Source organism: Euphorbia lathyris, chromosome 4, assembly GCF_963576675.1.
Source record: "Euphorbia lathyris chromosome 4, ddEupLath1.1, whole genome shotgun sequence".
Lineage (NCBI taxonomy): Eukaryota > Viridiplantae > Streptophyta > Magnoliopsida > Malpighiales > Euphorbiaceae > Euphorbia > Euphorbia lathyris.
Window position 1 is genome coordinate 67676894 of NC_088913.1, and position 72089 is coordinate 67748982.

General features: G+C 33.3%; 3 protein-coding genes and 3 pseudogenes across 8 annotated transcripts; 2 read left to right on the top strand and 4 right to left on the bottom strand.

Annotated features, from left to right (window-relative positions):
- Nucleotides 1–2873: 2873 nt before the first annotated feature.
- LOC136226837 (uncharacterized) lies at nucleotides 2874–6275 on the bottom strand. The gene is made up of 4 exons (XM_066015496.1): nucleotides 6045–6275; nucleotides 4448–5680; nucleotides 3378–4361; nucleotides 2874–3295 (listed from the first exon to the last, which is right to left on the bottom strand). The coding sequence occupies exons 2-4, from the start codon at nucleotides 5669–5671 to the stop codon at nucleotides 3059–3061; spliced, it is 2445 nt and encodes an 814-aa protein (XP_065871568.1). The 5' UTR covers nucleotides 5672–5680; nucleotides 6045–6275; the 3' UTR covers nucleotides 2874–3058.
- Nucleotides 6276–13133: 6858 nt separating this feature from the next.
- Nucleotides 13134–22959, top strand: LOC136226503 (protein FAR1-RELATED SEQUENCE 5-like). Of its 6 annotated transcripts, none has more exons than XR_010687749.1 (8): nucleotides 13134–13384; nucleotides 19257–19742; nucleotides 19855–21414; nucleotides 21485–21597; nucleotides 21696–21761; nucleotides 21846–21929; nucleotides 22010–22079; nucleotides 22717–22959. XR_010687749.1 is itself a non-coding variant. In XM_066015021.1 (8 exons), the coding sequence occupies exons 2-7, from the start codon at nucleotides 19319–19321 to the stop codon at nucleotides 22025–22027; spliced, it is 2265 nt and encodes a 754-aa protein (XP_065871093.1). In that variant the 5' UTR covers nucleotides 13134–13384; nucleotides 19257–19318; the 3' UTR covers nucleotides 22028–22063; nucleotides 22717–22959. The 6 variants fall into 6 exon arrangements, 2 of the variants coding, with proteins under 2 accessions (XP_065871093.1, XP_065871094.1); XR_010687751.1 differs by having other exon boundaries at nucleotides 21485–21585; XR_010687750.1 differs by having other exon boundaries at nucleotides 21494–21597.
- A 15880-nt stretch (nucleotides 22960–38839) lies between these two features.
- On the top strand, nucleotides 38840–39363 carry LOC136227213 (heat shock 70 kDa protein-like; annotated as a pseudogene).
- Nucleotides 39364–39365: 2 nt separating this feature from the next.
- On the bottom strand, nucleotides 39366–41541 carry LOC136227214 (heat shock 70 kDa protein 4-like; annotated as a pseudogene).
- Nucleotides 41542–42708: 1167 nt separating this feature from the next.
- Nucleotides 42709–45237, bottom strand: LOC136226774 (heat shock cognate 70 kDa protein-like). The gene is made up of 2 exons (XM_066015425.1): nucleotides 45015–45237; nucleotides 42709–44566 (listed from the first exon to the last, which is right to left on the bottom strand). The coding sequence occupies exons 1-2, from the start codon at nucleotides 45226–45228 to the stop codon at nucleotides 42930–42932; spliced, it is 1851 nt and encodes a 616-aa protein (XP_065871497.1). The 5' UTR covers nucleotides 45229–45237; the 3' UTR covers nucleotides 42709–42929.
- A 17906-nt stretch (nucleotides 45238–63143) lies between these two features.
- Nucleotides 63144–65236, bottom strand: LOC136226775 (heat shock 70 kDa protein 4-like; annotated as a pseudogene).
- Between the last annotated feature and the right edge of the window lie 6853 nt (nucleotides 65237–72089).

Genomic DNA, 72089 nt, shown 5'->3' on the forward strand with positions numbered 1-72089 from the left:
TTCATGATTTCTTTGGTGAAAGGAACCTTTCATGCTGCTTGTTCTTCATTGGCAGAAACCAACCTTTTATGTTCTAAGACTTTTTTGATCATTTTCTTTAGATTTATTGTATCCCTTACATTAAACATCAATTCCTCTCCATTCCTTTCTAGCACTCTCTGATTTCCCCATATCTTTCCACAACTTCATGGTATCTGATATTTTTTTCTCCCTTCAGCGTTTGTAAAAACATCACCTCTTTTACGATTTTGACCCTCAGGGCGCTCCAAATTGTTAGAATGAGGATTTGAAATTTTATCTTCCCTATTTTGGAAATGGTTAGGAAGTTCTTGTTGAACAAAGAGCATCAATTCTTCTAGTTTTTTTTGTCAAACTTCTTTTTCAAAGCTTCATATTCGGCTAGTGGGACAGTAGGTGAAACAGTTCCTAATGTTCCATATTGATTCTCAGCTTGTTCTTCTTAATTGTCATGGTGTATATTCCTTTCATCTGGATTAAGAGATGCATATGAAAGTGGAACTTGAGATCTCCTTAGAGACATTTCTTTCTTTTTTTTAGGAAAGGCAAACAGGTAGAATAATGGCTTTTCAACCGCTTTCAACAAACGTGCCAACTGTTGTAGCTGGAACTAAACAATGAAATTTGTTAAGTGAAATTTGATAATTGGAAGCTTGGCAAACTTGGTGATGGTTGAAACTCCTTTAGGTTGACGGTTGATGTTTGGCTCTTCCTGATATACTCATTACAGTGTGGGAATGATGTTCTTCCCATGAACACTCTGTTGCTAAAGTCAGTAGATGTGTAATATTGCTCCACTTCTCTCTGAAAAAACTCAACCCTGTAACATTGAATAAATAACTTTTTATAGCCTTAAAGATAGACGTTACATGGATGGTAGAGATTGCCTTCAAAAACCATAATGTGTATTGATCATATTAAAATGACATGTATTATGAAATAAAATAAATTTCTAGAAAGACATGTAATATGAAATGGAGGGAGTATTAATTATTATTATTAGAGAAATATTTTGAAGGGAAAAGTTAAAAAAAAAAACTTTGTGGTTTATCCGATTTGCAAACGTAGTCTTTGTGGTTTAAATACTTACAAATAAGAGTTTGAAGTTTGTAAAATTTAGGGTAAAGTACAAAAAAAAAAACCCTGTGGTTTCCGACTTTTGCAAACAAGGTCCTGTGTTTTAAAAGCGTACAAACGGGGGTTTGTGGTAACAACCGTTAACAAAGAAGAGATTTTTTATGGATGCCGTTAAGTTGGGCTGACGTGGCACTTTTACTAAAACTTACACCAAGGGCAATTTCGTCCTTTCGCATCCTAATTGTGGTATAAAAGGTTGAGAAGTTCCATCCCCAAATTCGATCTTCCTCCTCTTCTGCTAAATTCTCATGAAATATGAAATCTCAAATTCTTCATCTGTCATCATCGGTTTCATACGAATTGCAAACACGAACCGTAAAATTAGTTTTTCTTGCTCTGACTTCATCTATTAAGCTTCTTCCTTAAATTTCATTATGAAATTAAATTCAGAAAAGGAAAAAAGAAAAACCTAACTCTAGAACAATGGAGGCGATTCTTGAAAAATATTTAGTGGAGATGAGGAGGTGTCTATGGAGGTGGAATCGAAGAATTTCAAAAAATTATATTGCAAGGTTGGAAGAAATTTTTATTGCAGATTTGGAGGTTCCAAAAAACTAAGAAATTGAAGCTATGAAGAATGTGGCATGTAGAAAAAGTTATAGTGTTTCTTGTGTTGTTTGTAATTGTTATCTTTTTGGTGTTTGATGAAATAGTACGATTGAAAATTGTGTTTCTTGTATTTCTTGTATTATTTGTAATTGTTATTTTTTTGGTGTTTGATGAAACAGTGCAATTGAAAATTGCTTTACCCTGTTCATGTGAATTTTATTGATAAAAAAGAGGATACAAATGTCATCAAATTGAAATTGATCTCTATGAAGTGGCAGCTTCTAACTAGGAGAGGCAGAGAGAAGAGAGAAATAAATGGTTTCGCTGAAGCTCCAAAAGCGGCTCTCCGCCAGCGTGCTCAAGTGCGGGAAAGGGAAGGTGTGGCTTGATCCTAATTAAGTCAATGAAATCTCCATGGCTAACTCCCGCCAAAATATAAGGAAGTTGGTGAAGGATGGTTTCATCATCAGGAAGCCAACAAAGAAAAACCAGTAGCTCCTCCACCTGCTGTTGCAGCCCAAGCAACCAAGGGAGCTAATAAATCCAAGAAGTGAAATCAACATTAGGAGCTCCAAAGATATCTTATTGTGACAATAGTTTTGTTGCCAGTTTGCTTTTTTTATTTATTTGGACCATGTTACTTAATGTTCTAGATGGAGGAATGTCTAAATGTCATCAAATTGAAATGTAGGGGTACAATCTCAAAATATTGACGAGTAAAAAGGCTAAAATCATCATTTCCTTCAATAAATAATCATGTAGGAGATTACAAGATACATGAGTATTAACTAAAGCAACTTGGCAATTACATGATGACATTCTATCCTTACCAGCTCCTCAAATAAATGGACTTCATTCTTTTGTATCCAATTGCAGAGATGGGAAATCTCAAATCCTTTGGAACCTTAAGAACTGCTTGTCTTTACCCAATTTCATATCAATGTGTGCTATTTTCTCCTTAAAACAAGACAAACAAAACAAATCCTCTATACCAATTTCATATGCATATATCTAAGGCAAAGGATCAGAGCAAGAGCCAAGAGGTTGATGGTTGACAAAATCTGCTAGGAGCAGAAGAATGTCTGAACCCTTTTGGCAAGCAACCATGAGCTTCAAAGATAAATTAAGGACTAAATTTTGTTTAAATAGAATGAAACTGAAGTAAATGATATTCAAACAGAAGGACTATTCATATTTGAAAATTCAAGAGTAATACATCAAAGTAACTACAAATTCATACATAAATGTACCCATAATACCCAAAAGAACTAAACAAAAAGTTCCATTGCACATAATTGGTGCCTAAACAAAAAGTACCATCCCACACCAAGTTGTCCAAAAAGACTCTTAAACCTTAAAGTTGTGCCCATTCAGAAGCAACAACACTATTTGGTTGGGCAATAATAGCTGATTGCTTCTGTTTTTGAGAACCAGGTGATCTTTTTGGTTGAGAAGCCCTTGGTGCCTGCTGTGAAGCTGACCTTGTTGGTTGAGAAGTCCTTGGTTCTTGTTGTGAAGCTGATCTTGCTGGTTGAGAAGTCCCCGGTTGCGAATCTTTTCTTGGTCTCCCTCTTTTTCTTGGCGGGGACACCTAAGCAATTGATGTAAGCAACAATAAAAGCAATAACAGACGTAATAAGCAGAAGTAACTGAAATTACATGTAGGTACATACCTCTCCTAATTTCCCTAGCAATTTGTTCTTCTCTTTCCTTAACCTCCTTTGCCAAGTTGATTCACCAGTCACTGAAGCCTTGCACCCTCTTGAATTGTGGCCTTCCCTTTTACAATTTCCACAAACAACTATACCTCCAGCTCTTGTTACCTTAAAAGGATTCCTTGGTTCATCAGCCCTTCTAATTCTTTTCTTTCTAGGTCTACCAGTCGGTTTCTTAACTACCCATGGGTGAATGTCAGGAAACTCCATCTTATCCCACTCATCTTTACTTGGAATTGGGTTGATAATGTGATTGTAAACCCCTAAATACACTGATTTTGAATAAAATGGGTCTACATATTGCTCAGGATTCTCCCTATTCAAGTAGATTGCAGCAATTGAATGCTTGCAAGGGATCCCTGATATTTCCCACATCCTACAAGTACATGTCCTCATACCCAAATCAACTACAGTCGTTGTATCACCACAACCAACAGAGTATTTTAATTGCCCAGCTGTTGTAGCAAAGCAGTTTCTGGCTTTTAACTTAATTTTTTCTAGTCTTTCCTGGATCCATGGACATATATCTCCATTATATTTGCACATTCCCTCATATTTCACATGAATCCACTTCATCAAATGTTTCCTAATTGACTCGTACATTCCTATGACTGGTAATTCTCTAGCTTTCTTAATGTAGGCATTAAAAGACTCACATACATTATTTTCTAATGAAGCAGATTTTGTATGGGTTGAGAAATGACACCTGTCCCAAGTCTTCGGATCATGTCTCATTACCCAATTGTAAGCCTCTTCATCCAAGTCCTTTAAGGATTTCATGTGGTGCTCCCATAACCTCATAGTTCCTGCCCGTGCTGCCGCCCATAGATAATTTTTGTATTCAACCCCTTTGAAAATCAGCTTCATGTTATCATACATGTGCTTGACACAAAACCTGTGTTCAACACCAGGTGCCAGTCCCTTCATTGCCTCCACCAGCCCCTACAAGTACAAAATGAATTAAAACACATTGCATAAAATTTCAGAAATACATTTTTAATATGAAAGTCTAACTGGATGATAATTACCTTCTGCTGGTCCGACATAAATACCCATTTTGTTTCACCTGGTTCACCGAAATCTTCGAATAACAACTTCAAAAACCATTCCCAGGATGCCTTGCACTCAGTGTCCACCTTTGCACATGCTAACGGGAACGTATTCTCATTTCCATCCCTAGCTACAGCCGACAATAACTGCCCTTCCATCGGTGTCTTTAGAAAATAGCCATCTAATCCAATCAGAGGCCTTATACCAGAAAAATATCCTTGTTTTTGAGCTGCTAACCTCACATACATATACTGGAAAACAACAATCTCTTTAGGTCTCATGTTTACAACTTGTTCCATCTCCTCATATTGCAATTCGGTCTGAATTCTCACCATGCTTCCGGGATTTGCATTTTTCAAGGTATGAGCATAGTCATATAGTCTTCTATACTGATCTTTCATATCCCCCTCGAACTGTTTCTTTGCCCTCCTCTTTGCTCTATAGCATTTTGCAAGATGAACTTCAGCACCCAATTCTCTTTGTATTTTCATTTGCATGGCCTCGACGTTCCAATTTGGATTCTCTCTGAATTCAGGCAAATACTTTTCTTTGATGTAGCTTGAACCAACCAATCTATAGATATTGTCTCTTGGACATTCATGCACCGGATGAAATGTTTTGATCTGAAATGTACTTGTGTTCCTAACCACTGAAGCATGAATTTTGAACCCACACTTCACCTTACATCTAACACTTACCTTTTTTTTAGTGTTCTTACAAAATACATAATCAAACCCCCTTCTTACAACCCACTCCCTTAAAGCCTTTCTATAAACATAAACAATACTAAATCTCATCCCCAAACATATCTCCGGATTCTCCATACCATTGACCTCATTGAATTCAGGAAAAATTGGTTCTCCTTCATCTGATGAACCCCTTAAACTGTTCAACTCAACATCATCATCATCATCATCATCACATGGAGCCTCATTGAATTCTCTGAAATCTTCTTCATTGAGATCATTACATGGATGTTCAATTTGTATAGCTTCCTCATTGAATTCATTATAATCTTCTGCATTGAGATCTCCATAATTGGTAAGATCTAATGGCTCATCCTTACTAAGACTCTCATGTTCTTTGTCGAATTCCTCAAAGTCCTCATCTTGACTGTCATCATCCTCACTACTACCACCATCATCACTGGCATCACCCTCACCTATCTCTTCAGGCTGCTTAGCTCCTTCAAGTTGCTCCATATTAACTGCCTATTACCAGAAAAGAATAAGACATATAATCAGCAGCTCTTACTTAAATATGGAGTGAGGCTCATTCTTAGCTAACTCTTACTTACATAAATATCTAAACATATAGTTTTTCACCTACCAAATCAGTAGCTCTATAAACAATAAGACTTTTATAAACAAGCAATGTAAACAAACTGACAACCCAAATCAATGTGAGATCTCAACACTTTTATTATTTCCATAACTAAAGAAAACAAAAATTACACAAATTTTTATAAACAAGCAGCAAACAAAGCATCTCATGATTTCAAAGACCTAAAAGTATTTACAGAACAGATTAAAGTGAGCAAACTAGAAATTAAAAATGATAATATCACATGTTTACCTCAGGTCGTATCTTGTTATGCAAGGTATGACGTGATTTTCTTTCACTCTATTCCCTCTAAATACCAACTTCGTTTCTGTCTCCTTTTTCTCAAAATCAGGATAAAAGTGTTCACTACATACTCCAGATGTTGAATTTCGACACTAGTAACTTCAATCGCACATAAATTACTTGGATTTGGGTGTGAAAATATGGTTCTAAGAAAGAGGGATAAGTTAGGGTTCCTGTATATCGTTGATTCTGAGTTGTATAATGACTTTTGGAATTTCTCAACCTTTTATACCACAATTGGGATGCGAAAGGACGAAATTATCCTTGGTGCAATTTTTAGTAAAAGTGCCATGTCAGCCCAACTTAACGGCATCCATAAAAAATCCCTTCTTTGTTAACGGTTGTTACCGCAGACCTCTGTTTGTACGCTTTTAAAACACAGGACCTTGTTTGCAAAAGTCGGAAACCACAAGGTTTTTTTTTGTACTTTACCCTAAAATTTACAGTTAAACGATCCATGAGTCATCTTTTTGGTCAAATAATACTTTTGGTTTAGTTAATTCACAAAATAAGACTTAATATATGAGTTAATTTTTTTTATTACTCCAAACCACTCCCTTTTAGAATAAATAACCACTATAATAATTTGTAACAGAATTTCTAAATTTACAAACTACATAAACTAGAAACTTCTATTTACAAATTTTTAAATCACAAAAATATTTTTGTAAAAATAGAGCAAACTATAAGTTTTATTTTATATTTTCTCTATTTTAAATTATATATTAATTATAAATAGTTTACAATTATTTGAATACAACGTTGTTTTTAGAGTTAAAATCAATTTTTATTTTTAACACTAAAAAGTTTTAATATATCCTGTGCATCACACTAATATCTATAAATCTATAGGTCTAGATTCAGTTCAAAATGTGAATCATAAATAAACTTGTTTGAAACGTGGAGTTTTCATATATATACATTGTTAGGAACTTTTCTTATATAATTGTAATCATTAGGCAATGGACCAATTGGGTATTAGGAAATGAATAAAGGACAACTAGTCATTTTCATGTTCTTGTAATCAATTATTAGATCTGAGTTAGCAATGAATCATGAGGATAATTTATTCAAATTAAATTTAATTAACAACAAAAATAATTCAATTATTGAATCAGAATATTAATACTGCTAGAACCTTGATGAAGCAAGAATTTGTTTAATTATTATAAAACTGAAAAACTATGCAATAGCCAATAGAATATCTGCAATTTGATCATACAAATTTAACTTTATAATATATCAATAAAATTGGTCATATTTGGTGGTTCTACATTAATACAAATCATTTTTTTTTGTGAAACATTGTAAATAATAATTTCCACATAAACAACAATTGATTAATGCCCCAACTAGACATACCAAGATTTTTTTTTTAATCTTTTGTTAGAAGATCGGTTAATAAAGTTACTAACTAGTCTTTATAATGTAATCCATTTTGATTTAATCAGCGTTGTCAGATCTGAGTCGGCTTGATTGGATCAACCAGATTAAATTGGATTTGATAAGTGAATCGGTCTGAATAAGTATAAAATATTATATTTATTTAATATCTTAAAAAATCCATCCCGTATAGATGGTTCCACCGGCGTCTGTAAACTTGTTTATTGAAACAGATTTAGTTTCAAGTTTGAATAAGTTTGTTTTTCAGGAAAAAAAATTACAAATCGATATTAAAAAAATATTACTATTAGACGTATAACAACATGAGTTTACATGTGATACATTTACATTATAAATTTATTATTATATTGACATTTTAATATTTATTAGGATAAATAATTTATTAGTCCTTTATTTTGAAAAACATAATATAAGGTCCATATCTTTTATCAATATTAATTCTTTGGTCCCTCTATCTATTTTTTTTTTAGATTTTTAACTGTTATATTTGGCATATACAGACAGACTGAAAATAATAGAGTAACATGATCATTTTATATCTACTGTACATGTCCTAAAAGCTAAGATTATTCGGTTAAAAATCTAAAAAAAAACTAGACAAAATGACCAAATGATTAATATTGACAAAAGATGGGGACTTTATAATATGTTTTTAAAAATAAAGGGACTAAACAATATATTAAGTAAAAAGGAGATGACTAATAAATTATTTACTCTATTTATTATGTTGAATTTGTGAGTTTGATATCTCATAATATTATAAATTGGTATTATAATTATTATTATTTTTTTTGAAAGGAAAATTATTATTATTAGTATGATTTTTGCTAATATTATAAATATTTTTATTAAATTAGAAGTACAAATGAAAATAAAAATATCAGTTTTCACAAATTTTTTAAATTTCAATTGAATTATAGTTAAATTTCAGTTGAACCATTAGTTTTAACCATTGCAATAATTTCCTTTTGCAGTATTTTTTTAATTTTTTTTAAGAAAGACCACTCCATAATCTCTTATCTCTAGAAATGTACCAATTGAACTATACTTCTTAATAAAAAAAAATTGCAATGTAACTATTTACTTAATATCTTTGTCTTCCTTTTATATTATTTACTATAATTTTTTATAACATTTAATATATTTCTTTAAATGAGCTAATCAAATTTGTATTTTTTTCAACCATTCAATTATATTTATATCAAATAAAAACTCTATACACCAACTTCTCTTTCTTTCCAAAGAATTTTGTTTTAAGAAAAATAAAGTTTCATGTTAGTACATCTTTAACCACATCTCGATATAAATAATTAAAAAAAAAGACACGATAACACCTATATAAAACGAAAAAAAACTATAAATAAATAAAAATTAAATCTAACATAGAAATAGATTGATTAAAAGTCAGGGTCGTCTCTAGACATTGGTATGAAGGACGTCTGTCTAGAGCTCAAGAAGAAGAGGGGTCCAAAAGTAACACTTATTGTAAAAGTAATATAAAAATTAAATTTTAAAAGATGAAACAGTTACGAAAATAACAAATCACAATATAGATCTAAGGCACAAGGAAGGGTGATGCCCAAAAATAACATTTTTATAAAAAAAACACGGAAATTAAAATATCAAAATATGCAATAACAATAATCATTTGTTTGTCCTAGGCCTAAATAATCACAACATACAATTTTATGACTATGTTCTCTTGTAATAATTTTTTAATGCTGATGCAAATGATTTTTTTTTTCAGCAATAAGAGTGTTGCAAATGACTTTGTTTAATAGCATTTGAAAAATTCTTGTCGAAGTAGTAGATATTATTATTTAAATACTCCAATTGATTTTCTAACCTCCTAACTATGTCAGACCATCATATTTGATGAATTTTTTTCAAAGCTAAAATTATCTAAAAACTATTAAAGATGGAATGATTTAACCATTTTATGTATTGAATACATATTGATGTATATATTATTAGCGATTGTATATCTAGAAATGCTCGTAAATAATGTTTTGTATGAGCAACTAATACTTAAAGTGAAACAAAATGTTTTTATTAGATTTCTTATTAAGTGTAATAAAAATGTATCAATTTTTAAGTAATTTTTCTTTTACTTAAATGATTTGTTTTATTTTTTATATTTATACTTAGACCTTTATTTGCTTCTTCGCCCATAGGCTTTCAAAATCTCAGAATCGGTCCTGTAATTTGATCATATGGTTGCAAAATTTTACATATTTTTTTACTTTACCAAATTTGACCGATAACGACCTCAAAATGAAATTTTTCTAGAATTAAAGTTGTTTAGTATCATATTTACTATGGAACCATATTTTTTATTTTTCAAAATCATCATTTTTGGAATTTTCTCTCTCTAAACATTATCTTTCTCTCTCATAAGAAACAACATCTAAATGACTTCAAACTTAAAAAGCTGAAGAATTAAAGTTGCTTAAAATATCATTTAATCTTTGAAAATTTTCATTTTGAGGTCGTTATCGATCAAATTCGGACAAAAATAACTCAAATGTAAAATTTTGTAAACTACAGAATTGCGTTTAGAAAAAAAATACCACATATATCGATCCGCAAATCAACCAAACCACAAAATAGTTATTTGTAATTAACCCTAATTTTTATTATTATATATGACACACCAAATACGTAAATATTTATGCAATTGAAGTGTACACCACAAGTTTATATCTTATCATGAGTTAAAACTCAATTAACAAATAAAGTTACTAAGATTTCAACCCTATACTGTCACACCCGACCCTAAATGGCATCGAGCATGAAAGGAAAATAGAATAACGAATGCCTAACAGCCTAAAGGCCGAACCTATATTCTGATATAGGTATATATATAAAAGTATGTCCTTTCCATACTTAATTGGGGAAAGTACAAAAATAAACCTTGTGGTTTGAGCCATTTTCAAACATAAATTACGTGGTTTAAAAGTTGACAAACAAGTATATTGAGGTTCATTCCGTTAGCAAACACATACCAAATTGACTAACGGTGTTAAAAGTCAAAGGGAAAAGAGTTAATTTGGTCCTTATATTTATTTATTTTATAAATTAGTCCTCCTTATTATCTAATTATCACAAACAAACCCCAAAATTAAAAATAAAAATTAAATACACCATCTTCTCCATTTATCTTTAATTTCTTATTTTTCTTCTTCCTCCCTTTCTCTCTCCTCTTGGTTAATTTCTCTCTAAAATCAATTCAATTAAAGATCAGTAATTAAACAATAAAACCTAATTAAAATCTAGCTTTAACTTAATTTTAAGAATCACCATCAAGAGAAAATCAGAACATAGAAAAATGCACCAACTTCTCTAATCTCGTACTGTTCTTTCTTACTCAACACCTTATATTCCACCGGTTCAATGTTTGGAACTTCAAAATAAACACTAAATGTTAAATCCAATAATGAAAAGAGCGAGTTAATTTAACTGTCATTAGTGCTTCCTCCAAATTCTGGCTTTCGAACCTCTTCGGGAACCCATATTTCGCAGTCTCATTAGCTAAATCGAACAAAACTGCAAGTTGGAAAGCAATCAAATCTTCATTAAAGTGATCACTAAAAGCAACAGTAATATAGTGAGAAATCTCGTTGACATTTAGGTCTTTGAGAAACATTAGAAGTCTGGGAAGCGAGAGCGAAAACGAGAGAAACACGAGCTTCGAAAGCCCAAGACATGGTTCTTCTCGGCGGTGAAGAAGCGATTCTGTCAGTGGCCATAGATTTGATCATGGTGAAGGACGGCTTGATACGATTTGCAGAAGTGGCAGTGAGGGTTATGCGCTGTGGTTGAATCATCAATGAAGGCTGGACGAGAAGCATAGTGATTTTTGAATCATTTGCATTTAATCTTGAAACATCCGGCATTAGTTCAGATGTAGGGTCTGATCATATTTCCAGCTTGTAGCAGCATCATTATTTAAGCTGTTAATGTATAATGGAGATAATGAGGTGGAATAATAGGGTTTGTTTGACAAGGAAGACTCATTGTTTGGTGGTTCAATCGATGGTAGATAGAGAAAAATTAAGAGAGAAGAGAGAGAAAGAAGAAAAAAATAAGAAATTAAAGAGATGGAGAAGATGGTATAATTGATTTTTATTTTTTATTTTGGGGTTTGTTTATAATAATTAGATAATAAAGAGGATTAATTTATAAAGTAAATAAATATAAGGACCAAATTAACTTTTTTTCCTTTCACTTTTAACACCGTTAGTCAATTTGGTATGTGTTTGCTAATGGAATGAACCTCAAGGTACCATTTTGTAAATTTTTAAACCACAAAGCTGCAATCGAAAATAGGTGTAACCACAAGGTTTATTTTTGTACTTTAAGATATATATGAATTGCCATATGTCACCATTAAAATCAAATTTGCATGATGTAGAACACGTTTTTATTTTTTATTAGAAAAATTCATGGAACTTAGCTTCCATTCATATTTACTACAATAGTTTATTCATGTTTAAGATATTGAAGTTTAGCATACATTTTTTTTAGATAAGTGTCCTTACATGGTTAATTACACTTAATCTAAGAGGTCTGATGCAATATCAATAAACCATTTAATCCAAAAACTTAAGTCGATATACTAATAATAAAATTGACAATGAGGAGAGGTGCGGACGGGTCTGTCTATATAATAGGGCAAATTGTCCCTATCCCATCCCCATTTCCATGGGAGTCCTCATCCCTATTATTCTAAATAACATTTTTTGTAGTGAAATTTAATTTTTTTTTATCGTATAATACAATTAGACAAATATAACCTAAAACATATTAGTATACTTACTACTAAAATACATTAATCATAATTTATAAGGAATACATTAATATACGAAATATCTTAAACAAAAATTATCCAAATATGTATAAAAATAAATATCTAACCATCTATATAAATTTATTATTCTAAGCATATTAATGTCGAATCTTTGTGAGAATGTATTAGGGATGAAGATAGAGATGTCTTGCCCCATTTCCACCCGATGAGAAAAAATAAATAGGAATTTTCCAACGGAGGTGAATCTTTATCTAAGACGGATAATCTTTGTCTTATTTGAACCTACCTAATAATAGTTTTCATTTATATCTCTCACAAATACAATTAAATAAAGTAAATCTTAGAGATAAAATGAGTTATAGTACATAATCGTGTTATGTGATCTATATATTCATTATGATTATATAGGATAGAAATATAATAAAGATGATAATATGTCTAATGGACTTTATCCAGGGATGTTAATGAGGCAGGGTAGCTCACAAACTATTAGAGTTCGTTTCGGTCAAAACTCGGCTTGAAATAGCTCAGTTCGAGCTCAGAATCGACTCAAGATGTTAACGAGCTGAGCTTGAACTTCCTTAAGCTTGACTCGAAAGTTCGCGAACATGCTCGATTTAATTATTTATATATATTTCAAAATTTTACAAATTGATCTTATTTAGAAACGTTAGGTTTAAATTTACACAATTTTATACGTTATAATTAAATTTGCACTAAAAAAAACATTAGATTATAATTTTTTTCTAAATATCAATTTATGACAAAATGTTCTATGAAACTACGTAGTTTCGATGGATTATATAAACATAAGATATCTCACTTGGACTTCTTCAATCGGCGGTCTCCACTCCACATATCATCAGTGCCGTCTCATACGATCGCTCCTTTAACTTTCTTCTTTCTCTGTTTCCATCGGAGAAATCTTTCTTCTCTCAATTTCAGCAATAGCCTTTCAAATACTTCGAGGTTTGCTTATGGTTTTGTTGGATTTAGCTCGTTAAAGAAAAATCGAGGAGCCAGGGTTTCTATTTGAAGAGTAGCTTCTTTTGTGCATGGTGATCTTGATAAATAGGTAATATTTGATTACATTTTCTTTTCATCCTGGATTATTGTTGCAGTATAGCGTAATTTTAGGTCATTTTAGTTTTCCGCCAGAATCATATTTAATTACTATCATTTGTCTTTGATGGAAGACCTAAAATGGAATTTGCATAGGATTGCATAATTATGTCAGAGAATTGATCAGGTGTGCGCACTTTGTAGGGAAGATGATTAATGTATTAAATTTGAACATAATCCCTAGGTTTAGCACTAATAAGATAAATGGTGTAGGATATAATAGATGATGCATTCGATTTCCCTGCGATTGCTACTACCTTTTTTTAGCACTCCTTGTATTGTTCTGAATGCTTGGTCGGTTGTATTACTTGCTGCATGATCAAGAACTCAAATATCAACACTTTATTGTAACATAAAGAAAGACCAAAATAATCCACTAAGAACCCAATTCAATCCAATCCAATCCAACCCAAAAATAACTAGTTTACTAATTATTCTACTGGATTGGTTTTAACCAAATAAATGATTTCATATGGATTGGTTTTAACTAGAATGAAAAGGATAAGGTTTGGATGGGTTGAGAAATGACTCAATAAATAATTGGTGAAAAAATGAGAAAACAGGCAAAATGAGAAAAACGAAAAAATGGAACACGTAAAAAATAGTTTAAACTTGAAAAACTGAAAAATTATGAAAAATAATGGGAAATGGTAATGTTGCAGGTTGGGCAATGTTGCAATTCGGTTTGATTTTAATTAAAAGTCAACCGAGTATTGGGTTGATTTAGTTACAAGTTAGTTCAGATCTAATCTATAAATTGAAATCTCTAGAATTGTATGCAGTGGAAGTTAACGGTACAATTTTTTGAACAATTCATTTTTATTTAAGTATTCAATTTAAATTTTTTAAGCAATTCTTTTTATAGTATTCGATTTAAAACTTTTTATTCAGATATCAATAGTTCAATAATAAATAATTCAATTTAATTTGGAACTTTTTATTCGGTACTTAGTTCGATTCAATAATCTTTAGAGTCGGTCTTCAGCCCTAAATCCAAACACACATTGGGTGTTTGAAATATTCGGTTAAGACTAAAAACATAAGAAGGTTTTATTTAAGGCTAAACTCATAATTGAGCCCTTGGATTTTTAGGTTTTTAATCTAGCTAAAAGAATAAGTTTGGTAAAATTAATTCATGGATTGATTGTCAATAACCAATCCAAACCAAAACCAATCCAATTCAACTCTATGGAGTATCTATGTACTGGATTGGTTATTTACAACCAATCCATGAATTCCTTCATTAATTGGATTGGATTGGTTTTTCTATCCAATAATTATTGGATTGACCCATGAACACCCTTAGAACAGACCGTAGGAGTTGTATTTCGGCCGTAAATGAGTTAGATACAATTTAGCTGTAGAATTAGAAACCACAAGCAGCAGAAGCGAATTTGGCACCAATCCGGAGATATGTGCTTTCAACTTCTTTGCTAAGGTAGGCTGGTGGATATGATGTTTGTCAATAGAACACAAACAAGAAAAGTAAGTGGCTATTAGGTGCGTAAAAATTGAGAATGAATTTATGATATATCACCTGTGAAATCAGAGGCAAGTTTTCCTTGTAGAATCTGCCTGTTGATGTTTTTCGATAAGTCTCGACCATAAGGAGGGAAGTTGGCCTTAACAATGGCCGAGAGGTAGTTGTTGTTGTCTGCATCAACAATAGAGTCCCCATTATGAATATTGTAGGAAGTAAATGACGCAGCACAAGCATTGATCGGTTTGAGATTTTGTTCACAAGGACAAAAACGGTGTTGGTATTGTTGAACTAGACAATATATAAAAAAAAGGGCGGCCCGGTCGCACTACGCGTCCCCGCTGAGCGAGGGTCCGGGGAGGGGTCCCACCACAAGGGTGTACTGGGGGCAAGCCTTCCCTTGCCAATTTATTTGGCAAGAGGCCGCTCCTAAGACTCGAACCCGTGACCTCTTGGTCACACGACAACAACGTTTTACCGTTGCGCCAAGGCTCGCCCTCTGAACTAGACAATATATACCAAGAAAAAAATTGGACTTCAATCCATCCCTCCTTAGCAAGTTTGAAATTTCATCCATCATCATTTTGGGGTTGTACCTTTGAGTTGGTGTTCCCCATCATTGGATATATTCTCCTTTTTCTACCAAGTTTTTCGATTTGACAAATCTAACCTGTTCTTGTCTTATTGAACAATATTAACATTCTTTTGTCCTTGTGAACAAAATCACTTACCCATTGACTCTTGTCCTGTGTCAGTGAAGGTTGAGCATTAGCTACAATGAACTAAAAACCAAGAAGAAGAGAAAGTAATTGACTAGTTCTATTTATTTCAACCATTTTTCTTTTTCTTCAGCTTGTCATGTGTGTAAGATAGCGAGAAGGGTGTGAAATATGCACTATGCAGATAGGTAGGTGTGTGGCGACTTGGGATTTAAGGATAAAGTGTCAATTTGATCATTCAACTTGGCTCACATGATCAATTTTCCCCAAAATGAACTTTGGGTATCAATTTAGTCAACAACTTGTTCTGGTCAAATTAGCCAAAAACTGACATGTGACGACATATAATTCGTGGTTTGTTGAAACATGTCAGGTTTTAGTGTCAACATGTGTCACTTTGTACTAATTTGACAAAAAATGCTAAGTTGAATGACCAAATTGAGACTCAAAGTGCGTTTTGGGGCAAATTGATCCGGAGAGACAAGTTCAAGGGTAAGGGCCAAATTGATCCTTCATCCTAGAACTTAAGCATCAGTTGGACGTTTGGTAACAATTTAGGAAATGACCAACACATTCTTGGAGGATATGTTAATTGTATCTGGATAAACGTTCTTTACCTTTAACTTGTCATTCAGTTTACCAATTATGTTAGCTATCTTTGAGTAAAGTTACAGGCATGCTGCAATAGTTGGAGTCACATTTTTCGAAAAATAATAGAACAGAAGATTCAATATTACACTTGGAAAATACAAGCAAGTACCAAAATTGCTCTGTAGTGTATACCCTTCAATTTTAATGGTAGCAATGCCATTTGTCCAAGTATGTATCCATGTCAATGCGGATATAGTAAAATGACAATATTTTCCAACTAAATTCAAATGGAGTATCATAATGAAATAAGATTTTAGCAATCCTAGCTTCTACCTCACCCTCCTACTCTTTCTTTCTTTACCTAAAAGGATGAGGGTTGCTTAATATTTTCTTAAGAAATTAAATTATTATAAAAAAGATGGCTCTTGTAATTAAACATTCACAACCTTGGTTCCCATATTTACTTCTGTAGCAGTTCTTCAATCACTATCAAAATGCTAGCAGCTGTATTGCATCGTTGTAAAAACAGGACGCTGACTTGAATTAGGGTTAGCCTTTATTGTATTCTTAAGTACCTTTAATACTAATCAGTTTGTATTCATAACACCAACGTTCTATACCCCAATTTAAAGAAAATTAAATTAAAATGGATAAATATGGACATTTTATAATAGATATGAGCAAATAGCTTGCTTGGATTTCTTGTAGTGGTTTCATATGGGATTTGGTTTTGTCCTCAAAACACATTAATATGCTTAATGTAAGTTGGTTGAACTGTGCATTGGTTGATTTATATATAAAATAAGCCTTCACAACAGGAAAAAAATTGAAAATTTCAGGACACAAAAATGATGTTCATAAACGAACATAATTATTGTTCTCAACTGCAAAAGAAGAATTCTTTTGTCATTTCAAACCGGATATAGCTCATTTAGGACACTGAAATAAATGCAGATATGATCTCAGGTGTACCTTCAAAAATCCCTTAGCTGAAAAAAGAAACCGACCGAAATTAGGCATCATAATTTTTGAACTTACAGAATATTTTCTTACATTATGCAGAATCGGTTAGATAAAAATAAAGAAATTTCATAAGCCATTTAATATTTTGCAAGGAGAAACCATACAAGAAATTCAATCATACTACAATTTAGCTTTAATATCCTTCCATTAGAGCTATATTTTCGTTCAAGCAATTTGCCTTATGATTTTATATTGGACTTGATAATCATATGGTTATGTCATTTTTTCTTTTTTTATTAGGTTCATTTTTTTTTTCCAATTATAATTAAACATGAGTTAACGGAATAATATTAAATTTTCCTTAAGAAAAACTTATGAGTTAAATTTGAAATTATTTTGTCATAGTCAAATTTGATTAGATAAGTTTAGAACCATGTAATCCTTGTTAGCGTATCTACAGGTTCAATTGTTCTTCGGGTCTCCAATTTTGTTTTTCTTTTATCAATATTCAGCATCTGAATAAATCTCTTTTGCTGCTCTTCCCCCAGTTACAAATTTTTTGTGCTTATGAAGATTAATATCAACATAGATTGAAAACATGAAACTTAGTTGGATGTAGTTACATTCATTACTATATTATTATATTGTAAATCTGTTGAATGCATAAAAGTGTACCACCATATTTTTACTGACGTAGTCTTTTTGGGTTACCTTTATAGGGTCAGCTGATAGATGTTTCAGTTTCAAACTGCTATTTTAAGTGGGTGTGTCAAAATGGGTTGTCGTGTTAGTGATATATATACATATGATTATAAATGCCACAAAAAATTATAATTGTGTCAAACGGGCCGTTTCAGATGGTAGGTTGTCTTTATAAATCATATTGCCGTGTCAGAATTTGTCGGTCCTAATTTTAAGGTGTTTGGTTTGGAAACAAGTCAGTAGCTGTTAAGTGCTACCTTCGTCCACATAATAGTTCATATTGTTACTTTCATAGAAATTGTAGTTAACTTTTCTTTTCATGTGCGCTATTTAAGATACATTTTTTTATCAACTTAATAAGGAAGATAATTATTCTACTTGAAATTCTACTTTAACCAATAATCATTCAATTTAAGTAGGGTATAATAGGAAAACTATGATTGGTGTTTTATCTTTGCATCAGATTAACTATAATTTCTTAAATTATGTGAAAATAAGAGTGGATTGTATATTTTCTTAAACTATATGATGAGAATATTGGACCTTAATTATTATTGGATCATAACTATCAGCTTAAGCTTTTGGCTCAATTGGTTGCATGACAGACTTAGCCAATAATAATTTATGACTTTACTGAATAATACATTGTAACCTTCCACCTCATAACATAATATATGTCACCTGCTAACTTAGCAATTAATTATTTTCACCTTTAACTGTAAAACTCACAAACCTTTATCAACAAACAAAAAAGGCAAAATTGTGTGTTGTTCAGAATTTCATGTGCTACAATTTATTCAATAATTTCAAGTACAATAATTTATTTAGGTTTTTATTCTGATTATATGATGAGAATATTTTCCACCAAACAAATGGAGTCTTAGAAAAGTTTCCTCTAATTATATGATGTACAATACTGTTATCACTTTATATTATTTTAATAAATCAGCAATCAGGTACTTGTTTATAAATTCGGAAGTACTTGTAACCTATGATTTCTATAATTAGTTTAAGAGTAAATAATTTATTAGTCCTACATTTTTACCTAAAACACTGTTTAGTCATCGTATTTTAATAATACATTGTTTAGTTTTTAACTTTTGGTCTATTCAATAGTTTAGTCCCTCAAATATTTGAATTATTAAACAGTTTAGTCCCTCAATAAGCGACTAAACTATTGAATAAAACAAAAATTAAGAACTAAATAATGTATTATTAAAATATGAGGACTAAACAGCGTGTTAACTTAAAATGTAAGGACTAGTAAATTATTTACCCTTAGTTTAATTACAGAGATTTCTTATTGCGTTTTATTCTTTTTGTAATGGAAGGTACAAGCTCATATATTGTACATTAATTTGTCTGGGCAGATATTGAAGAACGGATGGAATTATTATGGGCTTAAGTGAAGACCTTAAATGTACAAAATAAAATGAAGAATTCACACATGAATCAGGATAATCAAGTTGTTGATGATTTCATTGGATTTGTTGTGCATGGAGAGGCGGAAGCATTTAATTTATATAACAATTATGCTATTCGAACGGGATTTAGTGTCAGAAAATCCAAAAAGAGATATGACATAAATAAAAACATTCGTCAGAGAGAATATCGTTGCTCAAAAGCAGGTTATAGGCTTGACGATAAGTATTTCTCACCCAAGCAATGTCGCACACTTGAAACAAGAAATGGATGTGAAGCTATGATTCGTTTTTCTGTGGATGATGGTAAATGGACAGTGTCAAAGTTTGTTTCTAATCACAACCATGAGCTTGCGTTGCCTTCAGAAATTCACATGTTGCGTTCGAATAAGAATGTTATCCCTTTAAGAACTATTCGTTCAAAGGTGGATGCAGGTAACAAATCAATGTTGTTTCATTGTAATAAGAATATTACTGTTACTAGTATGTTTATAGCTTTTGTTCACATAAAGATTTAAAGTTAATCTTTTTTATATATTACATATAGGTACCAGTACGGACTCATTTTTATACATGTCTAAGGAAGCTAGAAGAGATGAGTACTTGGGGCTTACAAAAAAGAACCGGTGTGATTATGTTAACCAAACAAATAATTTATCAATTGAAGCCGGCGATTCACAAAGTCTTCTAGATTATTTCAAGGAACGCATAGTTAAAGGTGGGTTTTTTTACACTGTGCAAGTTGACCAAGAGAATAGAATAAATAATTACTTTTGGAGAGATGGTAGGTCAAGGATGGATTATGATTCCTTTGGTGATGTTCTTGTGCTAGACACCACATATCGCTTAGATAAATATAACTTACTTTGTGCTTCATTTATGGGTGTTAATCATCATCGACAGAATGTCATGTTTGGTTGTGCTTTATTGTTAAATGCGACAACAACATCTTATATATGGTTGTTCGAATCATTTCTCGAGTCAATGGGGGGCAAGGCACCACAAACCATATTCACTAATGAAGATCAAGAAATAGAAAATGCTATTGCTTTAGTGTTTCCGAGGTCATGTCATCGATTGTGCATATGGCATATCTTACAAAATGCTTCACTCTATTTGGGAAGTCTTGATTCAAATTCTGAATTTAGACATTTGTTTTACAAGATGCTACAAAAATGTGAATCTGAGGAGGAATTTGACAAAATATGGAATCAAATGCGTGATTCTTTTGAAGCAATCAGAACTCACAATTGGTGGAATAAGTTATACAACCTTCGTCGAAAGTGGTGTAAAGGTTTGAATAAAGAGGTTTTTTCTGCTGCAATCTTATCATCTGAAAGAAGTGAAGCTATGAGTGGTGTTCTGAATAAAATTGCTAACAAGACAACTTCACTTGCTAAATTTGCTCATCAAATTGAGGGCATTGTAGCTGGTTGGCGTTCTTTTGAGTCACGAGAAGATTTTCGTTGTAAGCAAGGTATGACTTCGCAAGTTCTTAAAACTAGTGGGTTATTGAATCATGCTGCAGCCACATATACATGTGAGATCTTTAAACAATTTGAGAAGCAATTTTGGAATGTTCTGGCAACAATTTCAATTGAAGTTGCAGTTATTGGCAATGTTCATACTTATGAGATTAAAGGTGAGGTGGATTCTAGAGTACGGATAGTGCATTTCAATACCTCTACCATGACGATTAGCTGCAGTTGCAAAAAGTTTGAATCTAAGGGCTTTGTTTGTTGTCATATTTTACGTGTTCTAAGTATTAATAATGTGACAAAGATTCCTAAAAGTTGTATATTTCATCGTTGGACCAAAGATGCAAACAAAAGGCAGCGTGAACTGGAGCAACAAGGAGAGATAGCTAGTCTGGCTACGTATGAGACTGGTTCTATTTTTGGCAATGAGATGATGCGATCTTTTTATGACATAATTACAAAATGCCAAGATGATGAAATTTGTCGGCAACTTTGTAGAGATGCTTTGAGGAACCTTAGTATTGACATAGAAAACCATTTGTCTGCACTGAATGCGAAGGAGCCTCATCATAATGAAGATAATGTAGCTAAGGAAAAGTCAAAAGCAAAGAAAGATTTGTCAAAATGTGGTAAGTATTTAATATACATGCTATTTAATGTTTATGTTAATTCATCAAAATGCTTATCTTGTTATGTTAGTGACTGTAGAAAATGTCAAACGACGAAAAGAGGATATCAATTCAAAGTTAAATGATGATGGTACATCTGCTAGTGAAGTGGATCCTAAAACAAATTTTCCGGTATCAAATTTTGTATGTTTATTATAGATAATTATTTAATTTGGATTTAATTAATAAGTTTAGTTCATTACTTCCCTTTAAATTGTTGCACCTGGCTTCTATTACTCTAGCAACCGCAGTTAATGTCAACCAGTATGCAAGTCCAAGTGTCACCATCATTGCCATTAACTGATCAGGTAACCTAATTTATTTTTTTTTATTCTATTTCTTTATGTTTTTGGTATCTATTAAAACTAGTTTATTGTTTATTTTCTTTTTAGATCTCCAATGAAAATAATAGCACTTCGCCAGCCTCATTTGCATGTATGATGCAAAATATTAATTCACAAATTGATTTGTCTCAAGTAAGATCTCATACTATTTTAGATAAACATTTTCCTTATGTGTTCTTTTTTATATCTGTGGTTTTCTTTTTTCTTATAAGGTTGACAAACCATCATAATCCTCGTCAAACCTGAGGTTGAGGCACATGATGGAGGTACTGCAAAAATCGCGTAAGAACATAATTCTGAATAGAATTGCATGATTTTGTGTTTATCTTTGGTCCATGATTTCGAATTATATGACTTTTAATTTTGTATAAATTACACGATAGAAGTCTGCTGAACCGTGCGATTTAGGTACACAGCCTCAGTATGGAGGCTAATGGTCCTCGTGATGCTCATAATAAACTTCTCTGCATTGTAGTTATCCGTTTATTTTTTGTTCATATATTTTTAGTTTTTACTTACGTTTCATTTTGCCAATGTATATCTCTTAGTTGTTTTGTTTCTCAAATTGCATTCTTTGCTATGCTGAATTGGCCAATTGATTAATATTGGTTTTGTAATTGTATAGCTTCCCAACAGTCCCACTTTGTACTAAAATAGAATGGAGACACATTACGTACTTGAAAATTGAAATCTAATATTCTATTTTGGCCTGAATTATATGGTTGATTAATGCTTCGTCACAGTTCCATTTGAATTCCATAGTCTAGAGATTTTAGGCATTGATCCAAATTTGCTTATCTTGATGCCGTTTTTCTATAATGTGTTTGTCTGAGAAATTTCGGTATATATATATTTAATTGCAGTAGTTAGTATTAGTTCAGGTGATTCGAGACTATGAATGACATACATGCTTTTGCAGGAATCAGATATTGTTGTGTTGTGGATTATGTTCACCTCTTGAAGCATTTTATCATCCTGCTACTTGCTGGTCATTGGTCATATTTATCCTTTGGGCTAGAAAATAATTTTGTATGTTTGTTTTTAATGAAAAAGAGAAGTTGGATGCGGGTTCTTTTTAGCAGTAGTCGATGCATTGTATTTTGCTTCCGGATTCTAACTTTACATTCATTTGCTTTTGCTATTACAACGTTTTGGTTGAAGATGCACAAAAAATCATTTGGTCTTCATATAAATGATGGGTATTATGACTCATTTTACCAGCATAAGGGGTGTTTGGTTGCTCATTTTCAAGCTCCTTTTGCCTTTTCACTTCAAAAGGGAGAGTTTTAGGTGTTTGGTTAGTCACCTCATGTTTGCCTTTTACAATTGAAAAGTAGCCTTGGGTGTTTGGTTAGTGATCTCATGTTTGCCTTTTACACCCGAAAAACAGCCTTTTACAAAAGCAGAGAATCTCTGCTTTTTGGAAAAAGCAGCTTTTTCCAACAGCAAACAGCAAACCGTAACAGCAACAACGAACAACAACAACAAACCGTAACAGTAAACAACAAACAGTAGGTAAAACAAACGGGCCATAAATCTATATAATAAGTTCAGATAACCAGATGATTGAGGATGCTTAGGTATCAATTCGATTCTCAAGTCGTCAATTTTTGACAAACTAGCCTAAAATAGAATCAGTTTTAATATTTAATTTTTTAAAAAAATTTGAGCCAGTTTGTTAAAATTTACCAATTTGAAACTATAGGAGACATTTTTACCTTTATTTCATAAACACAATTGGAGGAAGGTGATGATCAAGAAAGGGTAAATAGATGATTATAATAATTAAAAAAAAACAGAGACATCAATGTTAATGTTTCTGTTTGTTTGTTTTTTTTTTTTTTTTTTAAAGATTAATAAGAGATAGATGATATAGACATGTGCTGTATTTCATCTCCTATTGTTGTATTCTCCTCATTCTGCTTATTATATGATTGTTTAATATTTTAATTATAGGGATGCAATACAGCAAAAAATGCCAATTTCAATATTAAAATAATTAACTGAATCATGAGTGGCATAATGTACATTTGTATGCACACAGCTTGGCAATTCCTGCATAATTAAATTTGTCAGTGTATTCAACCTCAATAATCAAACAAAAGAGCAAAGAAAAAAGAATAGATATACTAACAGAAGTATGAAAAAATAATATGAAATGTTACACCTGACCAAAAGAGAGCACAATAGGGCTGGACAGCTCTCCTGAATGAAATGGCGTATTTGAATTTATTGGCAATGACATAATTGCTAAAGATTAAAGTTGAAGAAGAAAATCAAAACCCCAATTAAAGGAAATGTAGGAAAGGAAGAGGACATACAAAAATAAAAGTGGATTATTAAATACCGCCTTCAAATTACTTATCACCGTCTCCATTTGTACTTTTTTGCGATTCTTACGATTTTAATCAAAAACTGAAAATTCTCTCTCCAAAATCATAAATCCAAACAACAGTAATTGAAATTATGAAAATAATTGATTTATGATAACCCGAATCCCGGAAATGGATGATTACAAGTCGGAAACATTAACATTTACGTTTTTCTTATCAAAGAACTCATGAAAACAATATATATATTTATGACGATTTTGCATTTTTCGTCATAAAAAATTAGAGAATTTTGCATTTTTCGTCACAAAAAATTGAACAATCTAGTATTATTCGTCACTAAAATTTTTACGATTTTGCACGGGTCAAAATTTGGCCTAAACGGATGCCACATCCGCCCCCGCCATGGTTGGAACGGATGTAGCATCCGCCCGGCCCATGGTGGGAATAGATGTCACATCCGTTTAGACCAAATTTTGGCCGGTTCTCTCAAACAAAAAAAAAAATTTCAATTTTGAAAATTTTTTATGAAAGGGAAAATTATCCAAATTGGGACAGTGGTAAGTAATTTGAAGGCGGTGAATAGTAATATTCAAATAAAATCACAAATGATCCATCTGAGACGGGCGGAGAATGAGGGAGGGAGTAAGAAGCAGTTGAGGATAATATGCGTAATTGATTATCGGAGAACTTAAAGTAATAATAGAGATGCAAAGTATTAGAATGAGAGATGATTGATGTAAAAAATAAATATATAAAAGTGACACCAATAAAGATGTATTACTTCAAAATATACTACAGTTTCTCTTGATTACTAGATGAAATAAGGATATGCGTGAAAATTAAAATTCGAGGAGATTACACATAAGCATTTTAATAGAAAGATTTTATATAATTACAATAAATTAAAGGTTTCTACATGAATATCATAACTAATTAGTATAAAATTACAACTAAATCAGATTATTAAATTTAATTCTGAATATGTCATTATTTTTTATATTTAACAAATAAAGTATGAATTTACACCCTAATTTAAAAATCCTACATTTTACCAATTCATAAATCTTAAACCCTAAATAATATATTATAGACCCATAATTTATAAACTCTAGTTTTTAAAATAGATTAAAAATAATGATTTTATTGGTTTGAAATAATTCAAAATTATAACTGGACATAGTTTGTAAGAGAAAATTACACAGAAATTCATCTTCTGAAAACTATTTACAACTATGTCAAATCATAATTTTTTATTATGTAAAACTAATAAAATCAGTACTTTTAATATATTTTAAAAATTAGAATTTATAAATTAAAAGTCAAAAATCTATTTTATAGTGTTTATGATTTATCAATTGGAGTCTAGATTTTTTAAATTATAGTGTAAAATCATAATATATAGAAAATAATGACATATTAAGAATTAAGTTTGGTGATATGACTTAGTTATAATTTTATACTTAATTATGATATTCATGTATTTGACCCTATTGTAAACCGTTTTTTTTAATCAAGTTGTAAACCGTTTTTAAAAAGTGAATTTCTGTGTAATTTCTCCTAAATTAAATTATATAAATGAGTTGGAGTTAGGTCTGGGCTTTAAGCATTTCTCAAGCGTGCACATAGATGGGAAAAAGTTTCAAAAAGCCTAATAAAAATGTTAGTTTTTTTACATGAATATCATAATTTGTGAGGGTTGCACAGAAATTAAGAACATTAAAAAAAAAAAGACTTTGTGATCGCTTATTTATTGATTCCACTATTTATTTATTATATAATAAATTAATTATTTTAATTAATCTCTATAAACCCACGTTTTATAACACACAGAAGGATTACTCAGTTATATAAGTTTGTCTTTTAATTTTCAAATTTAATTATGTTATTGATAAAGTTTGAGTAGTATATATATTTTTGTATTTATATATATATATATAAGTTATACAAATGATTCATTTTCTATTATTTATTCTCTTAACGTTTTTATTTCCATTTTTATTGTTATTTAAGATAATATTTATAAATTAATATTAAATATTATTATAAATATTCATAGATTTTTTAAAAAATGTATTCTTTCATTTGATTAATAAATTCATTAAAAATAAAAATTCATATAACTGTGCTTTTTATTTTTGTAAATTTTGAAATATTTTTTATTCATTTTAGTTAAACAAGTTATTAGCTATTAAATTAAAGTTGTATGATTATAAAGTAATAATCCAATCACTTCTCCCCCCAAAAAATAATCCAATCACTTAATATTGAAGAAATTAAAATAATGTGGGAAAAAGAGAAAAAGAAAATTGTTCATGATATTTTCGAAACACTCCGATTTCAATCTTGATGCGTGTGGAAAGAAAATCATGGGCGTGTTAGAGAAGTTAATTCTTAATTCTTAAATAGATTTAATGAAATTAATTGCATCTAAAGATGTGACTTCTAACCAAACGACTGACAACAGACTCGAGGATTAGAAAAAGCCTATTTTGGATCCTTAGTGCCGTTATAAAAACTTTACTAATCGACAATCGTTCACAAAAAAGTTTGAGAAAATTACATGGAAAGACAAGTTTCAAATTTATTTTACAGTTAACTAATCCTATAAAATTTCTTTAAGACATATATCAGAAATTCATCTTTTTGATTTTAATTTTATCAAATTGGTAGTTACTAATTTAAAATCCAGCAAAAAAAATCCTTAAATTCATCCGTTTCTAATACTGATTTTCCGCCAAACATAGTTATAATTTTTTTTTTCTAAGAATGACACATTTATAATAATTTACAAAATTACTAACTTTTATGTAACTAACCAAAAAGTTTAAAAGATCAAGATTTTTTAATATTCTTTTTCTTTTCTTTTGTTTTATTTCTTGTAACGTCTTTGTATACAAACAGAATAAAGCAACAATTACAATGAAAATCACATAATTTGCGTAATAAACTACGTAATTCAAATGGAAGTTTCAGAATTAAAATTGTAGCTAAATGAATAACAACAATGAATATGTATGAAATAAAATTAAACGAACAAACTTGGTTTGGAGTCTTAATCGTTGAAGTGAACCACGAATCTGAGGATCGGAATTGTGTCGTATTGATGCGGAGAGATCAACAATTGAGTTTAAAAACAAGAATAAAAGAAAATTATTCCTCACATAATTACTAAATGTTACTATTATGTCTCTAATGCCAGTTAAAGATGAACCTAGAAAGTCACACGCCTACAAGTTGTATGAATCAAGCTATTGTTGGATTAGTTAATTAGAAATATCTTGATTAATTATCTAACACAATATTCTCACACTATTTTTCAATTGAAAGAAATTTTTTATAAATAATTATTCTTACTCAATGTAAGTTGATAGCTTTCCTGAATACAATAGTCAAATGTTGGCGGTTGGAATTGAGAAATATCTTGAGTTAATTCCACTAAAATTTACTTAAAGGATATAATAATAATTAATTAAATGGTTAATTAATTATTATATATATATATTTTTTATAATAATAGTAATAATAATAATTAATTATTATATAATAATTTCTACCAAAAAAAATTTATTATATAATAATAATAATATTTATTAATATTATTATTAAAAAAATAATTTTTTTTATATATATAGGAGTGAGATCTGGTGTGATAAGGGCTTATGGTGTGTTAAAAGGATTTTATATTAAGCATAGGTCCTCCAACTCACTTAAAATACCTTCCATATAGATTTCGACACATGTCCACTTAATTTACATAATCAATTAAAAAAAGAATATCAGCACAGAGAAGAAAGAATATCAACGCATTATCTTCTTCCTCCTCCTTAAGTTCAGTGCTGCCACCGTCAACAAGCTTTTCCGGTGCCGCTTCGGATCTCCACTGCCATCTTCCACCTCCTCCAATCTCCATTGCCTGAAGAGAGTTAATGAATGAGTTTTGGAATTCAATTGTAAAGTACAGAAGCTAATTACGTTAAACCAAACTCCTAAATTCCAATCTTTTATTTGCAGACACTTATGGAGATGTTTTGGATTTAATAAAAAAAGGGTGTTGTTAAACCCAGCCCCATTTTCCCACCCCTAGCCCCGTGAAAGGACGAAAATGCCCTTTCATGGGTTTTGGGAGGGGAAAAGCTATTTTTTTTGCCAATTCAATACGCGGGCGTGTGGCCATCACGCCTCACCTCGCGGTCGGCCGTGACAGCCACTCCCGTCTACTCTCGGTGATAACGGATTGTCTTCCATCAAACGTTTTGTCTTTGATTCGGATGAAAATGAGTTTGAGAGAGTTTGGGAGGGATTCAAATTTTCAGTTTTTGTTCAAAGGGCGGTTAGATCTTTTTTCGGGGCTGGAAGTGTGAAAATGGAGCTGGGTTTAGTAACCCACTAAAAAAATCCACTGCTTATGGTAAACTCAATGGGATACAATACTAATTTTAAACAAAAAAACCTAACATTCATCTTTTTGTGAAAAATTTAGATAAAAACCTTTGAAACTTCAGGTATCATATTTTATAATTAAAACAATGGAAGTAGTAAAACTTTTGATTGCAGACAGTGTGGAAGAGCTGCAATGGAAATTGGTAGAGAAATGGTTGCGGGTTGATAATTTGCAAAGGGTGAGAGGTGAGAATGGCGGCATTGAGCTTTGAGAAGGAAGAAGGGGAAGACATTGATATTTCTTTCTTTTCTGTAAATAATAATTTTTTTTAATTGATTATCTAAATTAAGTGGACATGTGTCGAAATCTGCATGGAAGGTGTTTTAAATGAGTTGGAGCACCTGGTGCTTAATATAAAATCCCGTGTCAAAGACCTTATAGTGTAATATAATAAAACTACATAGTTTTGGTAAGAAGAGAGAAAATTGTTTTATTTCTTTTCTTTAAAATATAATTTTCTGACATTTCTAACATCGTTTTTCGAAAATTTTTATACTGTTAGACTCGTCTAAATTAGACGATCATTTTGAGATCCCTGAAGCTCAGGTAAAAAAATTTATGGTGAACGGAATCCGGCAATTAGGTGGGCGTTTTTCAGTGAGAAAAAGGTATCCAGAAAATTCTCAAAACATTTCAGAAAATGTAAAACGTTATTCTGAGAAACTTTAATTCTTAGGTCGAAGAGGGATTTCTTACGGTCTAGTCCCAATAAAACCTTTTCCTTAATTTTATCCATTTTATATGCTTCAACAATTTATCGGGTACAAAAACGTAAGGAATCTACTTTGAGCCAAGAATTAAAGTTTCTTAAAATAATGTTTTACATGTTTTGAAATTTTTTGATATTTTTCTGGGTACGTTTTTGGTTCTACCTTTCAGCACTATGTGTTGGAAAAACCAGCACATACTGCTGGACGCCAACATGTTGTTCTAAATCAGTGTACAAATTATTCCAATTAGTGTACCAATTGTTTCAAATCAGTGTATCAGTTGTTCCAACAAAATAATTATATTGTTCCAGCAGAATTCTTAAATTATTCCAACAGAATACTTATAATGTTCCGACAATGTACGGGGAATTGTTCCAAATCAGTGTACCATTTATTCCAATATAATATTTATATTGTTCCAATAAAATAACCAGTGTACCAATCATTCCAAATCAGTGTACCAATTGCTCCAACTCAGTATACCAATAGTTCAAACAGAATTAATTCTTATATTCTTCCAACAGAATAAATATGTGTACCAATTGTTTCAAATCAAATTGTTCCAAATCCGTGTACCATTTGTTCCAACATAGTATTTATATTGTTCCAATAGAATAAATCAGTGTACTAATCGTTCCAAATCAATGTACCAATTGCTACAACTCAGTATACCAATTGTTCCAACAGAATTAATTCTTATATTCTTCCAACAAAATAAATCCGTGTACCAATTGTTTCAAATCAGTGTACCAATTTTTACAACAGAACATTTATATTATTCCAATAGAATTATTATATTGGTACAACAAAATACATATATCGTTGGGTCATAGCGAGATTCCTTACAATTTAGTCCCAATAAATCATTTTCCTAAATTTTATCCATTTTACATACTTCAATAATTTATTGGGACTAAACCGTAAGGAATCTCACTTTGAGTCAAGAATTAAAGTTTATTAGAATGATGTTTTACGTTTTATGGAATTTTTTGAAAATTTTATGGGCATTTTTTTTCTCACAGAAAAACAGCCACAAGGTCGACGGATTCCGTTCATCGGAATTTTTTTTACCTGAGCTTCTGAGATCTTAAAATGACCGTCTAATTAAGACGAGTCTAACGGTATAAAAAATTTCAAAAAACGAGGTTAGAAAAGTCGGAAAAATGAATTTTAAAGAAAAGAAATAAAACAATTTTCTCTCTCCTACGATAACATCATCCTCCTCCTCCTCCATTCTCTTATGAACATCCTTCTTTTCATTTTATTTACAAATTTACCACATTCCCATACTTAATTATAAAATTGGTCCTTGTCACACTATAAGCTCTGTCACACCATAAGATTTTTGTCACACCTGATCTCTTATATATATATATATATATATATATATAGCCCAATTAAAAGGAGCCATTTATGTATCTAACCTACTTTGTTTCCATCTTACTAAATTAGACACTTTCAACCACTTTGGACAAAAGTACCATTAGTTTTATTCAATCGATCGATCTACTCCTGCTTCTTCTTCTTCTTCCGCTTCTTCTTCTTCTGGTTCTTCTTCTTCTTCTTCTTCGGTTCATCTTCTTCAATTTCTGATACCAATCATTAGCGATTTTTGAGATTATTGACGTCTTATGTTTAATTTCTCGTAGAAATGGTATGTTTTTAGCTTATACGCTTGCTTTTCTCGTTGGTCTTGCCTCTTTCTTCATCTGTAATGACATCGTTTCAATTTCCTCTATTTTCCATAATTTTTCTCAATTTTCCTCCATTGTTGTCGCATTTGTGACGAAATTTGTCGCATTTCATTACAAATGCGACAACAGTTGCCGCATTTCGTCGCAAATGCGACAACTCTTGTCGTATTTTTGCATTTCGTCATAAATGTGACAAGAGTTGTCGCATTTGCGATGAAATGCAGCAACTGTTGTCGTATTTGTGATGAAATGCAATAAATTTCGTCACAAATGCGACAACAATGGAGGAAAATGGAGAAAAATTGTGGAAATAGAGGAAATTGAAACGATATCATTACAGATGAAGAAAGATGCAAGACTAACGAGAAAAGTTGGCGTATAAGCTAAAAACATACTATTTCTACGGGAAATTGAACATAATACATCAATAATCTAAAAAACTATTAATGATTGGTATCAGAAATTGAAGAAGAAGAAGTTGAATGAAGAAGAAGAAGAACCAGAAGAAGAAGAAGAAGAAGAAGAAGAAGAAGCGGATGGGGAAGAAGCAGGAGTAGATCGATCGAATAGAACTAAATGTAATTTTATCCAAAGTGGTTGAAAGTGTCTAATTTGGTAAGATGGAAGCAAGGTGGGTCTAAAACTTGATTTAATCGATTTAGTGGAATGATTAGAGGTTTCACCACTAGAAAAGGTTAATTCTCCGATTGGAATCTATAAGAGGTATTATTCTAATCTCGTATATAAGTATCAATTTGATTATTAAAGAAATTAATCATCCTAGTGAAAGATTTGATGTCAAACATCAGATGTTTGACCGTTTAATAGATCACATTAATTGTTTGTTTAGGAAATTTTTTGAAATTCTTTTCCTGAATACTAACATGATCCCGCTTCAAATCCTTCATCATCAACCACTATGTCAATACGATTAATCTGTTTTCGTGTCTTGACATTTGCATGAAAGAACTTTGAATTTGTATCCCCTTTCTTTAACCAAAACGTCTTAGCTCTCTGCTTCTAGTATACCTCCTTCTATTCAAGAAAAACCGTAAGCTGCTTGTTAATGTCCACACATTTCTAAACCGAATCTGCATCCCTTTTGTCCCGTAAGCGACTCAATTGTTATTTACACCAAGCAATTTTACCCGAAAATCGAGCCCTAAACCACACTCCCCAATCCATCATTACCTTACTACACATCTCCATCTTCTTCATAATCCAAACCGGCTTGGCCGAATTTGGCCGTATGCTTCAACAAATAGACTGACTAATTTCCTTGCTAACCAAGATTGCATCATGTATGTAATGTATTCCTTTAGCTCCATTTAACATTTCTTTTTCCAAAAAGAGCTATGGAGTTTTTTTTACCCTTATTAATATGATAAATTCAAGGAAAAATTACAAAATTGGATCAAATGGAAGATCCATTTACATATTTAGACCAATTACTCAAATCATTACATATTCTAAACTATTTATTTATGACTTTCCCAAACGCCCTATATATATATATAACAATTTAGAAATTTCTTACTCTTCCTTCATTCTCTCTTCGTTTTTCTCTTAGTTTGCGAACTTGACACTCTGTTTTTAATTATCGACTCATATTTTTAATTGTCGACTCATAAATCTTTCTACTTGCGAACTTGGCACCCCTTTCTTTATTATTTTGTACATTTTTTCCAAGATAATACTTCCCGCATATGATTTTATATCGCATTTTCGTAAACAGTGAAGCCTGCAAAGCAAATACTACTTCGTAGAATGAGTTTTTCTTCGCAGTTTTCGCGAACTGCAAAGCAAATTCACGTGCTGGGATAGTATTTACTTTCACAGACTGCACAGTTTGAGGAAAATGCGAAGTGGTATATTTTGTTATTTGATGAAAATATACATAAGTAAACAACATGATTAGTAAAATGACATAAAAAATAACATTATCAAAATTTACAACAAGATTGCAAAAATAATTCAAACCTTAAACCCTAAACCCTAAACCCCAGCAATGGAGGAAGTGTGCTTCCATAACATTTGGGAGGAATGATTAGCAAAATGTTCTGGAAGCACACATCCTCCCTAGTGTGCTTCTAGAACATTTGGGAGGAAGTATGATTCTAGAACATTTGCTAAGAAGTTCAGAAGCAAAAGGAACTAGAACATTTGGTCTTCACCATCTTCATCACATCCCAATCACCCCTCACTGTGATTGATGCCTTTGTATTTAAGCTAAACAGATACTTGAATTTGATGCCTTTGTATTCAACATCTTCATCACACCCCAATCACCCCTCACTGTGATTGATGCCTTTGTATTCAAGCTAAACATATACTTGAATTTGATGCCTTTATATTAACCATTCACAAGAATTAAAGTCATTTTAGAGAAATAATGAAAGAAACGCTTCGCAGAAAGCAAAAATGCGAGTCTGCAAAGAGAAATACACCTGAAAAGGATGATTTTTCTTTGTAGAAAGCGAAATTGCGAAGAGAAATATAGGCTGAAAAAAGGATGATTTTGCTTCGCAGGCTTCGCAAAATGTGAAACAAAATCATTCTGCGAAGTTATTTTCCAGAAAGAGAGGAAGATGAAACATGAGAAATACAGTAGATACTTACATTCTTACCGTCTTTTGCCATTGAAATCGATAATAAACATATGATAAACGCAGAAGAATGTCGAATAACGATGTCTTCGATTCACAAAAGAAGAAAGAAACAAAGAGATGAAGAAGAAGCAGGAAGATGAAGAATCATGTCCTCGATTTGCACAAGAACAGAGAGACAAAGAGAGGAAGAAGACACAAGATGATGAAAAAATGACAACCGTTTGCAAAATATAAAGGAAGCGGAAGATGAAACGATAGAAAGGAAGGGGGGAGATGAAAGGTTTGGGGGTATTTTGGATAAGTCACAAAAAATAGTTTAGATATACAATGACTTGGTAATTAGTCTAAGTGGGCTGCTATATACCGCAATATTTTTTCCACCTACCGCACTTTTTTGACAATTTTGCCCTCCTCATAATTTAAACTCAAAAATTCAAAAATCTCAAATCCTCTCAAATCCTCTCTAGCTTTTTGGTTTTTCAAAAAACCCGACCTAAAACAACATGCCGCCAAAGCCAGGAGCGGGTAAAGGCTTCATGAAATCTCCGGTAAGTTTTTTTTTTAAATTACTCAGAAATCATGGGTTCCGCCTCTGAATCAGAAGCGGAACCCGTATGAATATAAGGTAAACGGAATCGCCGTGCCGCTTCCACCACGGGTGGAACGGACGAACTGCCCCTTCCACCCGTGGTGGAAACGACACGGCCGTTCGTTCCACCGCACGGTGGAACGAAAGGCGCAATCGTTCCACCGTACGGTGGAACGAAAGGCGCAATCGTTCCACCGTACGGTGGAACGAGAGCCATGCTCGTTCCGCCTTACGGCGGAACGAGCTGTGCATCCGTTCCACCGTACGGTGGAACGGTGCGCGCAGCCCGTTTAGGCCAAAAAAAAATTTCGAAATTAAAAAAACGAAATTTTAATTTAAATTTATATCGTAGGATTACCTCGTGTTCGAAATCATGGTCTTCGGGAATGCTCGGGTCCATTTTCGTCCAATTCGGGTTTTTAGGCTTGGGAGAGAAAGAGAGGAAAAAAAAGTTTTAGTTTTTGATAAAAAATTATGACAAGGGCATAAATGTCAAAAGAGTGCAGTGGGTGGAAAACATATTGCGGTATATAGCAATACCCCCATTTAATCCCATTTTGTAATTTTCCCTAAATTCAATTTTATTATAAATAAAGGTCATCCATCATGCCACTAGGGCCGGTCCTGATAATTTACGAGCCCTAGGCGGAATAATAAATAAAAGCACTTTTAATAAAAATATTTTACGTAAAAAAATTTAAAATATATTTCAATACATGATAAACAAAAAAGTATTTCATTATTAATGATACGATACGTATTATTACGTTCACTAAATACAATTGTTTATCCAAAATCAAAAGGATGTTTCACAATTTTTTTAAATTATGGATTAAACTCTATTTGGCTTATGTGATATCTAAAATTTTGTCATTCGGTTAATGTGGTATAGACAAAATACATGAATAAATAAGAAAAAAATTAATTCCTTATTTATCTACATATTAAATCTATATGGTAAAAATTAAATAAATTATCACGTGTATATAACACGTATCAAAAATTGTGTCAAGCGTGATTTTTTTTAACAAATCAATTAATTTTCCATCCAAAATGGGTTAAATATCACTTGTGGAAATACTTCAAGGGGAAAATATTACCAAATGGTATGATAAAATTTTGGATACCACAGGGGTCAAATATGAGTTTTAATTCTTAAATTAACTCTTTAAAAAGTCAATTTGGCATCTTTTAAGTTTAAAATATTAATTAGGTAAAAAATATTATTAGGCCCCTGATCATTCATTTTTTAGTTCATGAAGCCATTGATCTTTTATTTGGATACATTAAGCCCCTCGTCTTTTATTTTTGGTCTCATTAAGCCCTTAATGACAAAAAAAAATTAATTTCGAACATAAAAATCGGTTAACAGACTGTTATTCATTGCACCTGCATTCGAAATTTGTATTTTTCATTGTTTGAAAGTAGTTTTGGATGCATTGTATGGTTGTAGGAAAACTATAAAAACCTTAATTCAAACTGTAAAAATATTTTTTTTAATAATTTTAAATACAGATGAAGTTAAAAACGTATTTTTGACAGAATTAAATTTCCATAACTTACTAATTTGGTCATAAAGGGCTTAATGAGACTAGAAATAAATGATCAGAGGCTTAATGTATCCAAATAAAAGATCAAGGGCTTAATGAACAAAAAAATAAAAGATCAGGAGCTTAATTATGCTTTTTGCTTATTAATTATTTAGACCCTTTAAAACCTAAATAACTTTTACGACTTTTTACACAAATATCACAATTGATTACAACATTACAATTGATCATATTATCAAAATTACTTTTCAATAAGTCATTATTTTTCATATATAAGAAATAAAGTATGATTTTATACTTTAATTTAAAAAATTAGATCAAAATTCATAAATTATAAACTTTAGTAAATATATAAAATATATTAAAAATAATAATTTTATTAATTTAGTATAATTATAAAGTATTATTTGATATAATTATAAATAAGTTTTTAAAACTAAATTTCTATGTAAATTTTTTAATTTCAATATTTGTATAAAATTTTATTTTTTAAAAAAATCCAAATATTTTTATAATGTTTTTTTAAGAAAAATAAAAACAAATTTTTATTTTGACGGGATCGATCCTAGGCCCCTTTAAATGAGAATTGGGTGCAGCTGGATATTTAATAATCTTAGTATAATTTATTTGTTACTATATATATATATATATAATAAAAATATTTGGACCCTTTACAGCTAGAGATGTACATAAGAAAATTGTAAAAACAAAAAACCTAATCATAACCAAATAAAAAAATAGGTTAACCGAAACCAATGAACTAATATATGATTTTTTACTTTAAAATTTTCGTTTTTTGGTTTTGGTTTCGGTTTCAGTATTTTACTAACCACCGACTGAAACAATTAAAAAAATTAAAAATTAAAAATTATATTATACTTTAGGTTAAACATGACATTTCTTATTAGAATAAATATAAAACTATTTTCTTATTTGTCTAAGAAATTTCAAAACCACGCTCCATCGAGACAAAAAAAATCCTATCTTATCCCCTGCTCATCTTTTTCATCTCGTGCGGCTTCTCCTTCTCATCTTCCTCCGGCACCGGCACTGGTGTCATCTTCCTCAATGGTATGTCTCTTTCTCTCTACCCTCTTATTTTCTGCAAACAAAAGAAAAAGTTCGTTTATATGCAATTTTGAGAAAATAGGTCGACATGATCCAATTAACATCCCTTTGCTGCTTGCACGCTCTTCTATTGATTTTATTTAGTATTTTCAGTTGGATCTTTGATCCGTCTGGGGATCTTTATTCCTTTGAGAGTGTTGAGAGTTAATCATTCAATTGGTTCTTTTATCCCAGAAGACCGAGAAATCTTCCCACGAGCCCAAGTCTCGAAAGAGGGCTTGATTATTGTTGTTTAATCATTCAATCAGTTTAGGATTTATTGTGTCACTAATAATTGGAAATGTATTGTAATTTGGAACTAATAGGTCTTCAAAAAAGGCTTGTGTCATTGTTGTTTAATTTGTGATGCTAACCAATTATGTAAAAACTTGATTATTTTAGAGTTGTGTAGACCAAGAATGTTTAAACTTTTTACTAATATACTTTAGTAGGAAATATGGGTAAAATACGATTTAATGATATGCAAATTTGATTGTTGAAACGTACATCCAGAGACAACTCTGAAGATAAACATTAAAAGAAAATATGATGTATAGAAATGACAACAATTGAATATAATCATTTATTTAAATTCTATTAATTCCTCAAGCCTTTTTTCATCTATGGTTTCACAAATTAATGTCATTTTACTATGAAAGGTTTCTTTTAGTTTAATCCCCTTTTTCACTTTTCTAATTCACCAAAAAGCTCTATTAATTTTTCAAGTTTTTTTTATCATAAATTACACTACTTTATCCAATTCTACTTTGAACATTTTGGCTTCTTTCATGCTGTGTTTTAAAATAAGCAGTATTCTATTGTCAAGCATTTTTGTTCTCGTTTTCTCTTTCTATCTTGTAACTAGTTGCCTTCATCATGCAATTTCTAAGAGTTTCTTTTTATTTTTTATTCACCGTGTTCATTGCTTATTTCATTTATTATTTCAATGTTTATTTATTAATGGTTAAAAACCGAAATAAAAGGTTCACCGATCGAATAATTGGTTAATCGAATTTAATGGACTAGTGTATGATTAGTATATTTAAAAAAAAAAAATGGTTAACCGACCGAATTAACCTTAATGGACTGATTAACCAACCACGTGCACCCCTACCTACAGCCTTGGGCCCTAGGCCAAGGCACTCCTAGCCTAGGTTTAGGGCCGACCCTGCACGCCACCATATTGACGTGACTGTATTTTGGAGTTGAAAAAACGAGAGAATAATATGTAATATTGTTGTGGATTTCAATTTCTTTTCAGTATTGTTTTCTATATAAAATTATTTATTGTGATAGCTTTTAAAATTGACATCTCAATGTTATCGTACTATAATTGAAACATATTTTCAATTGTAATCTCCCTACGTTCAATCCAACTCCCATAAAACTCGCTATATATTTGTCATAAAATCAAGTATTCTTTTGGAATTCACTTTAAATGGAGATATTGTTTTTGTCACACCCGATCATAAACGACCTCAATCGGCATCGTGCGTGAAATAGAAATATCATAATCAATACTTAGGAGTCTCCAATTTATCCAAATATCATAATATCATATTTATTTATTTATCTTGGCCTTCCTCTTCAATATATATTCTAAAATAATTCAAAAATCACACACCTAATAATTATCATATATACTAATATCAAAATATAAATTCTAAAAATTTAGACACGGACGTGACAGTTTTGCTAGTATTTGAACACTCGATGGAAGAAGCCATACAAGGAAGGGATTGAGAAAATAGTAGAGGAGGCTGAGAAATACAACCGAAGATGAGGAACATAAAAAAAGATAGATGCTAAACATGCATTGGAGAATTATGTATATAACATGAGGAATAATGTAAGAGACAACAATGTCTCTTTTAAATGTTATCTTGTATAAGTTAATAAAAAAAATCAGAAGCAAGAAGAAATATAATTTAGAAAAGCTTTCTCCTCTCTTTCCTTTATTTTATATATTCTTCTTTATCTTGTGCTTTTGGATGTCACCCTTCTCTCACATGGATGGATTTCAAACAACAGGTGGTGGTGTGACTGTTCTGATACCAAATAACACTACCATTCCTATAAAGAGGGAAAAAGGATGCACCACTCACCTTGACAACCGGATCAAGGTCCCGATAGCTGTATATGAGGGTGAGAAAGCGCTAGTAAGAGACAACAATTTACTTGGCAACTTTGACCTTTGTGGCATTCCGTCAGCTCCAAGGCGTGATTGCAACAGTATCTTAAATGTTTCGGCTGAGGAGAAGAGAACAGGGAATAAAAACAAGATAACAATCACTAGCTACAAGGGAAGATTATCCAAGGAAGAGATTAGGAAGATGGTAGAGGAGGCTGAGAAATACAACGCAAGTTGAGGAACATAAAAGAAGACTGATGCTAAATATGCATTGGATAAGTATGTGTATAACATGAGGAATAATGTGACATCGAGAAGATGAGCTCCAAACTAGCATGAGATGATAGAAAGAAGATTGAGGCTGTGACTGAGGAAGCTATTGAAAGGTTGGATGGAAACCATACCTCACCTATCTGGTTTCCATCCAACCTTTCAATAGCTTCCTCAGTCACAGCCTCAATCTTCTTTCTATCATCTCATGCTAGTTTGGAGCTCATCTTCTCGATGTCACATTTTTCCTCATGTTATACACATACTTATCTGATGCATGTTTAGCATCAGTCTTCTTTTATGTTCCTCAACTTCAGCGTTGTACTTATTAGCCCCATGTACCATTTTCTCAATCTCTTCCTTGGATATATTCCCTTATAGCTAGTGATTGTTATCTTGTTTTTATCCCCTGTTCTCTCCTCCTCAGTCGAAACATTTAAGATACCCTTGCAATCTATGTCAAAGCACACATTGAATTTAGGGACATGCTTTGGAGCTGAGGGAATGCCACAAAGGTCAAAGTTGCTAAGTACAAATTGTTGTCTCTTGCTAGTGCTCTCTCGCCCTCATATACCGCTATCGGGATAGTGGTCTGGTTGTCAAAGTGAGTGATGAATCCCTTTTCCCTCTTTATAGGAATGGTAGTGGTCCTTGGTATCAGAATAGTCACACCACCACCCGTTGTTTGAACCCATCCAAGTGAGAGAGGGGTAACATCCAAAACCACATGATCATGCAACTTCTCATTGCCTTCACCACTCAATGGTTGGAGAGAAAGAAGAATATATAAAATGAAGGAAAGAGAGGAGAAAGCTTTTCTAAATTATATTTCTTCTTGCTTCTGATTTTTTTTATTAACTTATACAAGATAACATTTAAGAGAGACATCCTTGGCAGATCAAATTAACTTGTAACTATTAGAGTTACATAAGTTACATAATAGTTAATTATGAGAAATTTATGAGTTAAGTGAGAAATAATGAGAGTTAGCCCTTGTTTGGGAGGAGGTCAACATAGGTTAATAGAAGTAACGGAATGTAAAATTTTAAATTAATCTTGTTTGAGAGTTTTTTTGTTGAGAGTAAATGAAAGTTGGTGGGAGTTAACATTTTACTCCTATTAACTCAATATTTTAACCTCCAAAATGAGGGTTAATGAAAGTAATGAAAACTAACATTTTAACTTTCATTTACATTCCATCAACTCCCAAACAAGGTTAAATTTTAACCTTTATTTCCATCACTTCTCCTCCCATTTCATTACCCCTATAACTCTCACCTCCATTAACCTCCCAACTCCCAAACAAATGTTAGTTACTTTTTTAATTACTCTATCCGTTCCGTTATACAAGTCACTATAGAATATTTCACATGGATTAAGAAACACAATTATATAGAGTCAAATTAATGAATTTATATTGGTTAACTAAATTTTTTTGGCTTAAAGTACTATTTGGTCCCTGATTTATCTAAATTTTTTATCATTTGGCCTTTAACCTATTATTTGGTCATATTTGGCCCATGATCTATCCCAAATTGGTAAAATTTCACCCAATTTGGATCAAACTTAACCGAATCATTATCTCATTGATAAGTAACGATATTTTGACACTTGAACTTAATAGATTTTAGTTTAGGATTTGTTTTTTGTTTTTTTCTTTTTTTAATCTAATTAATTATTTCCACATAATGTGGAAAAATAACTTTAAGAAATATCACGTTTCAAATTCAAGTGTCAAAATATCGTTACTTATCAATGAGATAACGATTCCGTTAAGTATTCATAAAACTTGGGTGAAATTTCACCAAATGGGATAGGTCAAAGACTAAATGTGATCAAATAATAGCCCAGGGGCCAAATAACACAATTTTGGATACGTCAGGGGCCAAATAATGCTTTAAGCAAAAAAAATTCTCTCTTATATAATGGTTGGAGAATATTCAAAAATACATCAAGACAAAAAAAACTAGAATGATCTATATTTGGAAGAAAAAAACTAACATGCTAGAATGACTTATAAAGTGAAATGAAGAGAGTAGTTATCAAGAGTTATTATTTATTAGTGGTGAAGCTCTTAGCCTAGTGGTTGAGAGCTTACCTATGCCTTGGGAGGTCATGAGTTCGAATCACATCCGGATCAAATATTCTTTTTCCTTCATTTTATATATTCTTTTTTCTCTCCAACATGAATATGACAGCCTCAACACCTGTACTCATATGTAACGACTTCATCCGAGTTGAAATTGTGGTAGAACCACCAACAATAATGACATCATGGGTACTGCTCTTTTCCATTTTGGCATCCCCCATGTACAACTTCACAGGCTCTATACACTTTGTGAAAAAATTCATGTTCTACTGTAACCCTCTTCTCGAGTCACATTAAATATAATAGATAACACCCAAAGCATTTCTCATAATTCAATTCAAAAATACCAATATCAACCAATAAAGTCACCTAATATTTATCAGGGTACGGTCCCAAAAAAACCCTTGTTATTTGACATTTTGAATTTTTTTTTTGGGAGTTCCAAAGTCATAATCAAAGAAACAAACTAAATTCAATGTAATCAATTAATAATTAATAATATCCACTTAAACCAAAACAAAACAATTCAATCCTTAGGAATAATAATAATTTCTAATGAAATGTTCATGATATCCTAATGGGAATGAGACGTTTGTTGCAACCTGAATGCAGAATTAATTTAATTGAATGGCAAACAGGATGACAACTGCACTACAAGAAAAACAGTAGTTAAGAATTGCAATGACAAACAGGATGACAAGTACACTATAAGAAAAACAGTAGTTAGGGATTGCAATTTAGTCCCCAACTCATGTTAGTGGCCAAATATCATGGTAATCGACTGAAATAATTCAGTCTATAACTCCAAAGGTTGGTAACCGTATACCGACTGTCTGTTGAAATAGTCGCAACCTTAGCGATAATAGTCGCCCATGTAGTTGCTAAGGTTAGTGATCAGAAGTTTGCATGTAACCATGATTTTTTTTATCGCTAATTATGTTTCGGAAATATTTCCAATCCTTGCCTTACCTCGGAATTGGCGTATTTGCAACAGAATTTTTCGTTCAAACGAAATATTATTTCTTATTTTAAAAGTAATTAATTTACAAAAAAAAAAAACAGAAAAATTAAAGTTGGATTGAAAAGAGTTACTTTTCAGTAAAGAGAATAACTAAAACATACATGCATAATGATCAATGACTGAAACATTGAATTAACATCAAATCTCATTGCAAATAGATATTTATACAACTACTTTTCAAAACCATGGAAAATTGGAATTGGAATTGGTAACAGTAGATAATTGTACAACTACTTCTCTAATAAAATTAGAATTAGTATCAATCAAAAGCTTGCACTAATATTTTGATTGAAGGAACAAACAAGAAATAAGAGAATCACAAAAAAGAAAAGGATGATTGACAAACATTGCAAGAAACAGAATGGATTTTCACCCAGCATCTCACTAATGTCTGAGTGAACAATCTTAGTAGAATTTAAAATATAATATGATATGATTTTAATTAATTAATGTGTGTTTCTTTTGTAGATAATTGTTTGGAAATCAGATAACAAACAAAACTTAACTAAAGATAAACTACTAGAAGATGATAATGTCATGATCCATACCGTTATTAGACAATTTCTAAGGACGATCATTAGCCAATCTTCATGACATCTTGGCAATGATAGGAATGCATATGCTCTTTAGCTCATCCATCTTATCCTTAAACTCATCTGCCTCACCTAGCTGGTTTGCATCACACCATTCAATAGCTTGTTCAATGGCATCCTCAATCTTCTTTTTGTCTTCTAGGTCTAGTTTCCAGCTCATCTTCTCATTTCTCACAGTACTCCTCATTTTATACGCATAATCCTCCAATGCAATTTTAGCAACGATCTTCTTTTTATGTTCCTCATCTTCGACCTTGTATTTCCCAGCCTCCTCTATCATTTTCTCAATCTCTTTGGACAATCTTCCCTTTTCATTAGTGATTGTTATCTTGTTTTTACTCCCTGTTGTCTTCTCCTCAGCCGAAACACTTAAGATACCATTGCAATCTATGTCAAAGCAAACAGTGAATTTAGGGACACCCCTTGGAGCTGAGGGAATGCCACAAAGGTCAAATTTTCCAAGTAAATTGTTGTCTCTTGCTAGTGCTCTCTCGCCCTCATATACTGCTATCGGGACAGTGGTCTGGTTGTCACAGTGAGTGGTGAATCCCGTCTCCTTCTTTATAGGAATGGTAGTGTTCCTTGGTATCAAAACAGTCACAACACCACCAGTTGTTTCAATTCCAAGTGAGAGAGGGGTAACATCCAAAAGCACAAGATCCTGCACCTTCTCATTGCCTTCACCACTCAATATGGCAGCCTGAACAGCTGCACCATATGCAACAGCTTCATCCGGATTGATACTCTTGCATAGTTCCTTCCCGTTGAAGAAATCTTGCAGCATTTGCTGTACCTTTGGAATTCTTGTAGAACCACCAACAATAACCACATCATGGACAATGCTCTTGTCCATATTGCCATCCCTCAAACACAACTCAACATGGTCCATACACTTTATGAAAAAATCCATGTTCAACTCCTCGAATTTTGCACGAGTTATGGTTGTGTAGAAATCAATACCCTCAAACAAGTAAACGATCTCAATAGTTGTCTGAAAAGTTGATGAGAGAGTCCTCTTAGCCCTCTCACAGGCAGTTCTCAATCTTCTAAGGGCTCTAGGATTTCCAGAGATATCCTTCTGATGCTTTCTCTTGAACTCTTGAATGAAGTGGTTCACCATTCTGTTATCAAAGTCTTCGCCTCCAAGGTGGGTGTCACCAGCAGTGGACTTGACTTCAAAGATACCCTCTCCAATGGTAACAAGTGAGACATCAAAAGTACCACCACCCAAATCAAAGATAAATACATTCTTCTTCTCAGCGCTGCTTGCATTCTTGTCAAGACCATAGGCAATGGCTGCAGCCGTAGGCTCACTGATAATACGCATAACATTAAGGCCAGCGATCACACCAGCATCCTTGGTCGCCTGACGCTGGGCATCAGTGAAATAAGCAGGGACAGTTACAACTGCATTTTTAACAGTTGATCCAAGATAGGCCTCAGCTATTTCACGCATCTTACTAAGAACCATAGACGATATCTCCTCAGCAGAAAAGTGTTTCTCCTCACCCTTGTATGTAACAGAAATCATAGGCTTATCAACAGGACCAGCAATTACCTTAAATGGCCAAAGCTTTAAATCACTCTTTACGGTGTCATCTGAGAATCTTCTACCAATCAATCGCTTTGCGTCTGCAAGCCATATAGTTGTAGAGTATGTTATAAATTAAACATATGAAACTAACTAGTAATACCAAATTAGCATACAATTTAAACGCAAGGATTTTTTTAACAATCTAGTAAGCAATTTGATTCCCATTAATTTCTTTCTACACATCCTGCTCCTTTTGCTGCTCAAGAAGAGCTAACAAGATTCTAAATATATGAACTTCAAGATAGCGAAAATCTTGGCGTACTCTTTAGAAATCTTTTTCAGTTCAAAAAATAAATAACCACAAAGAAGGAATCGGTAACTGATATAGCAAAAGAAATTTCAACATCAATGAAATCACAACACCACCAAAAACTGAAAGCAATAGAGTCTAAATTCGATTCACACTCAGTTACAAAAATAAGCAGATTTTAAGTAGATACAAACAAAAGAAGAAGAAAATAAAGAAATTAGATAGGAAGTGCATACCAAAAAGAGTATTAACAGGGTTCATAGCAGCCTGATTCTTAGCAGCATCACCGATCAAACGCTCGGTATCAGTGAAAGCAACATAAGAAGGCGTCGTCCGGTTCCCCTGATCATTGACTATGATCTCCACTCTGTCATGTTTCCAAACCCCGACGCATGAGTATGTTGTGCCCAGATCGATACCCACGGCTGCTCCTTCCCCTTTCCCGGCCATAGCATAAGAATTCAGTTATTGGGATTTCAGAATTTCCTATCAATGCTATTTATATATATGTATAGAACTTAAAATGTTGAAGCCATTTGTTTATTAAAATGGTTTCTTTACTTTTCCCGCCGTGCATAAATTAATTAAACCTAGTGAAAATTACAAAACTTGGTTAAAAGGGAAGTCTAATTACATATTTAATCCATTTATTCAACCTACTATATGTTTTTTGTGACTTTCCCATAATGCCCATAACTTTTCCACTTCCCCCTTACGCGAACGGTCTCTCCCCCCTTCTCCTTGGTTACGCGAAATGGTTGGCTCCTCCATTAATGATCCCAGACTTTTGATTTTCATATCTTCCTTAAATTGTACGAAATCTGCACCATTTCTCCAAATCACAATGTATTTCTCTTCTTCCTCTCTTGATTCTTCATCTTCCTAATGCTAGAAAATGAAGCCATGGTTCTTCATCTTCATGTTCCTCCTCGTTACTTGGTTTCTTTCTTCTTGTTACCATCAAAGAAATGATTATTCTACGTTATTTCCATCGTTTTTCCCAGTTTATCATATTGTTATTGTCACTTTTAAGGGTGAAAGGTGTGAAAAATGTAAGTATCTACTGTTTTCTCTATGTTTTCCATGCAATCACTTCGCGTAGTCGATGATTTCGCAAAGATCTGCGATGGAAAGAGCCTGAAACGTGACGATCTGCTTAGCGAATCGATTATTTCGTAAAGTCTGCGAGTAGAAAAGTTCATGATTTCACTCGCAGACTTCGCGAAAGAATCGATTCGCTAAGTAGATCGTCACGTTTCAGATCTCGCAGACTTCGCGAAAGCATCGATTCGCTAAGTAAAATCATCCTCTTCCCTGCACATTTACATTCGCATGTTTCGCTAAGCCTCATTTCGTGAAGCCAAATCGTCATTTTTCCTGCCTAACACGATTAAATTTTTCTGAATGTGATTGAATACATAACATCCCTTTCTGGAAGGCAGCGTATTGGGCTGCAGAGGAGATGACTTTCCTTCTTGTATAGGGAGAAATTTCACTCAAGATTGGCACATTCACTTTGAAATGATTGGTTAGGAGAGATTGTACCAATCTTGGTGTGCACCATGGCACACGTCCATCTGAAAATGTCTGGACTTCCATTTCTCATCCCAAAAAGTCTGGACTTCCTGTAAGGGAGAAATTTCCGTCCAGATTAATTACGTTCACTTTGAAGAGATTTGTTAGGAGTTTATTGTGACAATCTTGTTGTAAATTTTGATAACGTTATGATTTTAATGTTGTTAATGTGGCAATCTTGTTGTAAATTTTGATAATGTTATGATTTTAATGTTAGAACGCGTTGTTGTTTAGCATTTTTTTGTTATGTATCACCTAGCGAATTTTGTTAAAAACACAACCAGACTTCACATATGCTAATTAAAATCATCAACTAAACCAAATATTAGCTTCGCAGGCTTCGCATATGCTAGAATCTGCGAAGTCAGACGGGAGGGAGATAGTCGCACCGTAAATATTGAGGGTATTATGGAAAAGTCACACAAAAACAATCTAGCTATATAGTAGGTTGAGTAAATGTATTAAATATGTAAATGGGCCTCCCATTTGATCCAGTTTTGTAATTTTCCCTTAAACCTATACAACTTTGGGCTAATTACAAATCTAGCCCAACTAAAAGGGTCCATTTACATATCTAACCCACTTTGCTTTCATTTCACCAAATTAGACACTTTGATCCATTTTGGACAAAATTACCCTTAGTTCTATTCGATCGATCCATCTGCTCCTGCTCCCGCTTCTTCTTCTTCCGCCTTCGTCCGCTTCTTCTTCTTCTTCTTCTTCTTCTTTTTCTTCTTCTATTCATTTCAACTTCTTCTTCGGTTCAACTTCTTCAATTTTTGAAACCAATCGTTAGCGATTTGTGAGATTATTGAAGTATCATGTTCAATTCCCCGTAGAAATGGTATGTTTTTAGCTTATACGCCTATTTTCCTCGCTGGTCTTGCCTCTTCCTTCATCTGTAATGATATCGTTTTAATTTCCTATATTTTTCTCCATTTTCCTCAATTGTTGTCGCATTTCATCACAAATACAACAACAATCGTTGCATTTCGTCACAAATACGATAACAACCGTTGCATTTCGTCAAATGCGACAACAGTTGTAGTATTTCGTCATAAATGCGACAACAATTGTAGCATTTCGTCGCAAATGCGACAACTCTTGTCGCATTTGTGATGAATTCGTCATAAATGCGATATCACATCAATTCAGTTGTTATATTTTTTTTATTTTTCAATTTTTGAGCTTTTCATCCTAATCCTCTTCCATAGACACTAATTCTTCAAAGGTTGAATGAAACATAATCTCTTCTCTTTATAAACCACCGTCTTTTCGTCGGTTTGGGATGGCGAAAAAGACATTGAGAGTGTGGGGAAGAAGGTGAATTGAAATAAGGGTATTCTTGTCCAAAGTGGATGAAAGTGTCTAATTTGGTGAGATGAAAGCAAAGTAGGTTAGATGTGTAAATGTACCCTTTTAGTTGGGCTAGATTTATAATTAGCCCTACAACTTTCCCTTAAAACTAGCTTTTGCCCTTTGAATTTGAGATAACTTTCATTTCTTCATCAAGATTATACGGCTTTTTTTCATCACTCTTCGGTCAGTCTTCGGGGGGTTGCTTCCCGTGTTCTCAGCAAGAAAGCTTTGGAAGATTATTAAAAAACAGTTGATTATCCTTATCATGTTTCTAATTATCTTTTTTTTTTAATTTAGAAAATAAGAGTTTTAAGCGATTGGTTAGAAACCTTGTGTTTACATTTTATACCTGAAAAATAGTATTTTAATAAAACAGATAATTACTGCTTTTTTGAAAAGCAGCATTTTACAACAGCAAATAGCAGGTAAACCAAATGGGTCCTTAATATATGTTATTTTTGAAATAATGCCAATTTTTATTAACTTAAATAAAATGAAAGAATATTGCTAAGAAATTGTGGTGGACATACCCACTCACCCGTTGACCACTTTTGCTAGAGCATGGACAGTCGAATTTGCTGAACGCTTAATAAAGGAGATAGAGCACAACTCTAAATCTAGTAATAAATGAATATAATCAGAAATAATGTCAACTAAACACAAAGGACCTTCTAAACCAATTTGAATCGCCTTGACTATAACGAGATAATCCTACTGAATTTGAATTTTCTCACTGGGGCGATGTATCTTAATCCAGCTTAAAGCTTCTTTGATAGCTATGGTCTCGGCTAGCTGAGGACTGTGATTTCCTAAAAAAAGCTCTTATCTTAGCTAGAATGCATTTTCCAAAGTGATTACTTGATGATGCCATAGATGGAAAAAGAACTTTAATGCAAGAATTGAAAAGAAAAGAAGAAACTTGTCAAAGGAAAAGACAAAACCTAACTTGTCAGATGATATGACTCATATCTATTGAACAACAGCGAAGATAAAAAAACTTCAAATTCCCATTTTAATAAACATTATTTAACTCATCTTATTTTCTATTGGCATTCCTCTGTTTTTCTCCCACCTTGATGTTGCTTCTGAAAGCTTTCCACTAACCAAACACTTAAAACTTTCATTTTTCCTTAATATATGTTAAATCTCTTTGAATTCCAACATATTTTTTTCTTTATTCCAACATACATATTTTCTCTATATTAATTATTAAATCCACTTCATAATAATTTTTACAAAGAGAAATTTTTTTTTATAATAAAATTCTTTTTTTCCATACCACCTCTATTTCATTTTTTTCCTTTCTTTTAAGTGGGAAAGGAGAGAGAAACAAGAAAAAAACAGCTACTCCAAGTAGAAATGATTCTAAAAGAGTAAACTCTTAAATAATCCTTCTAAAAGACTTGATATCGGCGGGTGTCAGATTATGATAACTGGGATGTTGTGAGCAAGTGAAGTCGGAACGTATGCACATTTGTTTTTGTCTCTATGGACGTGAATAATGCTAATCTTCTCCAGTTTAGGGATCAAAACTTGGATTCCACAGATTAATATTGTCCGAGATGGATGATGTAGGGGGCAATCCGAGTTTAGAAATGTCACCACCTCCATGCAGTCAGATTCCATAATCAACATATTACAATGTCTTTCGAGAGCCTTCATGAGCCAATGTAAAATTTTCTTTTTTTCTTATACTACCTCTATTTCATTTTTCAATTATCGTTTAAGTTTTTGTCTGCACAAATATTAAGAAATATATTAATTAGCCTAAAATATAGTAAAAGATTATTATATTGCCCTCTTGTAATTAGTACCTCTTTTTTTTTTTTTTTTTTCTTTTCTCATATGAGTATAAAATTGAAAAAAAAACAGATTTAATACTTACTCAGAAGTATAACCCATCAAATTAATTAAAATAAAAAAAATTTCTTAAAACATCCATTATAATGAAACCAAGATTGTTATTTATCATTTTAAGTTTTCATGATATGAAGAAGAGTGATGTAATTTAATAAAATGTTAGAATATTGAGATTATTTATAAAATGGGATAAATGCTATTTAGTCAATTTTCTATAAATTTAATACAAATAAATTATTTTGTTTTAATAAGTGTAATTTGACCAAACTTCTCAATTATTATGAAATGGAAGAAGTAATTAGTACTTGTATATTATTTTTTCTGTAAGTTTACTAAACTAAATACATATTTTCTTTATCATTTATTTATACTTATTGTATAGGCTTAAAGCCCAATTAGTTACTCCAATCTATACAGTGAAAGTTAATTAAATATTCAACATCAAAAGATTCGATTATCATATTTGTCTGATGTTATTTGTGAGTGTTGTGATTTATTACGAGATTTGAACACTTGTTCTATCTCTTTTGTGAAACGATCAACGAATTTAGCAGCCCATAGTCTTGCTAAGGCTGTTACTTCTAGTTCTGTTCGTGGTGAGTGGGCTTGTCCACCATCGTTTATACTTGATGTTCTTTCTTCTGATTTAAGATAATAATAAATTATGTTTTATTCAAAAAAAAATATCCAATCTTCTAAAATCGTCAATTAGGTCTCCAATTTATACCTTAAAAATCAATTATGTTTTTAACCTTCTAAAACTGCTAATTGGGTCTCCTATATATATTCAAACCATCATATGGATCCCTCCCTCAAATGAAATAACATTTTGGTTTTATTATTTTATATTTTTTGTTTTGATTCCTATAATTATCTTATGATATTTTTAGTTTGAGTTATCGGTGCAGTTTTGTTGGCCAATATAACTATGTAAATGCTAGAGGGGTGAATAGTATTTATTACCTTTTGAAAAATTATCTTTCAATTTATATAAATTTATGCTCAAGATAGTTAATTTGCACACTTGGATATATTTGCGCAATTAGAAAATTGTGCAACTTAATATATTTAGTGAAAGACGTTTACTTCTATCTCTTATGATGTTTAAGCAAATATATAAATGATCACAGTTAAATATTTACAGAAAAATAAATAGATAGTAATTAAAAGAGTAAGGGATGCCGAACCTTAGACTCATGACGTTTTATACATGTTCGGCAACTAAGGCCTACTCATGTCCACGAGAGCACCTTTTTTTTCCACTCTCTTTCTTTTGTCGGGCAAGAATCAAGCCCGCAGAGCGTTTACAACCTAAAGTTATCCAGGTAAACACAACTCTGAATAATTTATACTTCTGAAAAAAAGCAAACAATAAAGAGTAAGAGTTAGAGAAAGTGATACTCAGCAGTTTTATCCTGGTTCGGCCTCCTGCCTACATCTAGTCCTCGAAATTCCTCTTCCGAGCTTTAATCCACTACTGAGCTCTTTGTGGTAGAGCACAAACCCTTACAACAGATATTGAGATATTACAGAGTACCTTCCTCTATAACCTACACTAAACTATCTAACTCTCTGTTTGCTAAATACCGAACAAATAGCAGAGCTTCCGAACTATTCTAAATAATTGATAGTTTTGTTCTGAATAAGAACTCAATAAAAGATTTTAGAATTTTGTTATACAGATGAATAAAAACGTTTATGTAAATGCTTTTGCTTTGCTTTTCTTGGGAACTTCAGGAATGAATCTCTCAGAATTTCAGCATTGAAGATCAAGTTCCAAAGTTGCAAATGAGGGGGCTTTTATAGTTGACACTTGAAGGCAGGGATCATTTCGAATTTTAAAATAACCATTGGAAGGAAACACTCTTCTTCTATCGCTTTCACTCTTAGAGGCCAATGTCAATAGCCAATGGTCTTCTATCTCTTTACCGTTGATTTGTCTGTTGCACTGCGCTTCAGAGCTTGGTCGGAAGCAGACTGATTTTCTACCAAATCAGGCAAAGTTCTTAGGTTGACCAGGGGACAGGCCGTCTGGAACTTCTAAATATTTCCTTATTTGGTGAGGCTTTGTCAGTTGCACAGAGTCAACTCTTGATCCTGTCTAACGTGAATTGATCTCTGCCTTCCGAATTTGTCTTATCTTTGAGACAGATAAGCTTGCTTCTGGATCCTTCTGTCAGTTGGGCTGGAGCTTGATCCAATAGCCTTTGCCTTATGGGCTTTAATTTAAGGCTTAAGGCCTTTTCATATTTCTTTAAACTTATTTTTAATTCATCAACACACTTCAACAAACACATTAATATAAATAAATCAACATATAAATTTAATGTGTTAGTAATTATGGAGATATTAATTTCATTTGATATTTTTTTCATAATCAAAATTAATGTAGAAATTGTGTTTCAACAACCTTCACTTACCGTTTTTAAGGATGACGCTTAGCGTGTCCCTTCCAGTGTATGTGATAAGTGACTATTTTAGCAGTAAAATCCCCACTTTAATGCTAAATTATTTATATGATTTGGTTACTATTTGAGGTATTATGCTTGTTTTTATATTTATACCTTCACATGGACTAATGGAGAAAAAGGGAGCATTTTGGTACTAATTTAGAGCTAATTTGGCTGAAGATAAAATGTAGAACTGTTTTAAAGACCTGAAGTCGAAACTGGGAATTAGTCTTGGCTAAGTCTAAGAAAACACGGGATTTGCAGAATTCTCAAAACGCACAGCTCACTTTCAAGACTTATTTTAACTTATTTTTCAGTTGTAATTGGTAGGACTCGGCCACTGTTTTGAACGTGGTTAGTGGACAAGATAGGATGTACGTAGCCCTCAATTCCTTTCTTTTAGGCATTAGTGGAGATGAAACCATTTTATTAGGGATTTTCTTCCTATATAAAGGAAAACTCTCCTTTCTTTTGTAATCAAGTTTTCAATTATTTCTAATTTACATTTTTATTTGGAGAAAAACTTGAGCTTCCATGGCTATTCATAGCTAAACTTATATATTCAGTTAAGAGTTACTTCAAGGGAGGTTTTCTTCATTATTGTGAGGCTGTTGTGCTTTAATTCTTCTTATTAGACTTACTGTTTATTTGTTCATTGTGTTTTGGGGATTTATTCTTAATTGATTATTAGTTCTTTGAATGATAACTGCAGGTTGTCTTTGAATTGGATTATCATACTGTTGTATTTGGTAAAGTTAGCGTTTTACCTAAGAAATCATAGTAGCAATCAATAATATAAATTAAGTTAGTTTTGTATTTGAAAGAATAGATTCAGAGTTGACAACCTGAGATTGTCTTTCACTTGACATTAATACAAAAGTAATTGGGTTTATTTGAGTCGAATGAACAAGTAATTTAGTTTCTCAATCGTCGATGCTAAGTGTCGGTTGGCTAAGGTCGGGTTCTTCTTATTCATAAGACTGTCAATAAATTGAATCTTGACCGTTGAGGCTAGATTATTATTGATTAGGAACTAGTTATTTGTCGTGCTTGACCCATTTAATATTAAGGAAGCATACTCCAAACCGATTCGGTATGTCTATAAGAGTATATTTTATCTGTCAATGATCGATATTGAGTGAATTACCTACCCGTGAACCCCTTGATCGAATTTCTCCAAATATTGTTTACAAAACCAGATTTCTTCTTACTGGTTGTATTTCATTCAAAGCTCTCTTTACAATTAACTGGCATGGACCAATGTCATCATTGGCTTATAAAAGCCAAGGATGTGCATCACTATGATACATTGTGAGAAAAGAAAAATGTAAAAGAGTGAAAGGAAGTAAAATGTGAGAGAGAAGATAATTGAGAGATTGTGAGTTTTTGAGAGTTCAAAAATATTGAGGGTAGTCCAGTTTTTTTGGGAGAGACAAAATAATAAGATAATTATTCCGGTGTATTTTCGGAAAACACCTAAATGCTACTATTTTGGTTTTATCTCATTGTAACTCTAGAAAGTTTCTAGAGAACACCATCTTGTACACCTCATAAATTCAATAAAATTATCTTCAAGTTTTAAGCCATTGTTTTTCTTAGCAATATATTGCTTTGAGATTTATTGCTTCCGTTAAATTATCGCAATCCAAAAAATTCCCAACAAAAGGTGATAAGATAACTAAGGTACAGAATACAAAGTACAACAACAACAACAACAACAAAGCCTTAGTCCCGAAATGATTCGGGGTCGGCTAACATGAACCATCATATAAAACCGTGAAAATCAAGTCGTGTCAGCGACACAGATTCGCTCCCTCCACTCCGTCCTATCCACTACCATATTTTCCTCAATTCCCAATAAACTCATATCACTCTCGATCACCCTCCTCCAAGTTTGCTTAGGTCTTCCCCTACCCCTCACCACTACATCCCTTTGCCACTCTTCGGTTCTCCTAACCGGCGCATCAAGCGCTCTACGTCTCACATGGCCAAACCACCTTAGTCGGTTTTCTCTCATTTTATTCTCAATAGATGTGACCCCTACTTTTGTCCTAATTATTTCATTACGCACCCGGTCCTTTCTCGTGTGACCACACATCCATCTCAACATACGCATCTCCGCCACCGACATCTTATGGATGTGGCAGTGTTTCACTGCCCAACACTCCGTATCATATAACAATGCTGGTCTAATTGCCGTCCGGTAGAATTTTCCCTTCAATCTATTAGGCATGTCGGGATCACAAAGGAAACCCGTAGCACTCTTCCACTTCGACCAACCAGCTTTAATCCTATGGGCAACATCTCCATCTACTTCTCCATCCGTTTGGATAATAGATCCTAAATACCGAAAGCAATCCGAGGCCTGAACAACTCTCCCATCTAGGGTGATTGTCCCTGCCTCCCTACTCCTACAGCCGCTAAACTTACACTCCAAATATTCTGTCTTACTTCGACTCAACTTAAAACCTCTAGATTCTAGAGTTTGCCTCCATAGTTCCAACTTCATCTCCACTCCTTCTTTCGTCTCATCAACCAACACAATATCATCTGCAAACAGCATGCACCATGGTATACCATCTTGAAGTGAACTTGTTAGTTCATCCATAACGATGGCAAAAAGAAATGGGCTTAGTGCGGAACCTTGATGCACTCCAATCGTAATAGGAAACTCTTCAATCTTCCCAACACTAGTACGTACACTCGTGCATACTCCCTCATACATGTCCTTTATGATGTCAATATATTTCCGCGAAATGCCTTTCCTTATCAAGGCCCACCAAAGTACTTCCCTTGGTACCTTATCATATGCTTTCTCCAAGTCAATGAAAACCATAAGCAAGTCTTTCTTCTTATTTCGATAGTGCTCCATTAATTGTCTCATTAGATGGATGGCTTCCATAGTTGATCTTCCCGGCATAAAGCCAAACTGGTTTTTCGAGATCTTCACCGTCCTCCTTAGCCTTTGTTCAATCACTCGCTCCCAAAGTTTCATAGTGTGACTCATTAATTTGATTCCCCGATAGTTGGCACAATCTTGGACATCGCCTTTGTTCTTATACAAAGGGATTAAGGTACTTTTCCTCCATTCTGATGGCATCTTATTGTTTCTCCAAATTTTGTTGAAGAACGTCGTCAACCATTCGATTCCTCTTTCTCCCAAACATCTCCAAATCTCAATAGGGATGCCATCAGGTCCTACTGCTTTCTTCAACTTCATCTTACTTAATGCCATTTTGACTTCACCCTTTTGAATTCTCCGCAGGCATTCATGATTTATCATATCGTGATGGATACTTATATCTCCAACATCTTGTTGGCGATCTCCATTAAATAAGTCATCAAAATAGGACCTCCATCGTTCCTTGATATCCTTATCTCCAACTAGGACTTTCTGGTCCACATCCTTCACACATTTAACTTTTCCGAGATCTCGCGTCTTCCTATCTCTCATCCGAGCAATTCTATATATGTCTCTTTCCCCTTCTTTCGTATCCAATCTTGTATACAGATCCCCAATAGTTTATAGGATTCTCTCTTACTTTTTACTGCTTGTCGTACTTCTTCTGTCCACCAAGATGTGTCCTTACCCGGTGGCATGCTACCTTTAGATTCCCCTAGAACTTCCTTCGCTACTTCCCTTATACTATGCTCCATCTTATTCCATATCGAATCTATATCTGAATCCATATTGCAAGTCCAAATATCTTTTTTGGTCATCTCATCCACAAATTTTTGTTGATTCTCCCCTTGCAATTTCCACCACTTAATCTTAGTCTCTACTTGAGGTGTTTGTTTTCTTATACATTTCCTACTTCGAAAATCTAGCACCACTACTCTATGTTGGGTTGTCGTACTCTCACCAGGGATCACCTTACAATCAATATAACTCTTTCTCCAAGCACTCCTTACTAAGAAGAAGTCAATTTGGCTCGCATTACCGCCACTCCGATAAGTCACTAAGTGGGATGTTCTCTTCATAAACCATGTGTTCATGATACTCAAGTCATAGGCTGATGCGAATTCCAAAATATCATTTCCTGCTTCATTCTTATCTCCAAAACCATACCCTCCATGAACACTCTCAAACCCATCTCGCCTAGAACCCACGTGTCCATTGAGATCACCCCCTAGTACCATTTTTTCATCCCTATGAACCTGTTGCACCACTTCCTCTAAGTCATCCCAAAAAGCTTGTCTTATAGACACATCTAATCCTATTTGTGGCGCATATGCACTAATGACATTCACAACCTCATCCCCTATCACTAGCTTAACACTCATAATTCTATCGCTCTTTCTAGACACCGCTACTACCTCATCAATATACTCCCTATCAATAAGAATACCTACTCCATTTCTACCCTTATCCTTTCCTGAGTACCAAAGCTTATAACCCCAAGGAGCTATCTCTCTAGCCTTGGCTCCAACCCACTTGGTTTCTTGTAGGCATAATATATTTATTCTCCTCCTCTTCATAACATCTACAATTTCAGCTAATCTTCCTGTCAAAGAACCTATGTTCCATGTCCCAAAGCGTAACCTACTACCCTTACCCCTACCCCTACCATTACCGTGGACTAGCTTATTTACCCGCAACCCTTGCATATTTGACACCACCCCCGGGTCTTGGGGTGGCGCGCCGCTTCGGGGCGACGACCTAGCAACCCTTGCACATTTATCACTACACCCGGGTCTAGGAAGTGCAGCGCGTCGCTGAGTAGGGAGCGCCCCAACGGTATTTATATTATGGTTCATGTCATAAGATGTGGCTAAGTTTTACGCTGGCCGCCACAAACCTACCGCAACCCTCCTCCTTTGTCCGGACTTGGGACCGGCTGTAAAGACCACCAAGTGACCCTCACAGGCGGAGTTACAAAATACAAAGTACACAACAACAAAATATATTTTGGATTCATCAAAGTGAAAAGGCTAAGGGCATCTGGTGGTTTAAGAAAGAAAACAGTTAGTAACAGGGGCGGAGACAGCCCGGAGCCCGGGGGGCCTCCAGTCCCCCCAGACTCCGGCACCACCCTTAAGGAATAGTGATTCAGTCCGGGATAGCCCCTAAAATAATATAATTTTACTTATATCTTAGGCTGTAAACATATAACTCGAAATTGGAGTTACTTCGTTGGTGAAGGTGCTATATAATAATCCCTTGGTTTCTAGAATGCCTAGGTTCGAGATCTCGGCTCCTCATTTTTTTGTCAAATTGTATATCCCATATTTTTTTTCTTTCTAATTGTATGGACCTGATGACCACGTGAATTTGGTCATTCACCGTTAGATGTAGGCTAATTAAATCTAAGCCTTAGGATGCTTTGAATCTCCACCTTAAGATTTTAATCAGCCCACATCTAACGGTGAATGACCAAATTCACCGTGGTCATTAGGGTTCATGTGAACACCACTGTACTCCTTATAACCCATATTTTTTTTCCTTTTTTCCTATTTAAAATGTCAAAATTGTATATCCCATATTTTTTCTTTCCAATTTTTTTTCCTGTAATCCTTATATCCCATAGTTTTTTCCTTTTTTGTTTAAATATATCCCATATTATTTTTTCTATTATGTTATGTGAATATTAATTTTTTTCATCATTGTTTTTATCTAATTATAGTTTTTCTTTAAATTAAAATATCTATATTATTATCTAATTTAATTATTTTTCATTATTACTAATTAATTTTAATTTTTTTCTTTAATCAAAATGCCAATGTAAATATTCAAATAAAGAATAATATACTTGTTTAGGAGTTTTAATTTAGGAAATTAGCGTTAAATTTTAGAAAATTAAATATGTATATGTACTAAAACGAAACAAGTTATGTTAGAGAGCAAAAAAAAAAATTTGCCTCTCCCTGACGGGCTGGATATTAGAAAATTACTTTAAACCATATGGATAAAATTAGCCCCCAGATACGAAATCCTGGCTCCGCCACTGGTTAGTAACATAGGCTTAACTTGGCTGACTAAAGTTAGTTTAAAACACGTGGTTAGTTTAATCCTAAGTTTATTTAAGCTAAATGGTTAATCCTAATGCATCTATCATTTTGATCCTTGAACTAAAAATGCAATTTGAAAAAGGCAGCAGTGCAAGTTCTAGGAATAACTAGACTAGGCAGCTCACTATGAAAGAAAATTAGTAATTCTGCACAGGCTCAAATCTCACCTCATTAAGATATACTGGACAAGAGTTTTTATTAACTCTACATACTAGAAATTACTTAGGGGGCGTTTGGTTCACAAGGGGTAAGGGTTTAGGAAAGGGAATGCAATTCCACCCATTTCTTTTGTGGATGTTTGGTTCAAATAGGAAATCAAAACTATTTTTTTTTAATTTCATATATAATAAAAAAAATTCAACTCTTTTACTAAAGTTTCCATAAAATGTGAAATAACTTCATATATAATCCCAAACAATCCAAAACGTCATTCACTTGCTACCCTTATTGATAATAATATAAAGTTCATAAAAGTTAAAATTAATCAAAGAAAATGCATAAATATTATATTTAAAAAGAAAATAATTATTTTAAAATAATTAAAAATAAATATTAAAACTGAATAATATGATAAAAGAAAAAAATTTGTTCAAAATTATTTTTCAGGGTAAAAAAGTAAAAATAAATAATTATAAGGATCAAAAGTGAAATTAATCTAGTGATAAAAAATATAAATAAAACAAATATAAGGATTAAACAAAAAAAAAAAAAAGTAAAATTTAGTCAAAAAAATATTTTTTGAGTAAAAAAATTAAAAATATATAATAAAAATGAAATTAATCCAAAGATAAAGAAATGTAAAAATAAAAAAATATAGAGACCAAAATAAAAATAAAAAATAAAATAGGGAGTAAAGTAGAATTTTATAAGGAGTGTAGGTTAGAAAGAGAGGGGAAATGGAATAGAAAACCTTAGAGGGAAGTGAGGAATGGGTTAGAGGAGTTAGGGGTAAACCTAAAACTTAAAAAGGGCAAAGGGAATCATTGAATTAGCAAAACAAACACCAACAAAGGGAATGAAGTCTCCCCTTTCCCTTACCTTTTCCTGAAACCCCCAAACCAAACACCCCTTTAATGGGGACAGTTTGAATGCTCACATTTTAAAAATAAAACACTCAACTTAGAACAAGTTTTCAATTTGAGCAGAACATGTTCACTGGTATCCTTATTAAAGATTATCCTAAAGCTTAAACACTTCATGCTTTTTGCACGTCAATTAAAGAATAATGCTAATTAACATCATAACAAACAACTTAAGGGGCTTTCATTTTAAAGCACACAATAAAAAAAAAAAATTAAAATTTTCAGCACATGTTTTACTTATTCCCTTCCCCACACTCGAATCATTCAATATCGTCATTGAGTTAACCAACGGCCCAACATTTACCCTACACCACAAGAAATAGAAGTATTAGAGATTACATTGTTTTACTTATAGATTATATCTTATCTATACAGTTAGCTAGTATTAGTCATTCACAACAACAAGGATTGTACTCTGTATATATATTGAATTATACATCAATAACAATACTCAGTGATTCAAACTGTTACATGGTATCAGAGATCAAACCCTAACCTATCTCTATCTCTCCCAAACCCTAACCTATCTTCCTCTCATTATTTCACCGAAAACCTTTCCTCACTTCCCTCCCAGCGCCGCCGCCTTCCTCCACCATAATGACCAAAACTACCGCGACGTTTAACACCGGCCACTCCAACACCAATCCAACCAATACTGATAATGCCCTAACCACCCATCCGTCCCTCACTGTTTCCAACATTTCAACCTTTATCAAAATTACCCTAGATATTGAAAAAGGGCATTACCCAACCTGGGCTGCCCTGTTTAAACTTCATGCTAAAGCTTTCCAGGTTCTCGACCCTATTCGTCCTCCTCCAAATACTTCCGCTACCTCTCTACAAAACACAAACCCTAAACTTTGGTCCCGTATTGACTATGTTGTCCTCCAATGAATTTACAACACCATCTCCCTTGATTTACTTCACACTATTATTGAAGCAGATTCGTCTGGAGCAAAGGCCTTGAGCCATCTCCAAGATATTTTTCGGACAATAAGCATTCTCGTGCTCTCTTTCTTCAACAAGAGTTCTCAAAAATTAAACTCGATGGCTTCTCTGACATATCCTCTTACTGTCAGCATCTCAAATCCCTTTCCGATCAACTCTCAAATGTGGACTGTCCTGTTACCAATGATCAAATGGTCTTGCAACTCATCTCTGGCTTAACTGATGCCTATGATACTGTCGGCACCCAGATCCAACACGGAGATCCCCTTCCTCCCTTTCACAAAGCCCGATCCATGCTTATTCTGGAAGAAACCGCCAGAGCTTGCAAACATAGCCCATCCACCGACCCTGTCGCCCTCGCAGCAGCAACCGAAGTCGTCGACCCACCGTTGTGCTACTCACCTTCACGGCCTGCGCATCACCGCACGCCCCACTCTCATCGCGACGGCAGACACGGTGGCCAGCACTTTCGCGACAGAGGGGGCCACTCCAATTACCGAAACTCGGTAGGCTCCTCCTACTGTCAACCGTTCAACCCTCCTTGGGCTCCATACTACCCCTAGGCGCCGCAGTAGACATGGGCCACCCCACCCTGTCCCTTCCCGACGGCTTCATGGACTAATCAGCCCCCGTCTGGCCGCCAATAGCCACACTCCGACATTTTTGGCCCGCACCCCACCATGCCATAGGCACATCTAAATGTGGCAAGTTCATTTTATGCCCCAACAGACATTGAACAAGCCATGCACACCATGACCATCACCCCACCTGATCAATGGAACATGGACACCGAAGCTACATCCCATATGACTGCTCACAAAGGTACACTCACATCTTATTTTCATTCGAGCCTCAATGGAAATATTATTGTCGGTAATGGTAATTGTGTACCAATTTGTGGTTCTGGTAATGCACCTTTAGCCACTAAACAGCATCCCCTCAAATTGAATAATGTTCTGCATGCCCCCCAACTGATTAAAAATCTAATATATGTCCGTCAATTTACTACTGATAACCAAGTTTCTGTGGAATTTGATCCTTTGGGTTTCTCTGTGAAGGATTTACAGACGGGAACGCATATCATAAGATGTAATAGTACATGGGATCTCTATCCAATCGTGTCTAGCTCTCTTCCTTCACTTCCTTCTCATTCCGCTCTCACTGCACTCTCTTCTGATGTTTGGCATCATCGCTTGGGACATCCAGGACCTCCAATTTTGGACACCCTGATGAATAAAAATTTGATTTCTTATAATAGGACTAGGAATGTTTCTGTTTTCTCTTCTTGTGTTAATGGAAAACAAGTTAAATTACCGTTTCAATCCTTTTATAATTCTTCTTGCATGCCTTTTGATTTAATTCACGGTGATATATGGACGTTCCCTACTTTAAGTTCTAGTGATCACCATTATTATGTGTTATTTCTTGACAATTATACCAATTTTTTATGGACCTTTCCTCTGGCCCATAAATCACAAGTCTATTCTGTTTTTCTTAATTTTCGCACGTTCCTTCGAACCCAATTTGAACGCGACATTAAAACATTTCAATGTGACAATGGTAGTATATTGTGATAATGTCAGCGTTGTCTATCTCTCCAGTAATCCAGTTCAGCATCACCGCACCAAACATGTAGAAATGGATATTCATTTTGTCCGTGAACGAGTCGCTAAAGGCGAGGTCCGAGTGCTACATGTCCTGTCTCGATATCAGATTGCTGACATATTCACCAAAGGCCTACCCTCCCCGCTCTTTGACGACTTTAGGGATAGTCTCAACGTTCGACCTCCGAACCTTTCGACTACGGGGTGTATTAGAGATTACATTGTTTTACTTGTAGATTATATCTTATCTATACAGTTAGCTAGTATTAGTCATTCACTACAACAAGGATTGTACTCTGTATATTTATTGAATTATACATCAATAACAATACTCAGTGATTCAAACAGTTACAGAAGCATGTGACTATGGTCAGCGCTGGCAAATCCTAAATCTACATTGAAGTCGTCCAAGGTCTGTTTACGGTCGAAATTCATTAACCTATAGCAATACATGTCATGTGATATTCCTATTGTTGTGGTGAATCATCTTAATCATCTTCTTTTCGTTCTTCTTATGGTCTTATTTTAGATGATTCCAAGAGGTTATTATGTTCCTTCAGTGACATTAATGTTAACAATGTCACTTTTGTTAGACGTTCTACAAATAGAGTTACTCATGATCTTGCTAGAACTTTTTTATTATGTATTAGGACTCATGGAATTGTCTTTAGTACCTCTAGATTTTACTGTTTAAAGTTTGTATTCTAACTCTTCAATATATGGACTGTTTGCTTCAACAAAAAAAAAAAATGTTATTGGTTTCCTTGTTCTACTTCACACGTAGTTGTAGTTGTATTATTATTATTTTCAGCAAAAAGTTTAAGTATTTTTTAGTTGATTTGAATCAATTTTGTTTGTTTATATTTATATATATAAATAAAATTATATATATTATTTATTTATTATGTCAATCGGTTCGATCAACTTAAATCATTTAGTTGAATCAAGTGATTGATCCATTGCCAACTATAAATCTAATTTTACATTCGATCCGGTTGTGAAAACTATTTATACTCTTGTAATCACCATTAACCTATGGGAAATTAATCCCATTAAACTATTCTCCTAAGTTACAATATATTTATCCAATTCATCAAGTTAAATGGGTTGCGGTAACTTTGTCTACGTTTTGAGCTAAATTCACCATAAAGTACTTTAGTATCCACTCTAAATGGAGAAATTGTTTGGAACAGTTCATTTGTTCAAACTGTTTTGCTAGTATTTGAGCACTAGTGGAAGAAGCCAGAAAAATAAGAATTAGAAAGAGAAGAAAAGTTACCAAAAAAGACAAATAGTGGATAAGAAAAGATAGAAGAAACACAGATTAATTAATTAAAATCATAATAATATTTTGAATTCTAAGATTGTTCACTCAAACATTGGTGAGATGGTGGGTGAAAATCCATTGACCTCTGTCTCTTCAATGAGAAAACAAACAAAACTTAATTAAAGACAAACTAGCATTGGGGAAAACTTCATCACCTGTACATATTGGCAATGATAGGAGTGCATAAGCTCTTCAGCACATCCATCTTATCCTCAAACTCATCTGCCTCACCTAGCTGGTTTGCATCCAACCATTCAATAGTTTGCTCAATGGCATCCTCAATCTTCTTTCTGTCATCTGTGTCTAATTTCCAACTCATCTTCTCATCTCTCACAGTATTCCTCATGTTATATGCATAATTCTCCAATGCATTTTTAGCACCAATCTTCTTTTTATGTTCTCATCTTCCGCCTTGTATTTCTCAGCCTCCTCTACCATTTTCTCGATCTCTTTGGACAATCTTCCCCTGTGATTAGTGATTGTTATCTTCTTCTTTTGCCCTGTTGTCTTCTCCTCAGCAGAAACATTTAATATACCATTACAATCTATGTCAAAGCACACAGTGATCTGAGGGACACACCTTGATGCTGGGGGAATACCAGAAAGCTCAAATGTTCCAAGTAAATTATTGTCTATTGTTCTTGCTCTCTCGCCCTCATACACCTGTATCAGGACACCCGCCTGGTTGTCAGAGTAAGTGGAGAACACCAGCTCCTTCTTTGTAGGAATGGTAGTGTTCCTTGGTATCAGAACATTCATAACACCTCCAACAGTTTGAACTCCGAGTGAGAGAGGTGTAACATCCAAAAGCACAAGATCCTGCACCTTCTCATTGCCTTCACCACTCAATATGGCAGCCTGAACAGCTGCACCATATGCAACAGCTTCATCCGGGTTTATACTCTTGCATAGTTCTTTCCCATTGAAGAAGTCTTGCAGCATTTTCTGTATCTTTGGAATTCTGGTAGAACCACCGATAATAACGACATCATCGACACTGCTCTTGTCAACATTGGCATCCCTCAAACACAACTCAACAGGCTCCATACACTTTATGAAAAAATCCATGTTCAACTCCTCAAATTTTGCACGAGTAATGGTTGTGTAGAAATCAATACCCTCAAACAAGCAAACAATCTCAATAGCTGTCTGAAAAGTGGATGAGAGAGTCCTCTTAGCCTTCTCACAGGCAGTTCTCAATCTTCTAAGGGCTCTAGGATTTCCAGAGATATCCTTCTGATGCTTTCTCTTGAACTCTTGAATGAAGTGGTTCACCATTATGTTATCAAAGTCTTCACCTCCAAGGTGGGTGTCACCAGCAGTGGACTTGACTTCAAAGATACCCTCTCCAATGGTAACAAGTGAGACATCAAAAGTACCACCACCCAAATCAAAAATAAATACATTCTTCTTCTCAGCGCTGCTTGCATTCTTGTCAAGACCATAGGCAATGGCTGCAGCTGTAGGCTCACTGATAATACGCATAACATTAAGGCCAGCTATCACACCAGCATCCTTTGTTGCCTGACGCTGGGCATCAGTGAAGTAAGCAGGGACAGTAACCACTGCATTTTTCACGCATCTTACTAAGAACCATAGACGATATCTCCTCAGCAGAAAAGTGTTTCTCCTCACCCTTGTATGTAACAGAAATCATAGGCTTACCAACAGGACCAGCAATTACCTTAAATGGCCAAAGCTTTAAATCACTCTGTACGGTGTCATCTGAGAATCTTCTACCAATCAATCGCTTTGCATCTGCAAGCCATATAGTTGTAGAGTATTATAAATTAAACATATGAAACTAACGAGTAATACCAAATTAGCATACAATTTAAACTGAAGGATTTTCTTAACAATCTAGAAAGCAATTTGATTCCGGTTAATTTCTTTTTCCACATTCTGCCTCCTTTTTCTGCTCAAGTAGAGCTAACAACATTATAAACATATGAACTTCAAGATAGCAAAAATCTTCGGAGTACTCTTTAGAAACCTTTTCAGTTCAAAAAATAAATAACCACAAAGAAGAAATCGGTAACTGATATAGCAAAAGAAACTTCTAACATCAATGAAATCAAAGCAACAACACCAAAAACTGAAAGCAACAGAATCTAAATTCGATTCACACTCAGTTACAAACATAAGCAGATTTTAAGTAGATGCAAACAGAAAGAAGAAAAAAACAAAGAATAGGAAGTACATACCAAAAACAGTATTAACAGGGTTCATAGCAGCCTGATTCTTAGCAGCATCACCGATCAACCGCTCCGTATCAGTGAAAGCAACATAAGAAGGCGTCGTCCGGTTCCCCTGATCATTGACTATGATCTCCACTCTGTCATGTTTCCAAACCCCGACGCATGAGTATGTTGTGCCCAGATCGATACCCACGGCTGCTCCTTCCCCTTCGAGATCGTTATTTCTTCGCATAAACACGGAGGTAAACAAACTCTTCTGAGATGTTCACGTGGCGAACGGTATAGAGGATTGCCTATTCCCTTAGAAGATGGTTTAAGTAGGAAAACAAAAACTAAAGCGTGTGGCTGTCCATTTCGGCTAAAAGTCAGGCAGTTGCAAGATTTTTCGGGTTGGCAGATCGTTGCTAATGCTGGGGAGCAGAGTACGCATAATCATGAAATGATAGTTTATGCGGAGGGACACCGACAGATTAGCGGTCTTAGTCCAGCAGCGAAGCTAATTGTGCGTGACATGAGTTCGTATCAAGCAAAGCCGTGTGCTATTATGACGGCACTTCGTACGAAACATCCAGAAGATAACCCAACAATAAAGCATGTATACAATTATAGAGACCGGTTGAGGAAGGATGGGTTTGAGGGTAGAGATATGATTAGTCAGTTTTTCCACCTTGCCGTCACGAACAAGTATTATCATGCTTCGCTTGCTGATTCGGAAACTAATGTGTTAACACATGTATTTATGGCACATCCAGCTTCTGTTGAATTACTACGGACGTACCACTGGTATATTGGCATGGATTCAACATACAAGACCAACAAGTACAGAATGCCATTCTTCGAAATTGTTGGGATGACTCCATGCAACAACAATTTCAAAATCGCGTATGCGATTATGCAGGATGAGACCGAATCTAGCTACCGTTGGGTTATGGAGTGTTTGAGGAATTTGATTGGATTTGACATGAACCCGACAGTTATTTTGACTGATAGAGAGTTGGGATTGATGAGGCCTGTTAGAGAGGTTTTTCCAGATTCTGCACACATGTTGTGTACTTGGCACATTAACAAGGATGTAGAAAACAGAGTCTACAAACTCATGGGTGGAGACATGAATTTTGCTTCAAAATTCAAGAATGGCAGATGGAAGAAAATAATAAATTCTCAAACAGTAGATGAATATGAGTTGGAAGTGGCCAAGATGAAGGATACAATGGGAAAGATAGGTAATGTGGTAGCTTATGTTGAGAATACATGGTTAGTCCACAAAGAGAAGTTTGTTGTTGCGTGGACTAAAGATTTCTTACATTTTGGCAACACAACAACCTGTAGAGTGGAGAGTGAACATTCTTCTTTGAAGAGATGGCTGAATTCCTCTACTGGATCCCTCGATACAGTTTGGGCCAAGGTTCACCATGAAATTGATTTGCAAGTCGTCAAAATCAAGTATAAATTTATTCCATTTCCTTACTGTAACACCACGTCTAGCAGGATGGCGAGGTCCGGAACCCTCTTCAATGTCACGCTGGAAAATAAACATTCAACAGTTACTAAAAGCAATACGCTAAATACAATCCCTAAATATTTACAAAAACTACACGTTAAAGTTCTACAAAAAAATACACTAAATATGTTCTAAAAAAGATACGCTAAATATGTTCTAAAAAAACACGTTAATATTTCTAAAATAAATGCGCTAAATATTTCTAATTTTTTTTTAGTTGTTAGTTTTCTGTCCCGAAAATCGGGACAGAAAACGACTTCGAAATTACATCGGCGGGTCCAGGACCCGCCGCTATCTCTTGACGGGCGGGTCCAGGACCCGCCATGGTCATATGCGTGGGAGGTCCAGGACCCGCCATGCTCAAAACCAAGGCGGGTCCAGCACCCGCCACGGTTTTGAGCATGGCGGGTCCTGGACCCGCCACGCATATGACCATGGCGGGTCCTGGACCCGCCATGGTCGTCAAAATAAACTTTTCTGTCCCGAATTTCGGGACAGAAAACTAAAAAAAAAAAAAAAAAATTGAAAAAAATTAGAAACACGTACCGAAATGAGCCCGATTGACTTTCCTTTACCTCCACGTCCAGTCATAATTAGTCCGGGTTTTCTTTTGGTTTGAACTAAAGTGTTTGGAAGTTAGAAATTGAATTTGAACTTAATATTGCAAATATAAGGGAAGGGGCAAAATTGTAATTTGGAGGCGGTATGTGGGAATCAAGGGGTGGCGTGAAGCAAATCACTTAATTAATGATAGTATGTTACATCTCTTCTATTCCGGGTTAAGGTGCAAAAATACCCCTAACGTTTTGGGTCAGGAGCAATTTTACCCCTAACATTTAAAATGGTGCAATTTTGCCCCTAACGTTTGTAGCCAAGAGCAATTTTACCCCTAACGTTGATAAATTGGGTCAATTTCAGACACTATTATAAAACACAGATATTTTTGTTCATTATTTTGCACCAATTGCATATCAATTCATTTTAAAAAAAGATTTCATGTTTTTTTGTAATTTAATAATAGAATTGGAGATTAATATTTATAAATTCGGTGAACTTTTTGAATTTTTTTGGTCTAATTCGTACCAAAGACAGTATATTTTTTTATTATTTTATTAATTTTTTCACATCCCAACATATGTTTATGATTTGTTACTGATAAAATGACGCATGTGTGAAGTGTAGATGATAAAATTCATGACCAAGAAGACAGTTTGATGAATTATTTCTGAAATTGACCCAATTTATCAACGTTAGGGGTAAAATTGCTCTTGGTTACAAACGTTAGGGGCAAAATTGCACCATTTTAGACGTTAGGGGTAAAATTGCTCCTGACCCAAAACGTTAGGGATATTTTTGCACCTTAACCCCTTCTATTCCCAACATAATTTTTCTTTTTCCAACGTATACTATTTTTTCTTTATTAATTAATTTTTATTTATTTAAAGTAAATATTTGTTTTTGTAATTTTAAACTAAAGAAATATTTCATAATTTTCTTCTCAAAAATATATTTCCTAAGTTTAGAATAAATATCACGAGTTTGTAAATATTTCACTAGTGAGCCAGTCTATTTTCAAAATTATACTATAAAGTTCCTAAATTTTGAAAAAAACTAACTAATTGGTCCCTTTGACAATAAATTTTATATAAAATAATAAGTTTATCATTCTATCGCTAACTAATTTATATTTAACACAATAAAAATTAGGGTAAATTATAAAACTAGACCGAATTGGAGGCTTGTTTACATATTTAATCTCATTACACAATACTTTACATATTTATACTATTTCATTTATGAATTACTCATAATACCCTTCATATATATACAACAACTTATAAAATTCTACCTCTTTCTTCCTCTCTTTTCGTGCAAACTCGAAGTAATTGTTTTCTCTGCAAACTCAAAGTGCTTTCTTCTCTGCGTTTCTTCCTTTCAATTTCAATAGCAAAAAGCAACAAAAAGGTACGCATCTATTGTATTATGCAATTTCGATTGGTTTTAGGATTCTATGTTCTCGTTTTCCTATTTTTGCGATTTTGTTTAGAGTTTAGGGTATCGTAGTGTTTTTTCGTTAGTTTATAGCTATATTTTGTGAAATGTACTTAAAAATAGTTCAAAATGGTAGTGAAGAGTCCATTTTACCTAGAAAAACTACTTCACGAATATGAGTTGTCTTCGCGGTTTTCACAAACTACAAAGCAAAATCATTATGGTTGGTGCAAAAATGTGAAAAAAACTCATATTTGTGAAGTATTATTTCTCTTTCTGGTTGAGTTAAGTGCAGAGCTGTGAGTGAACTGCGACTTCATAGTCTTACTCTTGCTTCGCAGTTTTGATCAACCGCGTATGAAAATACACAGGAATTACTTTGGAGTTGTGATCAACCGCGAAATAACCAAGTAAACTGCGTACTGGTTTTATGTCATTATTTGCCTAAAATGAACTACATTTTGTTGAAGGTTGATTCATCTAAGAAGGATTCAAAGAATAGGAAGAGGGTATCCGTTAATGATAGTGTGAAAGGCATCAATTTTAAGTATCCTTATAACTTGAATACAAAGGCATAAATCACAATGAGAGGTGATTGGGATGTGATAACGAAAGTGAGACCAAATTACTAAAGAGCAAATATATATTATCAACTTCTTTATTCCGTAAGGTCATTACGAGAGAGATTGATCCAGCAAATCCAAAATATAGAGAGGTGTGGTTCAACGTCAAACGAGCTGAACTCAAATTTGGCAATTTTGAGTTTGGACTTATCACCGAGTTGATATTTGGTGATCTGTCACTAATTGTGAAGCAAATGAGTAAGTTAAAGACAGTAAACAAATTAAGAAATTTGTACTTCGAAGGTAGTCGGGTCTTAACACACAAACAAATATACAATACCTTCGAAAGCACAAATTGGAGCCTTGAAGAAGATGGTGATGCGGTCTTCATGACTATGTTGTATGTTATACACATGCTCCTATTCACCACTGATCCTCATCATTCGGTTGATTCTAATATCATCGATCCCACTGATTTTTTGAAGCTGTTTGATGAGTTTCCATGGGATGTGTTTGCTTGGGAGGAGATGTATAAGACGATGCAAAGGGTCGTGTCTGGTTCGAGTAGAAAGAAGAAATTTGAGGCATTTAGTAAGGGCAAGATGAATAAGATCGTTCCCTATCAGCTAGTTGGTCTAACACAAGCATTTTAGGTATCCTTCATATATTTATTTGATCAACTTGGTGCTAGATTTCTATTGTATTTGAATTGAATGGAAATGTTTTATAGGTTTGGATACTTGAGCTATAGAGGCACCTCGTAAATTCTATAAGAGGAAAGACAATAACGTACTCCCTCGTTTAAATAGATGGATAACTTCCAAAAATCCAAGTTTTAAAGAAGCATCAGATGTTTTTAATGTAAGTAATACAATATCCGATGTTTATTGGTTTTGTGTTTATCGATTTTGTGTGTTTTGGTTTTGTGTTTTTCAGTCATCCGATTGGTCATAAGCTTCACTTATGGTTGATGAATTATAGAAACGTGCAGATGGTATAAGTCACTTAAGGATTATAGAGGGGCGTACTATAGATCTTGAGGTATTATTTGAGAAGTATAAGGGGTATGAGGAGGAAGAGGGGGGTGGGGAGAGGGAGAATGAGGAGGGGGAGATGAGGTACCAGTAGTCGAAGGAAAAAAAAATGGAAGGTTATGATATGGAGGATGAGGAGGAGAAGAGTAGAATCGAGCAAAGGTGTAAGAAGACTGGAGATATTAGTGGGGATGCAGAAGCAAAGATTGAAGAAGAGAAAAGGGCAAGGATATATACGAAGTCATTTTATGAAGTTGAAGGCGAAAGTGACGGTGGAGTTGATGGGAAAGATGCCGGAGATGGATAAGGAGCATATGAGAGAGATTGTAGAGATGAGGGAGGATTGTAAGAGAGAGATTGAGGGAGGAGCATAGGAGAGATATGGTGGAGATGAATGTAGAAGAGGACCGGAGGGAAGAAAAGATTGAAAGAGACCGGAAGGAAGAAATTATAGAAGAGAAGATTGAAGAAGATCAGGTGGAGAAAATATTGAAGAAAATCCTCAACACGAGGTTTTCCAATATAATGTAATGAATAATGGAAGGAATAAGAAATAAAAAATGTTTTGTACTGTGAAATGAAAATTTACTTATATTTTATAGACTTTTTAAAAGTTATTAACGTTAGACTTAAAAAAATAAAGAAATATGGTGTTAATTGGAATAGAAAATATACTATTTGTTTTTATTATTCTTAGGAAAGATGTATTGTCAAAAAGAGGTTATACGTGGCATGTATTTGAAAGTACACAACATGTGTATACCACTTGTCTAAAGGTTATATAATCATGCATCATAAATCAATTTTACATAGTCTATAAATTAGTTTCTTTTGATTTATAAAGGGAGGATATCAAAATAGTGGGGGATTTTGGAGAGATCCTGGAAAAGGAATTTCGGATTAATAAGAAAGATTTGGGTTTTCAAATAAGGAGAGGAAAAAAGTTTTTGGCTGTTAAGGGATCACAACGGTTAATTTTCGGTGACCGATGATGATGTTTCAGGATCAGCTGTCAATGGATCGCACTGATTAATTTTCAGTGACCGGTGACAATATTTCGGTAACTGTATTTTATATCTAAATTATTTTAAAAATGTTCTAGGTATAATTTTGAGTAAGTATGGTTCTAGTACTCCGTCAAATTTTAACAAGTTTATGAGTAGTGATTTATCAAGTTGTCCTTTAGATTTATCGAAGTGAAATTTAATTCGGTATTTATAGTCTTTTAAAAGCGTCACGAGTTTAAAGGTATAACCGGTCTAAATTAACTACGCCGGTTTAAAATTACTATCTCAGAAAATAAAATAGACCAATAAGAATAGTTGATTATTTTAAATTCTGTTAATAAAATACATATTTTGAGCAACTTTAATTTATCAAGTTAAAGTAGAAGGATTAATATGATAATTTTCAATTAGAACCTATAAAATTAGTATAACTTGTATAAGGGTTTGGAATATAAAAGTAGTACAAAAGATTGGAAAATAAAATTACAGATAGACTCCTAGCAGTGTCACGAGTATAACTGAACCATCGGTCGGAATTAACGATACTAGTTTAGTGTTACATGTAACTATTCTGGTGACAAATAAAACTAAGTTTCATAAAAGTATTTGCTTTAAAATTAGTTTTTAAAGTATTTCAGTGATTGTGAATACTTTTGGTTTTAATTGTTATTTAAAATATTTGAATACTCTGGATTTTGATTGGAGAATAATTATTTGAAAAATGATTATTTATGATTGTGATACTTTAAAAATTGGATCGGGAAAATGAATTTGATGATCTTATGTGAATTGTTTTTGGATT

Bases quoted from the DNA above. Each gene is read 5' to 3' on its own strand.
- LOC136226837 (XM_066015496.1), bottom strand. From the start codon at position 5,671: ATGGAGCAACTTGAAGGAGCTAAGCAGCCTGAAGAGATAGGTGAGGGT. The intron at 4,362-4,447 runs GTAATTATCATC...TTGTACTTGTAG, and splicing joins TTATGTCGGACCAGCAGAAG to GGGCTGGTGGAGGCAATGAA. The intron at 3,296-3,377 runs GTATGTACCTAC...TCAATTGCTTAG, and splicing joins TGCTAGGGAAATTAGGAGAG to GTGTCCCCGCCAAGAAAAAG.
- LOC136226503 (XM_066015021.1), top strand. From the start codon at position 19,319: ATGAAGAATTCACACATGAATCAGGATAATCAAGTTGTTGATGATTTC. The intron at 19,743-19,854 runs GTAACAAATCAA...TATTACATATAG, and splicing joins TCGTTCAAAGGTGGATGCAG to GTACCAGTACGGACTCATTT. The intron at 21,598-21,695 runs GTATGTTTATTA...CTATTACTCTAG, and splicing joins ATTTTCCGGTATCAAATTTT to CAACCGCAGTTAATGTCAAC.
- LOC136226774 (XM_066015425.1), bottom strand. From the start codon at position 45,228: ATGGCCGGGAAAGGGGAAGGAGCAGCCGTGGGTATCGATCTGGGCACA. The intron at 44,567-45,014 runs GTATGCACTTCC...TATGGCTTGCAG, and splicing joins CCCTGTTAATACTCTTTTTG to ACGCAAAGCGATTGATTGGT.